Genomic DNA, 72089 nt, shown 5'->3' with positions numbered 1-72089 from the left:
GGTTAAAGCACGTAAAGGTCATGAGTCCGGCATTTTTAGGGTCACGACTGTACTTGTAAACCTTTGTGAAGGGTAAAATAAACATGCACCAGCAGGGAGAAGTAATATGGTAATAAAATCTAAGTCAACAGATACTGCATTTGCCAAGTGAATACAATTATCCCAACCTGTTAGATTCTTTATTAATGAATATTAAAAGACTGAAAAGGGAAGAGCTGGCAAGTTTTTAGAAGGTATTAAAGTTATTTTTCTTTTACTTATACCATGAAGTAAAAAAGGGAGTAAAGACGCTTTCACACAAGCACAATATAGGTACTTTTTTCACCCGTATTACGAAGCAATACCTGGACGTCTCGGTATGGTGCTCTAAATCTGGTTCTCATGAATGGCGATAGGTCCAGGTGTTGCTTCCGTAATACGGCACAAAAAAGCACCCGTATTATGCTCGTGTGAAAGTGGCCTAATGGTGTAAAAGCACATTAATAACTTAACTCCTCAAAGGGGTTTTCTCATAAAGATCATTTATCACCTATCCACAGGATCAGTGGCGGAACTACCACTATAACAGCCACAGCAGTTGCTACGGGGCCCCCTCGACATATGATGTTGTTGTACTTTTGAGGACAAAGAACCTACTTTAATTTAAATTTTATATCTCTGAACATTAGACGCAGCCTCTGTACATGGGTGATAATCTTCCAAGTACAGACATTTTTTTGTGAAGGCGCAAAAGCAGATGAGGTCGGGGAAGAACAGGCAAAAATTGGTGTCTGGGAATAATTACTGTATGTTTGGGGTGGATTCACACGCGGCAGATTTTGTTGCAGAAATTTCTGCTACTTAAACGGAACCTGTCACCAGCATTTCACCTATTAAACCAGCAATACCTGGTGGAAGTGGGTGAAATATTATTTATATGTAACCTGTAATTATCTTGTAAATAGCTCTGTAGCTTTAGTATTCAGTTTTTAGTGTTCCTGAACTGTATGCTAATGAGCATAAAAGTCATATCTTCGTTTGAAAAGAGTCACATCTTCATTCCTCAAGCTTTTCCGAGTTAACCCTGCCTCCTTACTTTTGATTGACAGGTTACTTTTGGTTGGCAACATTTAGGGCGGGCCAGTTTTCGGCGGTGAGTGGGCATAAGAAGAGGAACGAACAAAACTGCCGGATTATTACCATAAAAGACACAAAATGTTTGCAGACCGTTATTTACATTCCGGAGGAGGAGTTTAGGAGAGGGGATAACGACAATGAACTTTGACAGCAGTGGCCAGTGAGGGGTGAGTAGAGTTCAATAGGTGAAATGCTGGTGACAGGTTCCCCTTAAATCAGTTCCATTCATCTGAATGGGGTTGATTCTGCAGCAGGTGTATGGATTTCTGAAGACTCCATTCCGATAAATGGAAAAAAAAATTCAGTTGCAGAAAATGTCTGCAACAAAATCGAATGCGTGGAACTGCACCCTAATGCCTAAGTACCTGATGACCATGCAAAATGCATTTGTGTCACGCATGATGTCTATAATTAATGCATGTGCGTTCAGAGAGGTATCCATTGTTTTTTAATTTTCTAATTTTATTTATATTTTAATATATATAATAATTTATTTTTTAATGTGGGGCATGGGTTTACATGAGACATGTATATGGGTACACCAGGGAACACACAGATCATATCACTGATAACAGTAATCTAATATCTCATTAGAGCACAGTTACAGTGATCTGTATACACAGACATGCATAGAAGTTGGAGATCGCATCTCCTCTGCGTGCCTCTAAGCACTCTCTGCTCAGGGAATCCCTGTGATGTCATTAATGATGTCACAGGGTTCCCTAGGAACCATGTAAATGCAGAAGTAGTGTTTCTATATGAGTACTGTGTTCAGGGGTTTTTAATGACCAGGAACAAATTATTTCAGTTTCCTTTCACAGCATAGGATCTGGCTGTCAGTGCTGCCCAATCCTGCCTATGGGACTACATGAAAAAGTGTGTAGTGCGACTAAAGCCAGCACGTAAATTAGCAGGATTCTGGCCCAGAGACTTGGGCAGGAAGAGGTTAAAGAAAAAATTCTAACAAAAACTGGGTATAGTTTTGTATTTTTTTTTTCTTTAAAAGCTTCATGATTTTAGCGTAGATGCTAGCCTGCCCAGCAAGCATTCCATACCCCTCACAAGTGTTCTCTTAATTTCCCAAGTGTTCCACGACCAAAATACCTTTTTGGCTTGCGGAGTATAACCAGTGTTTTAATGGATTTTGAGTATAAAAATTGCTCTGCGGGTCTTTTTCAAGCCTGCTTGAGCCATATAACAATTTGATAAGAGTGTCTTAAAACTAGTCTCATTATTTCCAGTAGCAGACATAAATAACAATGTGATGGGTCTTTAACTCACCTCCCAGAGATGGTTTTATACCGTACATTTTATTGATTTGTTTTTAGCCTTATTTTATTCTAATGCTGTAAACACAATGCCAAATAAATATTTATCTCCCCCACAGTCAGAATTATATAACGAATGCAACCGAGGCATAAACTGTGTTCACACTAAAACTAGATGTACCACACGGGTCCCTGCCATGAAGTGGAATAAGAATGCTCCATGGTTTATTAACAGAATTCTACAGGGAAACATTTTGGCTGGAGGAATAATTGTAAAAGCCAAGAATGTAAGAAATCATTTTTTTAACCAACTTTAAAGAGGCTCTGTCACCAGATTCTCAAATCCCTATCTCCTATTGCATGTGATCGGCGCTGCAATGTAGAGAACAGTAACGTTTTGTTTTTTTAAAAACTTTCATTTTTGGCCAAGAAATGAGCTATTTTATATTTATGCAAATGAGCTTTGAAATGGACAACTGGGCGTTTTTTTTTCGTTATGTCCAACTGGGCGTGTATTGTGTTTTTAACTGGGCGTGTCTACGTGTATGACGCTGACCAATCAGTGACCAGTTAGCGTCATACACTCCTCTCCATTCATTTACACAGCAGCGATGTGCAGCCACATACACAGAGATTAACGTTAATCAAGTGTCCTGATAATGAATACACATGATCATCCAGCCTGGACATCATGTGTATTCAGAATCCTGACACTTCTGAATCTTTTCTGTGAGATTCCAGCAAGGCACGCGTAATCTCGCGAGATTACGGAGGTAAACAAGATTTCGTTTCCCTTGCTGGAAATCTCAAAGAAAAGATTCAGAAGTATCAGGATTCTGAATACACATGACGTCCAGTAGAAACGCTGTGATCGCCGGGAGAAGGGGGACCGTAAATATACAGCAGACTGGCAGACTACTAGCTGCCATATATTTATATGAAGCGGTCGGGATGGGGTTAACATGATAGTTCGTCCCCATACGGTTTGCATATTGTTGACAGCACATCCCCGTTTACATGAGGAGTTGTGCTGCCGATAAATGACCATTTTTATGAAAGATGTGATCAGCAGACGGACAAGCGTTTGTCGGCCGATTGCTGCCATGTTTACACCTGCTGATGATCGAGAACGAGCGCTCACCCGAGTGGTCGTTGTGGATAGCTGAGCGACAACCACTATGAGCACTGTGAAGTTAAAAGTAGACATGAGACACTTGTTGGCATATAGATGCAAATGTCTATGGTGGGCCTTGGATCCAGACAGTCGTTAAATATTTTTGATGGAAATTGCCAACTATTTAAAATAAAAAAAAAATATATATATATATATATATATCATGTCTATGGCCAGCTCCTTACAGGTTGTCATCCGGCATCTGTTACCTGTGTAGGATGCAGAGATAACTTTTTTTTATTTTGTGCACTTAGGTAGGATTCATACATGCAGCTTTTCTGTTTACAAACATCCGAACGGAGTGTCTTAGAGATGAGCGAACCAAACTTCACCGGGTTCGGCCGAACTCGTTTTGACCGAACCTGGCAGGAGACAGTCACTGTCCAGGGTGCTGAAAGAGTTAAACTGTTTCAGCACCCTGGACAGTGACTTCCGATCCCAATATACGTGAACGTGTTAAAAAAAAAAAAAGTTCTGACTTACCGATAACTCCCGGCTTCTTCCTACAGTCTGACCTCCCGGGATGACAATTCAGTCCAAGTGACAGCTGCAGCCAATCACAGGCTGCAGCGGTCACATGGACTGCCGAGTCATCCAGGGAGGTGGGGCCAGATGTCAAGAGAGGCGCGTCACCAAGGATGCGTCACCAAAGCAACGGCCGGGAAGTTCTCGGTAAGTACGAACCTCTTTTTTTTTAAACAGGTTACTCGATATGGTGATCTGAATTCACTGTCGAGGGTGCTGAAAGAGTTACTGCCGATCAGTTAACTCTTTCAGCACCCTGGACAGTGACTGACGTCGACTAGCCTCATCTCTATGATGGCGGCTGCGCGAAAATCACACAGCCGCGCATCATACACTGATGACACACAGAGCTGTCAAGTGCCTTTTGCGCATGCAAAACGCTGCATTTTTTTGCGTGCGCAAAACGCACACGCTCGTGTAAATGAGGCCTAAAGGGAAGGAAAAGTGTAAGGTAATGACTTCTACTTTAAGGGTATGTGCACAAGTAGTGACCAAAAACGTCTGAAAATACGGAGCTGTTTTCAAGGGAAAACAGCCCGTTTTTCATACGTTTTTTGAGCAACTCACGTTTTTCGCGGCGTTTTTTACATCCGTTTTTGGAGCTGTTTTCATTGGAGTCTATGAGAAAACGGCTCCAAAAACGTCCAAAGAAGTGCCCTGCACTTCTTTTGCCGAGGCTGTATTTTTACGCGTCGTCGTTTGACAGCTGTCAAACGACGACGCGTAAATGACAGGTCGTCGGCACAATACATCGGCAAACACATTCAAATGAATGGGCAGATGTTTGCCGACGTATTGTAGCCCTATTTTCAGACGTAAAACGAGGCATAATACGCCTCGTTTACGTCTGAAAATAGGTTGTGTGAACCCAGCCTAAGGGTGTACCTATGTATGGCCTACCAACAGGGAATATAGGCAGCCAGCCCTGTGGTTCTTCAATGGACCCTGGGCTTTCTGCCCATACAAGGTATGGTGCTCCCATCACATAAAAAATGATCAGTGTTGATTACAGCAGACAAAAGGGTTCTGATCTCCGCTGTAAGGCTGGATTCACACGAGCACATTACGTCCGTAAAGGACGGAACGTATTTCGGCTGCAAGTCCCGGACCAAATACACTGCAGGGAGCCGGGCTCCTAGCATCATAGTTATGTAGGACGCTAGGAGTCCCTGCCTCGCTGCCGGACAACCGTCCCGTACTGTAATCATGTTTTCAGTACGGGACAGTAGTTCCACGGAGAGGCAGGGACTCCTAGCATCGTACATAACTATGATGCTAGGAGCCTGGCTCCCTGCAGTGTGTTCGGTCCGGGACTTGCGGCCGAAATACGTTCCGTCCTTTACGGACGTAATGCGCTCGTGTGAATCCAGCCTTACAGCCGCTGCCCAGCTCCTGATCATACATGCACAGTAGAAGTACCTTTGTGATTAACAGGATGGGTATGCGCGTCCTGATGGGGCTGGGGCCTGTCGCTCATGATGAGCATACTCGTCGTGGGTTGTTAAGCAGTTAAAACTTTAATAAAGATTATTTAAAAAAAAGAAATGTTCGTCTGTTTTGGAAAAATACTGGTAAGAAAAAATATCTCAGCCTAATAAGACAATACAGGTTATTTTTCTTTAACACTTTTTCCTAGACAAACTTTAGCTACGCCAAGTCCACTTATTAAATCCCTACAGCAAGTCTCTCTTCTGTCAATTCTTTTGACATGTTCCTGCCATACATCAGTTTGAGCCCAATGTAAACACACAGGCCAATTTGCTATGTGGAATGTTTCTTAGCAGACGTCTGGAAGTGAAATAAGGACATCTGGATTTTGGTATTACTTTAATGATTATTGACCAGGAACAGTCTTGCTGAGACTATTCAGTATGGACAATAGTTTAAAAAAAAAAAATCTGTCATGTTGCTGCTGGATCCAAAACAGTCACACATTCCAACCTAGATCAAGAGGAATAGCTGCCATTCTGGCAAACACAACGTAAAAGCGCAAGGTAATAAAAAACAGAGAAATGCTGGATGTAAAACTGAAATCCTTCACAGTCTTCAGGGGTTAAGGACAGAAGGTTTAGGCCATTTTCACACAGGTCGGATACGCGGTGTAAAAGTACACAGCGTATCCGCCCTAGTCCTTGCAGAGAATTCCTGCCAAAAAACTGCACCAAATTGTGGTGGTTTTTCAGCCGGAATGTCCGCTGCGGAAAACTGCACATAAAAACAAAAAAATCTATACTTACCTGTAACCATGTGTCCCTCTGCCATCCCAGCCTCTTGGGACAACGTTTTCTCCCATGTGACTGCTGCACCCTGTGATTGGCATCCCTGGAAACCAGGCTGGATGCAGGAGTACAGAGTTCTAAGTATATCATTTTATTTGAGTTGTGATTTTTGCCAGGAAGAGCAGCTTTTCCACTGCAAAAAAACGCAACGTCTGCTATTTGCTGCGGGTTTCAATGGGCAAAACTTGCAACAGAAAACAAGCCATTCACAGCATAAGTTGACATGCTGCGGATTTAAAAAAAACAAAACACACCGCAGGGGAATTTATAAACAGTTTTCCAGCTGATTTTTTACGGTGTGTAGATGAGATTTGTTCAAATCTCATCCACTCTGCTGCTACTGTATTAGACTCCGTTCATGGGTTCCGTCTGAGCTTTCCGTCAGGAGAACCCATGAACAGAACCATAGGTTTCCGTTTGCATCACCATTGATTTCAATAATGACGAATCCGGTGCAAATGGCTTCAGTTTGGTTCCGTTGTTTTGACCGAATCAATGCCATAGTCGACTGCGCTATTCATTCCACCAACAAACCGTATTCCATTCATTGCAAAGGGAAATCCACAGCATAGTTTATAAGGCGCAGATTTTTACGGCGCAGATTTGGGGTTCGAGGCACGGCAAAAAGTGACAGAATGCTTCTGGATACGGTTTCCATACACAGATGACCCCTTATTGAAGGGGGGGGGGGGAGGGGTAATCTGAATGTGGATCCGCAGCAGATGAAACTGCAAATCTGCAGCAGAAATTCTAATCAGCCTTGGATTCTCTGATAAATCTGTCATGTGCACATAGGCCCAGCTTTCCAAGGTGCTATGTACACTAAAAATCCATGACATCACAGGTAAACACTGCTGTAAAGCACAGGACCACGCAGCAGAATTTGCTACTGCAACTCTTCCCCCTCCCCCCGCACATCAATTTTGGCTGAAGCTGCACCACACAGACCTCCTGCTCTACCTGTCCACTGCATGCACATAATAATTGTAACACAGAGCTATAGGATTCATTTTAGCTGCTAGTAGGGGTGGGCAAAGCAGAGCGTCTGTGCACAATGTACAAAAATAATTACAATAATAAAGATAAGAAAAACAACCAAAAACCACCGCATCATGTGGCATCTATATTTTGTTTCTCCCCTCATCTTCCCTACTTCAGTGCTGGTGCGTGTCGTAAACCTTGGAAAATTTGCAAAGTTCTGGATTCTCCACTGCTGTCTAATGCAAACTAAAAATACCCCTTTAGCAGAGACAATGGAACCCCCCCCCCCCCCAAAGGACAGCCCCAGGAGATTAAGAAAGTCTTGGAGATATTGAAATAGAATGTCAAATCCCCTTATTCGAGATTTAAAGGCTATGTACACTTTTGACATTAAAAAAAAAACAAACCAAGGTGCATCAGTGTGATTGGTGCAACTTCCTAAATACATTTTATTAAAATATTTACTTCTTGAGATACAGCTGCTTTGTATTCTGCATACAGAGCAGCTGTATCATTCGCTAAAACCTGAATTAGTCAGGATCGAGCGGTTACGATCACATCTGAGACACGCAGGATCCGCGGCCACTGAACCAGTCCGTCGCGCTGACTTGATGGATACAGGATTCAGCGCAATATACAGCTGATCAGTATACAAAGCAGCTATCTCAAAAAGCAAAAATAATTTTTAATAAAATGTATTTAGGAAGTTGCCCCAATCACATTGAAACATTTTTATTTTTTTTTAAAAAGTGTATATAGCTTTTAATTCCCCATTAATATGTAATGAGGAAAAAAAAATACATTAGACATCCCAGTGACAATAAACCAAGGTGACATCCTGAAAGTCTTCAGTAAACATCTGTGTATTGGAAGAGTCACAATAAATAGAACCCAGAGGCAGACAGACATAATCATGTGGCACCAGCCTGGACACGTTCATGTACAATGTATTTAATAACATACACAATGATGATGAAGTCTTCATGCCGTCTTACGTTACAGAGATAAGTTACCCGCACCACGTTCTGTTTTTACAGGGATGATCTCTCTAAATAATCTTCAGATCATTCCCACAACAGACACTGTGCATGTTTATGTTCACCTTTAGTCCTTTATATGAAGTAACCAAACCTTCTGTGTCTATTGTCATTGTATTTTCCACATACAGAACACAATGTTGCTTAAAAGTTTAAGTAGAACTTTTCACTCCATTTGATCCCGTGTCATGTGCTTAAAAGGCAACATACATATTAAATTCTGATAAGACCACCATAACTTCTGAGGAGTCGTTTACATATAAAACTTGATCTGCATAAGTAATTGAGCAACTTTGCTATAAAACAGGTAGAGCAATGTATTTCAATTACAATTCTGTAGGCTTCAGCACTAAAATTCTCACAGCATTCCCTGCTGGCACAATATGTGCACTGCGCTTTCCCTGGGGAATTGCAATCCAGAAAGGGACGTCCTTACACCACTGTATAGTAACCGGATGTAGGAAAAATATATTATAGGAGCTCAACAAAGCTGTTAAGGGTCTGTCTCCAATACTAAGTAGCAGAATTCGGAATGCAGCTCTAGGCTATAATAGACTAACACAGTATCAGTACAATATAAATAATGCAATGTATTTACAAAATGAAACCACTTTTTGTGTGTATGTAAATATAGTTTTTTTTTATTACACACACACACACACACACACAAAATAAAATGGTGAACATGTGTTTTAAAGTGTAGCTTCGCTCTTTACTAAGGTCTCATGCACACGACCGTATTTTTTCCCTCCCGTAAATACGGGTCCTTTGTCACACGGTTTTAACCCGTATTTACGGAGACGTGCCCATAAATACGTGTCCGTTGTCATCCGTATGCCACCTGTATTAACGGACCCGTAAAAAAAGGGGAGCTGGAAATGATGTCCCAATCATTAAAAGGATCACATGATCGCTCAGACGCCATTTTCTCTTTATTCAAAAATTGAAATCCCCTGATGTCGCCTAGCAACGCTCCCGTAATTACTGGTGCACACATATAGCCACCCGTAATTACGGGAGCCCTATAGAAGCCTGCCCATGCCATAATTACGGCCTGAAATAAGACATGTTCTATATTTTTCAACAGCCCGGGCACCTCCCCGTACGCAAACGGGAAGGTACCCGTGGCCAATAGAAGTCTATGGGCCCGTAATTACGGGCGTTTTTACAGTCAAGTGTATGGGGCCTAAATATTGGTAAATTTGCATGTATAATATTTTTGGATTAACAAACATAACCAGTTTCAAAACTAAGCTGTTTTTGCACAAAATTCTGGAATTTTGCAGATGCCGGTTCAGCTACACTTAACTGTAAGAAACCAATTAGAATAAAGGGGCATTCTGGCAATATACATTGAAGGCCTATCCTATTCACAGTGGTGCATCACTACATGTTTCTGGTACTGAATCCAATATTGATGCCTTGTCCAAAACTAATCTCACTGTAGTGCCACAGCCCCTTGAGTATGCTTAATGCTGGGGGTGGGACTTCCCACCAATCAAACATTGATAGCCTATATTTATGATAGACCATGAAAGTTTGCCCCCCAGAAAACACCTTTTGATAAAAAGGAGTCCGTCAGAAGTTCAGCCCCCCCCCCCCCCAAATCACTGACACCACTTGTTCGATATAGAGGAAAGCAGTGGAAACATAACTATGCAGTTGACTGACAGCTCGACGATGCTGAAGATAAGTAGAGCTGTCAATCAACTGCAGAGGGGAGGAGATGGTTTAGAGCCCAGGATGCAGGACGCTTTTCAGTGCGGCCGTCACTTGCAAACAAATTTGAGTATGGCGTGTTATAGCTAGGTCACGATCTTAGTCCTTAACTGTGAAAAAGTTGTTTTATTATATGTTTCCACTATACCGAACTAGCAGTGTCTCAGCGGTTTGTGGGTGAAAACTGCTTACAGACACTTTAAAATAGTTGTATGTTTTATCTGGTTTCTGCCCTTGAGGCTGTTGTATACACTCCAGGGGTGACCCACTTGCTTGCATCAGCCACAAGGGTGATAACAGGCAAGAAATATAGTGTTTGAAAAGACACCTGTATATTCAAAGAAAAAAATAAATAGGAAAAACATTTAGTTCAGCTAATTGTAAAAGTCTACACCAAGTCACATCTTACATTTACAGTTCTATATGAAATACATAGTATATGTATGTGATATGTATGTGTTAAGCACATATATCCCCAACTTTTATTTACCATGCAGGTTTAGAATACAATAAAAAATATAAAATAGGGTTATATTACGCTGTGTAAATGTCTAAAGGCCCTTTTAGTAGTAATGCTCGCTCCTCCCCATACATAACCAATCATTGCTCATTGGGGACGGAGCAAACGAGTGGTCTCTGATCGGCCCTCCTTTTACACGGCCCATATGGGGCCGTGTAAAAGGACCTTAATGGTCCCAGATATACAGTAATGGACGGATGTTCCTGCCTCTTTATCCATTCTAGAACGGTGATCCCGGTTATAAAATGGCCCTGTAGTAGGGTAGCATGGTAAAGAGAAGTGAGATGTGGGCTGACCAGTACAGAGCTGCTATTTTACAGATTACAATCCTTAGATCACCAGGATAATCCTCAATAGACATCACTGATCTATAGGACAAATGCAACAAGAGCGAGTACAGAATAGTATTTTACCCTATGTTGTACCTTCCATGTTTCCATAGGTGTTATAATACAGTGCCCCCTATCCTTTGTCACTGGAACAGCATTTTGTGTAGCCGCCATATGACATTAAAGAGGCTCTGTCACCACATTATAAGTGGCCTATCTCCTACATATAATTGGCGCTGTAATGTAGATTACAGCAGTGTTTTTTATTTAGAAAAACTATCATTTTTGACGGAGTTATGACCTATTTTAGCTTTATGCTAATAACTTTCTTAATGGACAACTGGGCGTTTTACTTTTTGACCAAGTGGGCGTTGTGGAGAGAAGTGTATGACGCTGACCAATCAGCATCATACACTTCTCCCCATTCATTTACACAGCACATAGTGATCTAGCTAGATCATTATGTGCAGTCACTTACTCACATATTAATGTTACTGAAGTGTCCTGACAGTGAATAGACATCACTACCAGCCAAGACGTGATGTCTATTTAGAATCCTGACAATTCGGTAACGTTTGTGTGAAATTTACAGCACAGCAAGCGTAATCTCGTTTTAAATGACAGTTTACAGCGTAATCTCGCGAGATTATGCTTGCTGTGCTGTCAATTTCACACAAACGTTACCGAAGTGTCAGGATTCTGAATAGACATCACGTCCTGGCTGGAGGTAACGTCTATTCACGGTCAGGACACTTCAGTAACGTTAATGTGAGTGTATGTGGCAGCACATAGCGATATAGCTAGATCACTATGTGCTGTGTAAATGAATGGGGAGAAGTGTATGATGCTGATTGGTCAGCGTCATACACTTCTCTCCACAACGCCCACAATCTACGTTACAGCACCAATCACATCATGTACAAGATAGGGCACTTATAATCTGGTGACAGAGCCTCTTTAATGAGATTAAACACTCTCCCCTCTGCATTATTTATATGGTTCTAGAAAATAGTTTATTTTTTTTTTAACAAAAGTAAAGAATAAGCAAAGCTTCTATAAACTCATCCATAAACTAAAGGTACATTGCAAATCAAAATAAGAGATTATCAGAAACTGTATTAAAGTGATAAATAGGTGGAATCTTACAATAACTCGGTACTGTGTCACTCAATAATACATTGATTCAAGCATGTGAAAGCAAAGAAACTACACCTTAGGGAACATGTTTATTGTGTTTGGGGTAATACATTGGGTGCTCTCTGAGCTACAAAGGGATAAAGGAAATCCTTTCAGTACAAACTGACAAAGGTAAAACAGTATTCACAACAGCATGTACCACATAATTGGAAATATTTCTGGGTTTAATACAAATGACATTTTCTAATAATCTACAGCTAACTTTAATAACGTTGTCATACAGATAATGAATTAGGCTAAAATGCACTATAATATTTGGTTTGGAACGGTATCCTTAGTACATCACAAAATACATTTTGATATCCCAAAGAAGCAAGACTTGCAAGTAGGCATTTTAACATTACTAATCTACAGCTACAAAGTTCTACTCTTGATAGCATTTACCTTTTGGGGCAGTATAACCATACAGGATAAAAGCAGAGAGTAGAATCAGTTTAACATATACACAGAAGTCCGTATTGTCAAGGCTATAAAGATTCCTTGCACATTGTACAGATGCCTTGTGCTTCTTCACGCTGTACAATTTATGTAGCGTATCTCTTGGTCCACTGCCTGGCTATCCTGTCATGCTCTGCTCTGTTGGTCAAATACTGAGTGGCTATGCTTCCAACCAGGGGATCAGCTGCAAAAAAAAAAAAGCACAGAGAAAGATGGTGTTATTTCAACAAGACATATTTTACTATCAATAATACATTCAACACGTGCAAACCGACAACTACAGAAAATACAGCGTCCTCTAAGCATTCATGAAACGTGACGCCGCTACAGTGGTGACCATAGTGATTGATGTATTACCATATAGGACAAAGTGACACTTGACACGAACAGTTTATTGTACTAGATATGTATTAGTCACGTCTAAGTACTATTTTTGCACATTTGATTTTTTATTAAGGGGTATTCCTAACTTTAGACATTTATGGCATATCCACAAGATATATCATCAATGTCTGACAGCTCTATATCGAGAACAGGGGTCACCTAACCCCTGCGTTAACCGGTGAGGCGGCCACTGGCTGCAGATTCCAGGCTGGGACTAGAGGAGAGAGGACGGCTCCAGCAGCCGATGCACCAGGTGAAAAGAGGGTCGGGTGCCCCTAGTTCTTAAAGGGGCTGTCCCACGAGGGACATTTATCACATATCCACAGAATAGGTCATAAATCTCAGATAGATGCGGGTCCCAGCTCTGGGACTCGCACCTATCTCTAGAATGGGCCCCTAAACCCCGTTCTACCTCTGTGTGTGTCGGCTGATTTACAACCATGAAGGTGAAAACAGAGTAGCTTGCGGAGCTAAGCTGTTTTCGTAAGCCTCATAGAACTGAATGGTAGTTACGGAAACAGCGTAGCTCGCATGCTTCGGTAACTGCTATTCACTACTATGGGAGTTACTCAGCGAGCTACGCGGTTTTCGTAATTCCCGACCATAAAGTCAGGAAGTGGCCGGGAGTCAGCGATAACAGACAAAGCTAGAACTGGGTTTAAGGGGCCCCGTTCTGGACACAGGTGCGGGTTCCAGAGGTGGAATCCGCATCTATCGGACATTTATGACATATGCCAAACGTCCCTCGTGGGAAAACTCCTTTAATACAGGTACAGGTCCCAGAGTTGGGGTGCGTCCATTAGACATTTATGGCATATCCTGTGGCTATGCCATAAATGTCTAAGTTGGGAAAACCCCTTTAAATTGGTTATAAAAAATAATGGAGACAATAGCATTATTACAACATTTGCTTAACTCAAATATTCCATAGATATTTAAGACTTCATGACTGAGAAGTTGTTAGCACCTATCCTATTAGCACATTAGGTTTGTAGTGAAACATTGTCCTCAACTTTTGAAAAATTTAAGAATTGACCGTGTAAGTCATAAGTGAAAATACAGTAAACTTGTCTATGATATAATTACATAATACTTTCTATCAATATACTTCATCAACGTCCAGTGCTCTGCTACTTTACTAGGGAAAAATTTTACTTCAGGCCACTTCCCACACTAGGGGGCACAATCCATATACGCATTTGTGCGAATACTATTAGACTTGCGATACAAAAAGAATAAATAAATAAATACAAAATAGAACAATATCAACATGGATGAGAGTGAAAGCGATTTTAGGGTCTCAGGATGAACTTTACAAGATGCCTATAAAAAGTTTTAAAACCAGTGGGCACCAACAGTGGCCTTCATGTTACTGCACATCACTTACTGAATTTGTTAACTGGTGGGGAAGTGTAAGGGCCGAGCTGTTGACTCATCTGCATTACCAAGAGAGCTCGCTCCAATGCAACCTGCCTAGAAGACAACTGATGATGTCCCAATGCACAGGGAATCAGTGACATCTCTATGTTCCCACTGACGACTAAGTTATCAGAAAGGTATCAGGGCTCTCTATGGCTGGCATTACACATCCTTGTGATGTTAGGAGTGGGCTACTGGCTATACTAAAACATCAGTATCGATTCAATACAGAAATTAGAGTTGTCACAATCCTTCAAAATGTCTAATATAAGCAGAAAGCTTTATTTAACCCTAATTTTACACAAGTATCTCCCCAAATGTACTTCATTGTTGAAAAAAATGATCCGTTGAATTTATATTTATCCCCTGAGCCTGCTGTATATACTGTGTATAATAAACCCCCCGACACTGCCCCCATACAACCCCAACAGTGCCGGATAAAAATATACATACTCACCTAACCCCGTTCCAATGGCAAGTGGAGGAGATCCCTCGGCTCTGTGCAGCACGGCGCAGACTGGTGCGATGACGTCACTGCCTCGGGTCCGGCGATACATATTGAATGGTAGAGCAGGGAGCTTACAGCCCCATGCTCAACCATTGGGTTCAACTGTATCTGCGTCCTGAAGATGCAGGAACAGTTTAAACCAGGAAAAATAATTGATAAAACCAAAATTTGCAAGATTGGGTCAGTTAATTGCGTTGAATTTCTATTTTAGTTTTTTTTTTAATTAATTGCCCAGCCCTAATTAATGAATACATTGTAATATAGCAGCAAAGCAAATATAAACTTCTTCTGCTTAGATGAAGCCTCGTGCTCCAAACTAGTGATGAGGAACTAGAATGCACTTTTGTGAAACTGGTCAATATTAAAGAGCAGCAATCACTAAGTTTTGGGTTTACGATCGATGTTAAACTACAATATATTGCCATGGTTGTAGTCCGTTAAATGTTGCATCTTACCAGGGTTGCAGTCTGTCAAGAGGGAACAAATAGATAGCAAAACTTTTGATATAGTCAATGCTGGACTCCAGTTATCTTTCAGAATATCCAAGCAGATTACTCCTTGGCTGTTGATATTACAGTGATAGATTCTGGTTCTGAACGTGACCTAAAATTCAAGCAAAAAATGAGGACGCATTAAACATATATAGGTTCAAGCACTGAAAATATTGAAAAAAGCGAGGACAGTAACAAAATAGCAATGTTTATATTTGGTATGCAAGTATTTCTTCCCCTCCTATAATGATCATACCGCCTATAAGGACATCATACATCACCTTTAAGCGTTTTAAAGAGGTTCTGCCATTCGTTTATTACTTCCCTATCTCCTACCTAATATAAAAGGTGCTTTGTCTTAATGGCCAACAATGGGTGGTTAATTTCTTTTTACCATGTGGGCATTGTATAGAAAACTGTATGACCCTGACCAACCGGCGTCATACACTTCCCTTCAGTCCAGCCCAGCGTGATTCACAGCTAGAATCGCGAGATCACGCTGTGACGTGACTTCCTGCCGCAGGTCCTTATTTATTTATATATAGAATATCCATTCCTTGGCTTCTTGTACTATAATGTGCATATATCACGCTTATTTGTTGACATTGCAATTCAGAGTTTTATGAGCAGACGCTGGCACAACATGGATTTTTAAGGAATTCGATATCCACATGACCTAATCCCTAGCTTATAAAATAATAATATTTCTCATAAACCTTAAAAATAAAAGCACAATTTAATAGAATCTGTCTGAACTCCCTTCATAATGCCATATATACCGTAGTTGTAATAAATTTATTTTTTAACAAAGAAACTAGAGTAATGGAATTTTATTTTGGGCTGTGCTTGATTTAAAACGTCTGCTCTCGTCCTGGACTTTGATATTTGTTTCCTCTCAGCCAGCTTTAGTATTGCTGTCAATAGTCCTATTACAGTCTCACACCTCCACGTTACTGATCCGGTGGGATGTGCAGTAGTCTGAGAACTAATCAGAGGTTTCAGAGTAGTGCAATGGCGACAGACGAGTCAGTTAAATGACTATCTCAACACAGTGATATGTAGCCTCGTGCTTCAAACATAACAAGTAAAGGATGTGGTATCTAAAATGTGTCACAGCCAAAGCTTTATTAGACAACACAACTAAGAACCTGAAAACAACCTGCAGAAACACAAAATGGGCCCGATTCTACATAAAAAGTAAGCGATAGGGCAGAATTATTATGGAATACTTCTGGTCTTCATTTACCTTTGGTGGCTTGAATGGATAATCAGATGAAAAAGTAATATCCAAAAAAAATACTCCTCCTTCATACACTGATCCTGGTGGTCCGAGAATAGTCGACCTCCATTCATATATGTTGTCTCCCTTTGGGCCAGCACTATAACAAGAAGAATAAATAGATTTTAAAATATATATATATTTTTTTAAACAAGAACATAAAACAAAAGGATAGTTATATTGCTAGGTCATAATATAGGTAGAGCATTAAATGAAAACTAGCACAATTCTTAAAATAATAGGTTTACGGTTATGTTAATAAAGTTCAGCAATAAGAACCTACCTATGTGACCGTTCAGTCATTACAAGCAAAATTACCCTAAACAAACAAGTAACGACGACCAGGTATCTTTATCTAGGCACCACTGCTGGAGTTAATTAGTGCAGATGTGGTCTCCCCGCGCAGTTGTCCCGTATGTAAAATGTTGGCAGCCTGGAATGGGGTTTAATGTGTGCAGTGCTGCTTTAGTGTAAGCAGTGCTGCACTCATGTCTGCCGTGGCTTTGAGATGCCTGGAATACACTCCCCCTGTAGATAGAGCCAACTAAGCCTGCTCTAGGAGCAGAATCCCCGGTCAGAGCGCTCTGGCCAGGGATTCCGCTCCTAGAGCGAGCCCCTAAAGTCTCAGGGGCCCCCTCTGGGAGCGGAGTCTCAGGCCAGAGTGTTGCCGACGCTCTGGCTGGGAATTCCGCACCCAGAGGAAGCTCGTGACGTCAGTGTCCATATATGGTCGTCGCTTAATTTAACCCGTTAGTGACCGCCAATACGCCTTTTAACGGCGGCCACTAACGGGCTTTATTCTGATGCATGTGCCTTTTTACGGCACTGCATCAGGATGAGTAAACAGAGCAGGGAGCCGTCAAATCCCTCCTCTGCCGTGTGAGATCGATATAATGTTAATGAGATCTCACATGTTTAACCCCTCAGATGCGGTGCGCAATAGCGAGCACCGCATCTGAGTGGTTTTGGAGAGAGGGAGGGAGCTCCCTCTCTCTCCCACCGACACCCGGCGATACGATCGCCGAGTGTCAGTGTCTTCTATGGCAGCCGAGGGCCTAATAAAGGCCCCCAGGTCTGCCTGTCATGAATGCCTGCTCGATCATGCCTCTGGCATGACCTAGCAGATGCCTGTCCGTTTTAAACGGACAGGCAGTAATACACTGTAATACAGAAGTATTGCAGTGTATTATAATAGCGATCGGAGAATCGCATAGTGAAGTCCCCTAGTGGGACTAGTAAAAAAGTAAAAAAAAAAGTTTAATAAAGTTAATTTAAAAAAAATTGTGAAAAAAAAATGAAAAAACACAGCTTTTCGCCTTACAAAATGCTTTACTATTAAAAAACCAAAATAAATTTAAAAAGTTATTTGGTATTGCCGCGTCGGTAACGACCCCAACTATAAATCTATTAAATTATTTAACCCGCACGGTGAACGCTGTAAAAAATGTAATAAAAAACTATGGAAAAATTGCTGTTTTCTGTGAATCCGGACTTAAATTTTTTTTTATAAAAAGTGATCAAAAAGTCGCATCTACTCCAAAATGGTACCAATAAAAACGACAAGTCTTGGCGCAAAAAAAAAGCCCTCATACAACCGCATCGGTGAAAAAATAAAACCGTTACGGCTCTTCAAATATGGAGACACAAAAACAAATCATTTGGAAAAAAAAGCGTTTTTCCTGTGTAAAAGTAGTAAAACATACAAAATCTATACAAATTTGGTATCGTTGCAATCGTAACAACCCGCTGAATAAAGTTAGTGTTATTTATATCACACGGTAAACTACGTAGATTTAAGACGCGAAAAAGCGTGGCGAAATTTCAGGGTTTTTTCTATTCCCCCCAAAAAAAAGTTAATAAAAGTTAATCAATAAATAATATGTACCTCAAAATGGTGCTATTAAAAAATACAACTTGTCCCGCAAAAAACAAGACCTTATACAGCTATGTTGACGCAAAAATAAAAGTTATAGCTGTTAGAATGTGACGATGGAAAAACGTAAAAAATGGCTTAGTCATTAAGGTTTAAAATAGGCTGGTCATTAAGGGGTTAACGGAGATGCTTGCTGGAGGGAAACAGTTTTTTTCGAATAGCTGTATGAGGCCTTGTTTTATTTTACGGGACGAGATGTACTTTGAGTGCCATAATTTGGTACGTAAAATAAAACACTATTTTTTGGTACAGTATATTAAGCTGACCTATATTCATTATTGTGCCATTGGGCACAGAGGATAGTTGGGAGTCTGCTGTATTCATGAGAGGAGATCTCCTCCCGCCCCTCAGGACAAAAATTGACAGGCTGTATACGCGCATGCACAGCAGCCTGTCAGTCACCATAAGAGTCAGCTCACACGTTGCGTAATTACTGCGCAGCAAATACACAAAGCAGCAAAGTAGACGAGAACAAATCTCATCCATACGCTGCGTAAATACGGAGCGGAAAAAACGTGCAGAAATTGACCTGTGGTGCAGAAGTTTGTTCCGCAGCATGTCAATTGTATTTGCGTAAATGCTGCTTATTTGTTGCAGGTTTTCCCCATTTAATTCAATGGGGAGGTAAATCCCACAACAAGTAGCAGTTTTTTTGCGGCGGGTTCGCAGCAATTCCATTGCAAAACCTCAAATCAGGAAGAAAAAAAAGAAACCCTCAGTTTCCCAAAAGTCTGTGTTCCTCCCTCCAGCACAGCCTCCTAGGATGACGTTTCATCCCATGTGACTGCTGCACAGGCTGTAGAGGCGATCACATGGGATGAAACATCCCAGGAGGGCAGCCTGGATGACAGAGGGCCGGCCTCCTGGGATGACGCTTCATCCCATGTGACCGTCGCTGCAGCCAATCACAGCCTGCAGCGGTCTCCTGGGATAAAAAGTCATCCCTGGGAGGCTGGCCTGCTAGCAGGCCAGCAAGTGCTGCAGTTTTCCGCAGCGGACATTCCGGGCAAAAAACTGCACCAGTTTGGTGCCGTTTTTGGCCCGGATTTCCCTGTGGCGCACAGGGTGAATACACTGCTTGCTATTATGCAGCGTATCCACCCTGTGTGTACACAGCCTAATGGACTAGCCATTGTATTACTAATGGACTACCTATTGGACTAACCATTGAGTCCACTGTATTTTTAAGTGATCCTATTCCTATTAGCCAAATGTCAAATGATGCTATACATTTATTGTACAGGTTGTGAGGAAATCAAATAGGTCTAATTTATGCATCTTGGGACTTCTATTTAATAAATGTTAAAGTCCCCTATTAGCTCATACACGATCTCCATCATATTACATTATATAAACACATGATTGGAAGCTCTTTCACATTGAAGTCTAATTGCCAGTTTAGAAAGTCTGTGGTATTCAGAGAGCGAACATAAAAAGAGAAGAAAAACAATAGAAATAAAACTTGCTTTCTGCGACTACAAAGAACACCAGTCCTAAGAAGTCTACTGCAGCTTCCGAACATACTCATTTGCTTTCTTTTTAAAGTCCCTCTGACTACATGAACGCAATGGGGAAAAAAAAAACAAAAAAAAAAACAAAACAATAATGTGGATTTAATGGAGCTTGGGAGAAGTTTACCAACTATGTAGAGCTATAAAGTAGTCCGAGTGTCTTGTACTGATGAACTCATAATAGTAGCATCACGAAAGAAGAAAGTCTAAGAATTTATTAAGTCCCTCCAGAACACTATGTATAGTATAGGACGTGTGAATGTGGCCTACTTTTAAAAGGTGTCTTAACCCCTTGTCCTAAAAGGTATTTTTGGCTTTAATAACCATATAATAGGTTATCGTTTTTAGGGATGCACGGCCTAACCACCAAAGACACGTGTCAGCTATTCAGCTCATAGCTGTACTGGCATTTTGCACTACATTGTACTGCTGCTGTTTTAAATCAGATTTTTCCTCTTTTTCACTACCTCTTTCGAGCAGCAAGTAGTAATAATAACGCTGCTCAATAAAACTAAAAATAACCACGTGCAAAACAGATAAAATGTCATTAAATTCCACACTGACATTATAATCAATTAGATCATGAAAATCAAGAACAAAACATGTCATCTGTAACACTGTATACCCTATAAAAGGCACAGTACAAACCAAACTTTTAGCTAATAGACTCAGCGGCGCTATCACAGACATTCATCCGGATCAATCCGGTTTTATCCCAGGCAAATCAACATCGGATAATATCCGCAGAGCTCAGGTGGTGACCCAGATAGGGTGGTGGGAGCAGCAGGATTGGGCGTTGGCCTCATTGGATGCGGCTAAGGCCTTTGACTCAGTGGAGTGGCCTTTTTTGTTTGAGGTCCTCCGCAGATTTGGAGAGAGCTTCCTTAAATGGATTAAAATCCTTTACAAAGATCCAAGAGCATCGGTGGTGGTCAATGGGATATTGTCCCCCTCCTTTCGTCTCCATAGAGGCACGAGGCAGGGATGTCCCCTATCCCCCCTTCTGTTCGTGGTGGCCATCGAGCCCCTGGCTATCCGCATCCGTCGGGATGCGGCTTTTCAGGGTATCCGCATAGGACCACGGGAGGATCGGATCGGTCTCTATGCTGATGACATGATTTTGTATATGGCTAATCCAAACGCCTCCTTACCTAGAGCAATGACAATACTGGAAGAGTTCGGACGGTTCTCGGGCCTATATATTAATTGGAGTAAGTCATTTCTTATGCCCCTTAGACCCGATAACTGTGGGTGGGACACGGATTTCCAGGGCCTGCCGGTGGTCTCCTGTTTTAAATACTTAGGGGTCTTTATAGTTAGGGATAGTGTCACTTCATATGATCTTAATATATATCCCCTGTTGACATATCTGAGAGATAAATTTGCTGTCTGGAAGGCGCTCCCTATATCGACCGCAGGAAGAATAAATTTAATTAAAATGATAGTGCTGCCCAAAATGTTATATCTCCTAGAACACGCGGACTCCCTGGTCCCTAAACGCTTTTTCAGCCTGGTGAGCTCTTTATTTTCCTCATTTGTATGGGGGGCGAGTCGCCCCAAGCTTAAACTTAGCACGCTCCAACGCCCCAAGGAACAGGCTGGGGCCGCTCTACCCGATATGTTCCTGTACTACTTGGCAGGCCAGCTAAGACATATTAAGGCATGGGTGGCGGAGGACCCCATGCCTAATGCGGAACTCCACTTAGCCCATTTTCTTCGGATCCCTTCTTTGTGGCCCATACTTGAGCCGCATGGATATAGCCCTAGGCATTCCTTGCCAATAATCAAACTAGCCAGGCAGGTCTGGTCCCGCGCTAAGAAAGTTCTGGAATGGGAGGACATAGTTGCAGAACTGCCACTTTGGTCTCATCAGGGTCTGTCTCATTTTGGGGGGATGCAGGATTCTGATTATTGGATTGAATTAGGCATAACAAAGGTGCAAAACCTGATAGATGATGAGGGACATATGATATCCGCCAGAGAGATACAGGACACATTCCGGGTACCTGAGAGGGATACATTCCGATGTGTTCAGATTAGACATGCACTACAATCCCAGTTCAGGGAAGATCAGAGATCCATTTCTTCACTTCCACTCATTGGTATTCTGATAACACAGGGACCAAGGGGGATGGTATCGGCCCTTTATACTTACCTTCTGTCGCAGAGGGTCGCTCACGCTGAGATGTCGGTTGAGGTTGGATGGAGGGGTCTTATTCCCACATTGTCCAGTGAGGACTGGGGGGAGGCCATGGGGTCGCATCTCTTGGTCTCGCCTGCAGTGAACAATAAATTGACGCAATTGTACATTGTACACAGGTGTTATATTACCCCTATCAGATTATATTGGATGGGAAGGGCGCCCAGCACACGATGCCCTAAATGTTCTCAAGACCAGGCTGGCTTTGATCACATGATGTGGTTATGCCCAGTCATAGCCAACTTTTGGAAAGAAGTGACACAAATAATGTCCTCAATTATGACCAATCCAATCCCGTGTGAACCAGGTCTCTGCTTATTGGGGCTGTTGGGAGAAGGGACGTGGACACACTATGAAGGCATCTTCCTGCGAGAAGCCCTGTTCTTAGCCAGAAAAGCGATAGCCATCCGGTGGATGGGGGACACTTTTCCGGATGCATCACAATGGAAAAGCCTGGTCAATGCTATTCTCCCATATGAAAATATAGTATATAAGCATAGAGGATGCCAATATAAATTCTGGAAAATTTGGGGAGAGTGGTGTTTTTCACCTCTTACTTCTTTCAGCGTGGGCGACCTTAGAGAATCCTTACCACTTCATGTAGGGGGGAATTGAGATTTATTTGGCTAGATATGATCTACCCTAGGTGTGATAATGGAGCATGGATTTGGTAGATGATTGCGAACTGTACTTTTGCATGTTCACAAATAAGTGGGACACGGACCTGCCTGCGTGCAGTGGATATTCGGAGTCTCCTGTGACTCACCTTCATGTATAAATGTATAATGCAAAATATTGTTTATAATGTGCATTCATGGTATGCAGGAATGTTAATGTTATTGTTTTGGTTTTTTACTGATGATTTCTGTATGTACTATTACAATAAAACGAGTTTAAAAAAAAAAAAAAAAAAGGCACAGTACAGCACCCAGCGCTTACAAGGAAAGCAACCATTATCGATGCCCAAGTCCTTCTGTTGCCATCTAAGGCTTTGTTCACATCTGCGTCAGGGTTCCATCTGAGCTTTCCGTCGGAACGGAGCCCTGACTGACCCAAACCATGGGTTTTCGTTTCCATCACCATTGAGTTTAATGGTGACGGATCCGGTGCCGATGGTTTCCGTTGGTCTCCGATGTGCAAGGGTTCCGTCGTTTTGACGGAGGCAATACTGTAGTCGACTACGCTATTCATTCCATCAAAACTCTGCAACCCTTACACAACTGAGACAAACTGAAACCATTGGCACCGGATCGGTCACCATTGAAATCAATGGTGATGAAAACCTATGGTTTCCATTTGGGTCAGTCAGGGCTCCGTTCCGACGGAATGGGGCCACGATGCAGATGTGAACCAAGCCTAAAGAATACATGAAAGATTTCATTTGTGGGTTTTCCCATCTCAGACACTTGCGGCATATCCAAAGGATATGCCATAAATGTATGAAAAGTGGAAGTCCCAGAGGTGGGGCCCACAACTATCTCTAGAATGGGGTCCCCTGACCTTTGCCCACGGCCACTGAGTTACGATGTAACCTGGACTATGGAAACAGCCGAGCGCGCTGAGCTACACTGGTAACGTAACTCCCATAGAACTCACGAGCTACGGAAACAGTGTAACTTGCTGTGCTACGCTGTTTCCTCATCTCCCATTCACTTATATGGGAGTTACGGAAACAGCGTGTCTTAATAAGCTCGGCTGTTTCTGTAATCTCGGCCACCTCATAACTCAGTGGGAGAGTGTAGGACATACGGTATAAGCAGAAAAATTATGATACTACTTAGATGTAGAAAAAAAAATATATAATAATAATAATAAAAAATAATAACAATAATAATAATAATAAATAATAATAATAAGAGGCAGAGCAGCTGTGGAGCAGCAACTTGGCCATGTCACCCCCATAGAAAAAAAAGTCAACGTTAATATTGGAAATATGAATAATGACCCTTTAACTGCAGTCACCAGGTAGACGCAGACATAGCTGTAAGATACCACAGGAAAATACGGAAATAAATGCAACATCAAAGCAGTGAAAGCGACAGCAAATAAATAAACTTGATTTGGAATAAAATACCTTTATGAAGAACATTATAGAAATTTCAGAAGGAATTCATACATATAAGGACAGGACGGATTAGAGAACTGGTCACTGATGGAATCTTATTTGTTTTCGGTCTCCCTCAATTTAAAGATCTACTCTGAAAAATGACATACCATATGAGAGATTATTTTCTGTAATGTGTTTATTTTTACTGCTGGAGTTACAATATGTCTAATAAATCAAAGTAATAAGGCTTTATCGTGCCCGCTGAACGGATGACATTCGCCCGAGCTTACAGATAGATTAATGTCACGTGTGAGCCATTTATATAACGCTCAGATTGAAAGTCACTTGTAATGCCGTTCTCATATAATATAATGCTTGAAGAAGCCAAAATGGGGCAAAACCCAGGGTCAAAATGATTACTCTGCGTGCTGCGCACAGATTTTATTTGATGAGTTTATTTTCAAGTCTATCTTGTCAGTATAATAAAAGTATCCTTGCTTTTATGGAAACAACACACAGTATCACACTTTTGCAGTCTCCATTGGCCTAAATTAGGTTTCTCTGCAAATATCCCCTGGATTTGTAAAACATTTCCCACCTCCGGGATCTGGTTATTTGGAAACGCGGAGCGGTGAGCGGGAGAACCACTGGTCTCAGAACAGCGTGTGAATACCGGTTTTCATGTGTACATCTTTCTGGAGGAGAACTATTTCTCAATCGGCCATGAAAAACTCCTCTATTTCAATGGTGTAATAAGGACAGGACCCCTGTGAAGGGCATCATTGGGGGTCCCAACAAAAACTGATGAAATCATCTGGTATGTCTGAAGATGTGGAAAAATCCCTTTAGATCTTCCTAGAGCACTAAGACGCAAGGCTTCAGGAATAATATCTCCTTCAAAGGAACTCAGAGTTTAAATACCAAAGGTATCGTGTCTGATCACTGCGCAGGAAGGTGACAAATCCGCCATGCACAAAGCCTGACCATTAAAAAAGGTGTAGGTATTAATAGCCGTTGTAATAAATCTTGAGGTTATGTCACCACTGCCTGTATGAAACTAGAGACGACGACCCACCACAGCAGAACTAACCGATAAGAAAAAATACTAATCATCATGATCTCTGCATTAATAGGCTCCCTGGGGTAAACACATAACAGTCACTAGGATGAAAATGACATGGATTTCAGCACAGACAATACATAGAAAAATGACAATGTCTTATTATACAACTACTGTAGTCACCCGCAAAACAACCCAACGGGTAAAGTTAGGAATTCTCGAAGTACCACGTACATATAAATTACACATCCTTCCATTTGGAGAAGCTTATTTGGCCAGTAATTCAGCTACCAGTCCCAACTACCCTACTGACATACATGTCCAGCTTAAACGACACTTCCTAGCAGCCCTGTCTCCTTCGAACGTCTTTTTAAGAAGTTTTTTTTTTATGCCCATAAAAATCGAATATGGGTGTGAAACTTCACTGGTATCAGTAAGGCTCTGTTCACATCTGCGTTGGGGTCCCGTTCTGACATTCCGTCTGAGGTTTCTTTCAGAACGGGACCCCGAGCAGACACAAACTGACACACAGACGGAAACCAGAGGTTTCCGTCTCCATAACCATTGATTTCAAAGATGACGGAGCCAGTGCCTGTGGTTTCCGTTTGCCTCTTTTGTGCACTGGACCTGTCGTTTTACCAGAAACAATAGCGTGAGCGCCACATAGCCCACTTGTAGGTAGCGCCACACAGCCCCACTTGTAGGTAGCGCCACACAGCCCCACTTGTAGGTAGCGCCACACAGCCCCACTTGTAGGTAGCGCCACACAGCCCCACTTGTAGGTAGCGCCACACAGCCCCACTTGTAGGTAGCGCCACACAGCCCCACTTGTAGGTAGCGCCACACAGCCCCACTTGTAGGTAGCGCCACACAGCCCCACTTGTAGGTAGCGCCACACAGCCCCACTTGTAGGTAGCGCCACACAGCCCCACTTGTAGGTAGCGCCACACAGCCCCCTTCCCCCATGCAGATAGCACCTCCTCCCCCTTCCTGTAGATCGCGCCACTGTAGCTCCCTGTAGGAGCGAAATCCCCCTTTGGCCGGGGATTCCGCTCCTGGAGCGCTCCCCTTCATGTCTCTGTCCATATATAGACAGTGACATCAGGGCCAACTCCTGAAGTGGTATCAGACGCTGCGACCGGGGACTCCACTCCAGGAGAAGCCCCTGTCGTCTGTGTCCATTTATCGTGGAATCCATGACCACAGAGTCGGCAAAGCTGTGGACGGGGATTCCGCTTCAGAAGTTTCCCCTGATGTCACTGTCCATATATGGACAGAGACATCAAGTGGAGCACTCCAGGAGCCCTGCTATAGTGGCATTGCTACCGCTGTAGCAGTGGCTGCTAGCGGCGCCGCTGGCCATGGGGAACCGTCCCCAGTCCTGACGGACGCCCTCATGCCCGATGTCGCCGTTAGCAGCCGCTACAGTGGCAGCGACGCCACCGAGTGAAAAAGCGGCTTCTGAAGCAAGCAGGTGAAGGGAGCCAGCGCAGTGCTCCCTTCCACCCGCTGGGGTGATGCACCATGTGCAATGGCACATTTCGCACTCCCCTAAAGCCGGCCATGGGTGGTAGAGTAGTCGTCACGGTCTCCGCCTGGAGCGGAATCCACGGCAATGCTATGACAGAGGAATCGCGCGCGCGAACGGGACGCCACACAGAGGAACTCTGGGTAAGTATAACTTTTATTTTTTTCTTACTTGCGATTTTTGTGGCGGAATACACACAACTTTGTTGCAGGTTTAAGCAACCCACTGAATTCAATGGGAAAACCCGCAATAAAAGAGCTACGATTCCGCAGCATTAATTGGCATGCTGCGATTTTTCGGTGGCATTTTTCCCACAGTGTGGGGATGAGATTTGTTGAAATCTCACCCACACTGCAGCTACTGTAAAACAATGCAGATTTTTCGCAATTAATCCGTTGCGTAAAATCTGCAGTGTTTACTATGTGTGTGCTCCTACCCTTCCAGAGGAATCGTGTGAACACAGCCTTACAGAGAAACTCCCCTCTAGCCTTTAACCAATAAATTCCTACTAGTTTAAACACAGAAAATAGAGTGTGATGTGATCAGCTGTAAATGGGTCCAATTTGTAAGACATTTGGGCAGGGAAGTTCTCAATCCGCTAACTACAAATCCACATTAAACTTTATTGTGTTTGTAAGTATGTTGTAAAACCAATTTCCAGCAAGTAACATGCTCTGGCAAACACAATGATACAAAATGTGGTAATAATAGGAAACTAAAAATTCATGTTCAACGAGCAGATCAGTTTATTACCACAATATATTACAGAATCATTCCATCTGCATAGTAACAGTTTCCAATGGAGATTCCGAGGTTAAAATTCAATCTTTATATGAAATGAGTTTATTACAAATTTGTTTAAAGGCTAAATGTGGTTTAGCATTTATTTCCACCTCACCACAAACGAAACAATAACCACATCACAGCTTCAATTCAACAGGAGGCTGCAACTGATCACACCGGTGAAGCATTACCCATTTGGGGCTTGTCCACATGTAATGGAATTCCGTAGAAACAAACAGAAATTCGGCTGCGCAAAAACTGCACCATTTCCTGCAGAAAATGGTACGAATCTGCTGCGTTTTTTTCAATGTTGGGAAATGGTGACATCTCTGAAAAACGCAGCAATTCAGTCCAAGTTTCCGCAGCAGCAATTGACGTGCTGCGATACGAAAAATACGCACCACAGGTGAATTTCTGCTCGGAAGTTTTCCGCAGCGTGTGGATGAGATTTGTTGAATGCTACTGTATTCTGCTGCGTATTTTCCATCCGCATTTCCGGACGGAAAATACGCAGCAGTTCCACTACGTGTGGACGAGCCCTTATACATCTACCCCATTATGCCATGCTTTCAAGGAAACGCACATTCGGACATTTAGTCGATTGTATTCCTTTGTTGATGACCAGAATTCATCGTCTGCATCGCTTATTATTGTAAGAAGAATTATTGCTGTGGAGATCCATGGAACAATGTGGATAAAATTTGCATTTAGGACATGTTCACGATTATGTCAGGATTGAGGGTATGTTCACACGAGGGCGTCCGTTACGGCTGAAATTATGGGGATGCTTCAGCCTGAAAACATCCCCGTAATTTCAGCCGTAGCGGCATGTGCAGGCGCTTGAACGCCGCGTCCATTACGGGCGTAATTAGCGCTGCTATTCATTGGAGTCATTGAATAACGGCTCCAATTACGGCCAAAGAAGTGACAGGTCACTTCTTTGGCGCGGGCGTCTATTTACGCGCCGTCATTTGACAGCGGCGCGTAAATTACGCCTCGTGTGAACAGACAAACGTCTGCCCATTGCTTTCAATGGGCAGATGTTTGTCAGCGCTATTGAGGCGCTATTTTCGGACGTAATTCGGGGCAAAAACGGCCGAATTACGTCCGTAAATAGGCCGTGTGAACATACCCTTAGGCTATTTTCATACGGCCGTTTTCAGAACAATGAAGTTCTATGGGTGTATTCACACGGCTGATTTTTGTAACAGCCCATGAATACTGGCCATCAAAAAGAAGATCAAACATGTTCTATTTGGCCTGACGAAGACGCCGGTCCGGCGTTGAAACGCGTAGCCTCCATTGTGTTATTAAATATTCCTGAATATATGCTTGTCCTAAGCCGTGTCATTGATATCTCTAGCAGCGCCTCTGGTCCGTTTTTACTCTGGTTCACTATTCCTATGACAACAAACTCTGTTTGATTGTGTTTGCACCCGGCAGCAGCTCGTATGCTTTTATGACACCTACCAGTGTCCATATTTCAAGGTGAGCACTTTTTGTGTAATTAGTTGCTCCCTTGCCATCCTGCTTTATTGCACTATGTGGCGCCGTGTCTCTTTTTCTCTCTTCAAGTTCATGTTCTATTTTCAGCAGTTTTCACAGCCCGACAGCCCCCATAGAAGTCAATGGATCAGTTTTCAACTGACATTTTTGACAAATCAAATGTGATGGCAGGGCTGGGCGATTAATCAAATTAATTCGATTAATTCGCCCTCAAGATTCTGTTTTTTAACAGAATAGTTGAATCGATTCTTCAGTGGCGCCGTACTGCCGGAGGAAGCAATACCATCCCGCTGTAGATAACACCTCCCTTGCCGATCGCACCACACCTCCTTCTAGATCACACAATAGTAGCTCCCACTAGGAGCTGAATCAGCGGCCAAAGCATCGGCAACCTCAGGCCGGGGATTAAGCTCCTAGTGGCAGCTACAGTGGCGATATCTACAAGGAAGAAAGGGGCAGGGCGTGTGATCTACATGTGGGGGTGCGATCTACAAGGGAGGAGGGATGCTGTAATCTACATGGGGGTGTGTGGCACTATCTAAATGGGCAGTCACTATGTCATTTCTGCACTATCTACATGGGCACTGCTGTTTTCAGGGAATACAATAAAACACTGACAAATGAAATCCATCTTTTTTTCTTTTTTCGACAGACGGACAGGAAATGGATGAGAATTTGGAGACACAGGAAAAACTGACATTTGAACAGTTCTTGATGGCTATTTTTATTATTTTTTTTACTGCCATGTGACTAGACTAAATGCTATGACGCCAGGAGTCCCGTTCACACGTACCGTGTTCGGCCTGGGAAATCCGGCGAACACAGGGACCATTTTTCACAGTCCAATCATGTTCGTGTGAATCCGGCCTTAATGTCATTTATTAAAACCCCATGGTGGGGCCGGCACTGGGTCCTACTCAGACTTCAGACAATGTAATCTTGCCCCAGAGTGCCCGCTCGGCGCTAGCTGCCTAGAACTGCTACAATTTACACTGCTCTCGTTGGAGACTGGCTGAGGTGGTGACGGGCAGAGAGGGACGTTGGTGCACACAGTGCATCATTAATTATAGATTCTGTTAACCTGTTCCCTGCCGGGGAACACAGACGTTATAAATCAACAGATATACATTTTTCCAATTGTATTTCTGATAAAAAAAAAATATTTGCAGAGGTTAAAAGTTGGGAAGTTACGTACAATTATAAAAGTAATATACGTTAAGTTATTTATATAAAGAAAATAATTACAATTATCTCTTGCTATTCCTGTTAAATAAACGGAAAAAAAATAAGAAAAGCGAGACTCAAATCGAAAATCGCCCGAAGTGTTGAAAAAAATCTAGATTTTATTTTTTGGTAAAATTGCCCAGCGCTATGTGACGGCCATTAAAAACTCATCGGTTGCCTCCCTGGCCCTCACAAGTATCCTAGGAGAAGGATACAATTGACAGCACTGGCGAGGCAAAGGAACAAATGGTTCAATTCTCTGCCATTTGGCAATTTTATTTTTAAACAGGTGGGCACTGTGGCACTATCTACCGATGCACTGTGGTATTTTCACAAGGTTGGGACAAAAAAAACACCTGTCAAATTAAATTTAACGACTGTGTAAAAAAAAAAAAGGATGAAAAGAACGCCCTTTAAATGCTGTCAGAAAGCCGGGAAACGGATGAAAATTTGAAGTTTCATCTGTGGACCATGTACAAAATCCCCCGTGGACATAGCCGAACTGTGATCTGGACAAAAAATTGGAGAATGCGCCATATAGGAATACAAATCACACAGCACAGGGTACATAGATTTTTGTTTTACTGTACCTGTGGGTACTGCGGTATGGCACTCCGCCACAATACACTGACTAGGTGGATGACTTGGTGGAAGAGATATTAGCCCCATGGAAGAAAATAAGGTTGAAAGAAAGTAGTTTGTGTGTCAGAAACTGGAGCATCCAAGTGGAAATCATAAATATTCGAGAGACCTGTGAAGTTCTTCTTGTAGGATGAAAGTAAACTTCAAGGCCAGGATCACACACACCGTTTTGATGCGGTTTTTGTTTCTTTTTTTTTTTTTTTTTTAAAGCCAAATACAAAAGTGGAAACAAAAAGGAGAGAGAAGCATCATTCTTTCTTATACATTTCCTTCCCTTTTGGATCCATTTCTGGCTTTGGCTAAAAACAAATGAGCCAAAAAGTTTCACAAAATGGTGTGTGATAAATGAAGCCAGCTGTACGCTATAACAAGGTATTGAACAATAGGTCATTACCTTGCACCTTATTAAAAAAACAACTATTTATCGAGGGAGAACGCCATTCTATATGAAAGTATGTACCCCCCAGTGCCACTCCGGCACCTACTGCAATAACTGATCCAGCCCAGAGGTCTCAGAGCCTTTTATTACAAGTCTTGTAAAGTATCTCTTTTACTTTAGTGACTGGTCTCATGTTAGAAAACGTATGGATGTGTATGCTGCTCTCACATGCCGTGATTTCCCATTCTCGGACCCTCTCAAGAACATACTCTTTTGATGTGTTTTCACGGTTTTGTTTTTTAATTAATTAATTTATTTTAATGTGAAGCTTACAGGAAAATATTTTCCGGTATTTAACTAAAACAAAAAAAAAAAACAAACAAAAGAAAAAAAAAACAGAACTACACGCAGAGAAAACCTATATGGGAGCATACCCTAAATGTCAGTCTTCACTGCATCTAGTCTGTTTTCTGCAATTTTTTTACATCTCTTCCATTCTACAGTAATAGTGGAAATCTGTTTATTATACCAATTTTTTCATCGTATTCTGTCCATTTACAACGTGTTTCCAGGTTGGTGTAAATAATTTACCAGGGTAGTTGGTCGGCATCAAGCATAACAGACGTAAAAACTTGCGTCATTTTCTCAGCAACAAAGACCAATGGCATCTGTAGACGAGACGTGACTATAGCTAGGTGATGAAATCTGGTTCTGTGAGAACATGGGTGTACATCCAAGGAGAAAATCATTGCAGACAATTGTAACAAAGGAGAAAGGATGATCTGCCGCAAGGCATGACCACACTTCTGTGAGCATCAGACATCATAGTGACCCAAGACCATGCACAAATAAAGTGCTCTACCTGTCTACACTGCAAGCAGATTTCTTGTATTATGTATTTTACGGGTTTAAAGGTGTAGTACTGCTGGAGGTTTCCAGTTTTCAAATATAGAGCCGCATTGAAGCTGTGGTGTCAATCAGTCTCAATGAACTACTGCTCACACCCAGTAGATGGCAAATAGCCATCTGCACTACCCGCAAAAGGATGCCATGCCTGCCTACCTGACATCTGGAGGAGGGGAGCACAGAACAGGCCAAATTGTAACACTCATAGAAGGAATAATAAAAAAAAGATACCAATACTAATTGGTTAACTTATGCAAAGACACTGAGTAGGAGCTCAAAAGGGTCAACAAATCTATATAGTATCAGATATGGAAATTTGGGATGTTTAAAGCAGAACAATTAGGGCTAATTCACATCTCAATGGGGCTATTCACATATGAGCGAGTTTTCACGCAGCAAGTGTCCGTTTTGTGAAACGCACTGCATGTCCTATATTGAGGTTTTCACGCACCTAGCCCACCATTGAAAAAAAAAAAAAAGGTGCTTGCGAGTGCGTGAAAAACACATGCCACTCGCAAAAGACGCATGCAAAAAACTGACAGATTTTACGCATGTAAATCTGTCACGCTCGTGTGAATGTAGCCTTAGATTCTATTCAAGCTGGCCATTGACATTAGATAAAAATAGAAACGGTTGATTTTGACAGTTTCAGACAGGTATCTGCTGTTAATTGGTCTTGTTCTTTTGTCGACTCTGCTAAAATAATGATCTGCCATGTTGGATTATTACAGCCAATCATTCGGTATAGTGTTTTTGTTCCATTAACATATCTGTAAATTTAGTGATAAAAACCGGCCTGCAGTACAGATCGTACATGAAAGTCATATAAGACAAACGGTTACCACGTATGACAAAAAACAATCAGTTACTTAAATTTCCATTTCTGTGTGACCCTTGTCCCTGATTTTCTTTGCAAAGATGATCCATCTGGGGTGCATCTGAACGCCAGCTGGGGGGTGGGGGGGGGCGGGGGTGACCACGAGAGATACCGTGGCTACTGAACTCTAGCTTGGGGGTGGGGGGGGGGGGTGCACTTAGGAGAGAGCTGCCAACTTTTGCTAACTTTCTTTTACAGAGAAGTTACTGATCACCGGAAGAGAGAAATGCTTCATTTTGCACTTGGGGATGCTGAACTCCAGAAGAGAGAGCAGTAACGCAGCAAACACAATGAAGCACCGCTCTCTGTCCTGGTGTTAAACGCCGCCAAGCACACAACACCGCTGGACACCAGGATAGGGAAGCGTGCCAGCAAGCTATGCCCCACGTTCGGGGTTGTGGCACTGGTGCCATAGGTTGCTGATCCCCGCAATAGAACATGCACGATTGCCGAGCATCTATATTAAAAAAAAAAAAAAAAGTGTCTAAAACCGTTAATAAATGTGGTACACAGCATTGTGTACTAGAATTTTGGCGCAGTTTGAATAATAAATCTGCCTCAATGTTTATAAGACCACATATTCAGCCTGTTTTTTTTTTAATGCTAATTATTAACATCCATTAACCCCTTAATGACCGGGCCTGAAAAGACCTGAATGACAAGCTCAATTTTTCTGTTTTTGCCGCTCTCCGTTTCAGCAGCCATAACTTTTTTATTTTTTCATTGACGTGGCTGTATGAGGCCTTGTTTTATGCGAGAGAAATAGTATTTTATTTTTCCCACAGTTTGGGGGGTAAAAAAATTTTTTTTTACGGCGTAAATATAGGACAAAGCGATTCTCGGAATTGTTTTTTTTGTTTATTTTTTATCCCGTTCACGTTTCACGCTTCACGCTAAATAACCCATTAGATTAATTATTCAGGTTATTACGGTCGTGTAGATACCTAATATGCGTACTTTTTTTGTTTTTATTTAGTGTTGGGGCAATAAAATGTATTTAATGCAAAATAAAGACTCTTTTTGGGACTTTTTTTATTTATTTATTTGTTTTGTTACTTTTTTTTTTTTTTTTTAATCCCATCAAGGGATAACTTTATTTGTAACTATTTTTTACTTGTAATGTATTAGCATACTTCTGTACGCTAATACATTACACTGTGTCACTATGACACAGGCTGCTGATTGGGCAGCACATAGTGTGCCCGAACAGCAGGCACACGGAACAGACAGCCCTGGGGTCCTTTGTAGGTCCCCAGGGCTGACTGCAGAGGGATTCCCCATTGTTTAATCGCATCACTGGAATCCCGGTGATGCGATCAAAGAGGGGAATTCCCTTTGATCATGCCGCGGTCACGGACCGCGGTAATCAAAGGGTTACACAGCTGGGGTCCGAATTTTTGCCGACCCCAGCTGTGTTCAGGAGGCTGCTCTAAGATCAGGAGCTGTTAGTAACAGCTCCTGCTTAGAGGATGAGCGCTCACACGAGCGCTCATCAGCCTGATCTGCAGCGACGCCAAAAGACGTCTCTGTAGATTAAGCACCCGCACCGCCTGACGTCAAAAGACAGTGGGCGGTCGGGAAGGTGTTAAAAAATTTTAAATTGTAAAAAAGTAACTTGACTCCCATAATAACTCGCACTTACAAAACGTACTCACTCCAGTAATACTGAACTTATTGAATGGCCTATTTGTATTTTGCTCCAAAGCGCGACTTCCCTCTAATTAGACTAGATTATGTTTTCTATTTGATTTTATAAATACAGGGAAAGTTGCCATATCACAGCACGACTTCTGAAAATAATAAGAGACTCTTGGGGCATCAAACCACTCAGGATTAAAAGTGTACAGTTAGTTACAAAAAAAAAAACAAAAAAAAAAAAATCAGCAATTTCTTGAACACATTTACATTTTACTATTAGTTTTCTGCTTAAAAATAATCAGAGATAATACCACCGCCGAGAAAAAGTGATTCCTAATGACCTTGACATAGCGCTACTGTGAAGTGATTAAGTAACTCATTAAGATGAATGATACAGACATTATGGATATTACCATGTAAAATATGTGCTCACTTCTACGATGGATTAATCCACAAACCATTCCAGATAAAATAAGTTTTCCTTTTGAGTTATTTAAAGCAGGACGAAACTATGTGTTTCTATTACACTAAAAATCACAAAGGATTAGCGGTGTTAATGCTTCGCTGCCTACTTTAAGCAACTTCTCCAAAATAAAATATATCAATCATTCCCCTGCTATTCACTAAGAGTATTATAGCCCTCATATCTGAAACACTCCAAGTTAATCCCCATTATTATGACAAAGCTTCTATCTTGAGAAATCCGCTAATTAAAATTAACCAGGCAGTTGCTGTGAGTGATCGGCACTCTTGATGTAATGCACACGTTATATATAGCGAGCCCTTATGATAAAGCCTTTAACCAATGTCAACCAATTGACCTGACCAGTTATACAGGAGGGGGTACTTCTAGTTTGCCAACCACATTCTCAAAAGCTAAAAAATGGACGCGCCACATGGGACTGTACTTGTTTAATCCCCGAACACAGGAGCCGCAAAAAACAGACCCCATGCTGAAACCGTTTGAATACTGATCTAGACCATCAAAAGTCTTAAAGAGTAACTCATTTAGTAAAACTCCTGACATGTTTTAGTGACATGTCAGGAGTTTAGATCAGTGGGGTCCGGGTGCTGAGACCCCCCTACCTATCACCGAAACGAAGGAGAAGATTTGCACTGCCGAGCGCTCTGCGCCTTCAAATGTAATGGGAGAAGTTTGGCTCACCTCGGCTCAACTTGGAGAGGCCGGGTTAGCTGAAGACGGCTCATAGGAGTTTATAAACCCGTCTTCAGCTAACGCTGTCTTTTTGAGAAGAGCCGACGTGAACCAAACGTATCCAATTACAGCCGACTGTTAAAGAGGGAATGTGCTGCCAACAAGAGGAACAACTTATGGGGACAAACTAATGTACTAACAATCGTTCGCCTCCTTACTTGTGATCATAGTGCAAACGAGCGCCAATCTAAATGCGGTTTAGTTAAAAGACTCGTTTAAAGGGGCTATGCAGGTTTTTAAATTGATGGCCTACCTTTATGATAGGCCATTAATATCAGATCGGTTTAGGTACCACTCTCGGCACCTCCGCCGATCAGCTGTTTGAAGGAGCCACTGAATGGGACAGTGAAGAAATACTTTGCGCTGCCGCTACAGATGTAACAGCGCATACAAAGTAAGAACGGGAAGGAAACCAAGTAAACAATGAATAGGCTGAGACGCTCTTATCCAGCAATGCGGCCCCATCAAACAGCTGATCCGCAGGGGTGTCAAGAGTCATACCCACACCGATCCGATATTAAAGGCCTCTCCAAAGAATAGGTCATCAATCTTATCTGAATATCTGCTCATGTAAAAGGATCTTTACATACAACCTGAAAACTTCTCTCTTCAATATTTCATTCATTATATTTGCACTTCATTACAATTGATGTGCACTTTAAAGAGGCTCTGTCACCAGATTTTGCAACCCCTATCTGCTATTGCAGCAGATCGGCGCTGCAATGTAGATAAGAGTAACGTTTTTATTTTTTTTTTTTAAACGAGCATTTTTGGCCAAGTTATGACCATTTTTATATTTATGTAAATGAGGCTTTCTAAAGTACAACTGGGCGTGTTTAAAGTTAAAGTACAACTGGGCGTGTATTATGTGCGTACATCGGGGCGTTTTTACTTCTTTTACTAGCTGGGCGTTGTGAATAGAAGTGAATGATGCTGACGAATCAGCATCATCCACTTCTCTTCACAACACCCGCTGATGCTGCTGCAGAATCAAATGTAGCCTCTGGTGCCGATGTGTCCTCGCTCGTCCGACACGATGCAGGACCTGGGGCAGGAAGTGACGTCACAGCGTGATCTCTCGAGAACACGCTGTGTGTCTGTGCACTGCCAGAAGCTGGGTGTTGTGAAGAGAAGTGGATGATGCTGATTCGTCAGCATCATTCACTTCTATTCACAACGCCCAGCTAGTAAAAGAAGTAAAAACGCCCCGATGTACGCACATAATACACGCCCAGTTGTACTTTAGAAAGCCTCATTTACATAAATATAAAAATGGTCATAACTTGGCCAAAAATGCTTGTTTTAAAAAAACAAAAACTTTACTGTTATCTGCATTGCAGCGCCGATATGCAAAATCTGGTGACAGAGCCTCTTTAAAGTGTATGTCCACCTTTGAACCCCATTTACAGTATAGATATAGCTATAATCTACATGAAATTTTTATTAGTAAACATTACTTAATTTGTACTGATCCAGAGTTAGAACCTGTATAAGGGTCCACTCAGACTTTCCGCATTAACGATTATCTTGATTGTTATTGGAAACAGAGGTGCGTCTGTCGACCAGCATGTTGATTAAGGCTGGATTCACAATTCACAGGGGACGGAAATGCTGCAGATTTTGAGTCCGGAAAATCCACATCAAATTCCAGTCACAGCCATGTGGATGAGATTTGAAAAACAAATCTCATCCACGTGCTCCTGGATATTTTCTGGACGAAAATCAGAGCATTTTCAAATCCGCAGCATGCCCATTCTATTCTGGATGTGAACGGCGGATTTCAGCCTTTGCGATGTAGAAGGGGTAAAATTTGCAGAAACCTACCCCTATAACACCTGTGCATTTTGCTGCAGAAATGTTTCTGAGAATCCGCAGCATTTCTGTTTTGCGTGAATCCAGCCGGACAGATCAGCTGTGCTCCCATAATGCAGTGAACAGTTCGAGGGTTTTCCGATTTTATGTAAGTGGAGCTTAATATATAAATGAGAAGTTATACAATTTTCTAAATGTACATTGTATTGTCAAGATATTTGTATGAGCCTGTTCACATCCCCGTGCCCCTCCGTTGAGGGTTTCTGTCGGAGGTTTCCGTCGGGTTAACCCTTCAACGGAAAGGCAAATGTAAATCTAAGCTTCCGATTCTCTCTCCATTGATATAAATGATGACGGAAACCTAGCTAATGGTTTCAGTCTGTCACCATTGTGACAGGGTTCCGTTGCGCTTGACGGAACTAATAGCGAGGTCGACTGCGCTATTGATTGCGTCAAAACGCCGGAACCCAGTCACAACGGTTACAGACGGAAACAATTAGCTAGGTTTCCGTCACCCTTTGAGTTCAAGGGTGAGGGAAACTAAAGCTGTGGTTTCCGTTTGCCTTTCCGCTAAGGGGTTAACCCAAAGAAAAACTCCAACGGTACCCCTCAACGTAAAACGACGGTGATGCGAACACAGCCTATGCGGTCAGGAAATTAGAACATTCTTGATTACATTCAAAGGCAGCAAACCAGTACATACCTAGTGCTGCTCTCAGCTGAAAAGTGGACACAATTGTATCCGGTCTAGGCAATGCTCTGTTAGGCTGGGTTCACACCTGCATTGGTGTTTCCATTATTCTGCTCTGTCAGAGGAGCAGAACGAACATACCGGAAGAGGCGGTTCCGTTGTACGACGGACACCATGGGCGTCCAATGTAACCCATTGACTTTAATGGGTCATCCGTCCAGATATCCGTTGTTTCACCGGAAACAATAGCGCATCACAGTATTTTCGAATGGATCTGTGACAAAGGCCCCTAACAGAGCCTCCAACGCAAATGTGCACAGATCAGCAGAAGCTGCACAAATCTCTCCACTATAATATATCAGTCTGCAGTCCAGGGTGTTTTTCTCACAGACCATTGTCTAGACTGCGTACAATTTTATCCACTTCTCAGCAGAGAGCGAGGCAGGTTTGTTCACATGGGACTCTTTCTACTATTGAATGTAAATGTGGGAATATTTTTCAGACATAGACCAAATGTATGGCCCCAAAGTATGCCAGTGTATACCATACAGTTGCATGGGTCACCTATTTGTTTGCATTATAAAGAGAGCATACTGAGCAGTATCATTTTATTGTGGGATCTCCGTGAAGTGTAGTGGTCTGCTGGAATACATATTAGGGAGAATACCTGTCATTTCTAGATACCAGTAATACTGTAGTGTTTTAATTATTCTAGTCACCCCAAAAAAAAAATAAAAAAAAATTACATATTAATTCACTTTTGTACTCTTCTCTGCTTGAGTGACATGCAGAAAACATGACTTTAATAAAAGAGCTGGTAAAGTGCCAGGGGGAGAGACAGGCTTTCCATGCCGCGCTGCTAGACAGTATACATGGCTATTTTTGCTGCCAAGTCTGTACCTGATAATGGAGTGATGTTCATTTAAGAGAATCTGGCAAACATAAAAATCTCTTTTACAATCTAATAAACGATAGCCTTTAACATACAAAAAGGCAAAGATTAAAAACGTCACATTATTTTGACAAGTTACTTATCAAGACACATTGCGGAGATGCCAGTTCATTTTCTCAGCTTTTTACACAATCAAAAGCAGAACACAAGGTTATCACCATATAGGTATAGAGGAATGGGACCAGATGACACCATTTTACACTATTCTGAAGCCAAAGACTCTAGGGACAGTCCGGCACTCACACAAGACAAGCAACACATTCTGTACATCAAGGACATAACAGGGCTGTATAGAGAATGCAAGCACAGAACTCTGTTACCCGGTGGATAGCGTAACCTGTATCATACAAGCATGCACACAGACATACGCTTCATGCACGCGACAGTGGTGGAAGTGCGGGCCGCAAAAACCAAGGATCCGTAGTGGTCCATTGGACTGCAAAAAAAACTTTCTAGTGCATCTTCTTATCATCAGGATTCATAAAATAAATAAATAAAATGATTTCACCGGTAGTGTGAGCCCGCAAATCCAGAACGTAAAATGACCATAAAATGCGGATAACTTGCGGACGCAAATGCCCAGTCTCCTTGGCTCTATTCTTAATTAAAACATCTTTTCCCCTCCTTTAGAAGAATATTGAGAAAAGCCTAATCTCACGGTCCTACCCAGCAGGCAGAGATGGTAGTGGCTCTTGCTGCTGTACTGAGGCATCATGGGATTTATGGCATTGCACTGGGGGAGAAAGCAGGGTGAAAAGGGTGAGGTCTACAATTCAAGACGGACAGAATACAAGATCGCAGGGGAGGAGATTCACATATATAAAAGAGTTTGAGAGACAATCAGGTGGTGTCTTCTTTCACACGACATAACTAGGAAGATTGGAAAAGATGAATAACCCCATTTGGGAGCTGCACTGGTGGCCATATTGGTTACAATGCAGCTCTGGAGGACAAGCCAAGGACTGATTATTAATTCTTCTTATGGGTTGTAGGAATACTAGTAAATGAACACACGTAGTTTTACACCTTACCTCACAACGTATGCCGAATAATAATCAGAAAGAAAATAAAAAGGAATTGCAACCTTTATTATACACGAAGAAAATAGTTAAAAACAAAAAGAACCTTTGAATTAGTAAAGCTGGAAAGAGCAGAAAACCAATAATTACCATCTAAACATTTGTCAGTGAATATGGTCTCTAAAATAACAGCAGAGTGGGAAAGAGAAGAATGATATTGATTGTTCAGCAGCGGCCTCAGGGAAGCAACGCAAGCAAGAAATAACCAACGCGGCCCTGACCAGAAGACGCTTACTATAAAAAATGGAGGGGCCGACGTCTGCCAGCGCTGCTGATGCTTAATAGAATCACTTTTTCAGCTCCAGGGAAATAAATGTCTTACGTTAAGGGGAAGGATTTTTTTGGTGTGAGTTTTATTTTAATTAGACTCCCAATTGATAAATACAACCTGAATAAATAGCCAAAACTAAGTTAGGAGACTCTCAGCTTGTCAGGACTGGGGAGCTCTGCACCCGGACAGCAGATATGAACTCCCCGGTCACTCACATTGTTTTATTTCATTATAGTGGTTTCTATGTACGTCACAGCATATACCTACCCTTCTCTGTATCCCATGTTACCTATCTGCAGGGAAGATAAGAAGAAAACTATTGTCAGCAGCCAGAAAGCGAGGGGGGGGGGATTAATTCTGCCAAGAGCCCCCCTGACTAACAGGCAAAAAGGACACAAATTTGGCACTTTTTTTCCCCCCCTTCTATTTTCTACTTAAAAGTGTTATCCGGCTTGTTTTATTATTTTGGAACAGCTGCAAATATCCTAATAGAAACAAAGAATTCGTACTCCCCTATTCTTTACCCCCGGGATCCAGTGCGGATGCTCTGGCGGCCCCCCCCCCCATTGTCTGTGTACATGCAGGCAGCATGTGACTGCTGCAGCCAATCAGAGGCCTCAGCGGTGACTTGTCCTATACATGGGATTGAACGCTCAGCGATGGGCGCCATAATGCTAGAAATACAAAAAGTCACTGCTGATGCCTCTGATTGGCTGCAACGATCACATGTTGCCTGCATGTAAAAAAAAAAAAAAAAAAGACACACTGGGAGGACCGATATGAGTGTCAGCGCTGGATCACAGGAGTAAAACATAGGTACTGCGTACTTATTCTTTTTAGTACAATTGCAGCTGTTCCAAAGAATTTTTAGCAGGTCGGATAACGAAGAATAATATTGGAAATCAGCTCCATTAAATCAATGAAGGCAATCAGTTCTTTAAGAGGAAATTTCACATTTCTTCCAGATGTTTTTTTTTCTGCTTCATAGAACAATTAAAGCCAGATCAGTAATCTATAAACTATGGCAGAAAACACAACACAGAAAATGTCCAGGCTATAAATGGAATTAGCATTGTTTACATGCTGAGCAAATGATGCAATTCCTAATGGATTCAGTCTGTAAGGAGCTCAAGATATTCGATCACAACAATGGAAGACTTTCAAACAATCCCATAAAGCATTTCTCACTCATTCATACATACTTGGCTACAAATAAACTGCTACTTGTACAAAGAATGTCAATGCAAACAGAACAACGTGTAGGAAACTCTTCACAGACCAAGAACATTTAATATACCGTACATATCTCTATGTACATATAAATTACATATGTACACACACATACAACCGCACTAAACTAAGCAAGCGGTGATGGTGATCAAAATGCACGTAAATGTTATACAGCTGAAGGGAAAGAGGACTGTCATACACCCCCGATGCCCCTAGGACATCTACGCTAAGTAGTCCAGCCTATCCCCCTTACCAAGAGATCTTGGCTCAGATCAACCCCATAGAAGTTAAATTGCTGGCATAAAACTTGGCATCATCTGCAGACAAATACCTAATTGGATATCAATGGCTGCACATTTCCCCATCTACTTAAAAAATCTTGATGGATTGTACATTTCCATAGCTGACAGAATTACCCATTATGAACTAACGGATGTATTGGTAATCTGCGGTTAATTCTCACTTAACAATACAACAAAAATGGATTTAGCAGAAAATGGCGACAGGTTCTAAGTTCTACATTAATCAGGCTAATAAATATACATACATATTTACCATACCAGCCGCCATCTTTCTAGAAGAAATCCTGGATGCAAGAGAGTGTTAGCAACCCCTTTACTGCAGGGAACCTGTGAAAGAGATTTCTGTTCTTGGCAATCCTATAACTACTTGAAGTCTACTGTTATAGTGACAACTCACACGGATACTGTATTTTGGGAAATACCTAATCACGAAACCCTAGTTGGCAAACATTGTCCTACAGACTGGCAGTAGACTTTGCCGATCTCTACACGAACATGGAGATCTGGCGTAGTTACCCACTTACAGCAACAATCCTAACTTATTCAGGGGGTGCTTGGAAAGCAAAGAACTTTTCTTTATTTTTTTTATCAGGGAGACCACCCCTTTTATACTGAAGCCGCTGCAGTGATGGGCTATTCGCTACAGGTCTGGCTCCCAGCACCCTGGCAATCAACCTATTTGGCCAGGGGAGGCCTTCTCTTACAGGTTGACTATCCAATCTGGCTCATAGAAGGGAGTCCACGAATTGGGGACCCAGTCTATGACATCCATACCACCTAATAGGGTATTTAAACGGGTGCGGTCTTCATAAGACAACCCTTTTTATTGGCGAGTATGAAAAACCTTCCACTTAATATATGAAACATTTATATATCAACATCAGCTAAGGAAACATACTACACTGACCTACACGCATGTACTACTACAGAGAAAATCATTAATGTGCCCGATCAGTTATTTTGATACAACGATGAAGATAATCAAATCGACTTTTAGTAACCGCGGCATCGACGATACTTATATAATGTATTAATACGACCTCTATCAAAAAGCTGTAAAAGCGTGAACACAAACGGTGGATTTACATCCTATTTCCTCACAGGTTCTTTTGTTTTCCGATAATTTAATACAAGATCATCCACATATAATATTTAATAACTGCTAGTATTTTAAATGATTAAAAAGAAAAAAAAAAAAGAGGCTAAAATATGTCTAGACTGGACTTATAATTGAGATTAATGCGCACTTTGTGTCAAATCAGTGACTGTTAGTACAAAGACCGCTCAGTAATATCCATTATCAGTGACAATGACAAAAGGATGAAAGGACGAGGTGAGAGCATTCACCGAGGTTAAACCTTCAATTTGCTTTGTTATCGCCGATCTGTCAGGAGTTCGTTAACTTCTAGCCAAGCAGAAAGCGTATGGTCTGTCCCAGCTATTAATAGGAGAAAATGTTATTTTACTTAATAATCAGTCCTAGACAAAGGTCTCCAAATGTTAGGAGCCAGGACCAAAGTCTATGAGCCAACTAGCCTATTGTGAAACTATGTAAAAGTGTGTGTGAGCTGCATACATACGAGATGTATGGAGTTATGCTGAATGTGAAGATTACAGACAAATCTTGCCGAAAATTATTTACTGTATTCATTTATATGAGCGCCAACATTCTACAGTGCTGTACACAGATGGTCATCACCCGTACCGGTCCCTCAATTTATATAACAGCCAAAAACACAAGCACAATACAGATATCAATGACAATCATGGGTGTACACAGAGGAGAGAGAGAGGCCTGTAACTGGTTTGTCCAGGTTTTCCACCAGATGCAAGACAAGCTGGTGCAAGACCCTCAGGTCGGCTTCCAACCTTCCAGTATATTGATAATACATAGAGAGGGGAAGTAACGTGCAGGTTTCCTCCACCCATAAGGAAAAAGGAAGTACTTTTTTTTTTTTTTTTTTACTTACAGGGCACCATAGCAGTCATAGACGGTTCATCATAGACTATCCTTTTAATTTGATAGCAGCACCTGAAAGGAAGGACCACTGCTTATTAGCTGTTCTCTACTGGCTCATAGAGGTGGGTCACAAGCAGGGGACCTTCCTATATGACATTTATATGATGTAACAGGCCATATGCCGTAGTCATTAGACAAATGACTGATAAACCTTAAAGGGGTTTTCCACCTCCTGGCAACTGATCTGACCACCGGATAGGTCCTCAGTACATGATCTATGGTGGTCCGACACCCAGACCCCGCACAGATCAGCTGGTCTGGTGCCTCCATGCACCGGATGTACATGCCGGAAGCATTTGGCTCCGGCCACGGAATAGTGGCCGAGCTGCAGTACTGCTCCTATTCAAGTGAATAGGAGCAAACCTGCAGTTCTGCAGCACGGCCGCTATGCTATGTACGGAGCGGCTGATTGGTACGGGGTCCGGGTGTCGGACCCACACCGATGATATACTGATGACCTATCCGGTGGATAGAAGGTAGAAAACCCCTTTAACTCCACTGGTATTACCCAATTTTCTGTAATCTAACAGTGAAAGACATGCTGCTGTATGTTTTGCACTTTCCATGTCTTCTATTTTCGCAGGTTCCGATGTCTTCTTCTCCCCACTGTCAATTACTTCTGGTAGAAGTGATCTCATTGTTAATACATGTAATAGACAGAGTGGATATTCTGTGCAGGACAAGACTCATGATAGAAGAGACAAAGTAGCAAGATGGTAGCTGGTCATTGCATAAACTCAGAGGACATGTTGCAAAAATATTGAGAACTTCAGATTAAAAATAATACTACTACTTATGTATGAAAGCACGAGGCTGAGGGCTTTGTACTTGTGCAGTCAAAAGCTACAAATTATACTGGGATTTTTTTTCCAATCTCTCATGTTGCACATAAAAAGCAAGGTATTGTAGAGATTTTTTGTTTATTGTTTTAGAAGAACAACCTCTATCCCCATGAAATGGTGTTTGAGTTTTCATGAAACAAGTCATTAAGCATCAAGTCATCAAAAAGGGTCAGGAGCTTGAGAACGAGTACAAGTAATCTAAATGTGCCAAATCACAATAATGATCATCTAGGCTCTATTCACACCTGCGTCATGGTTTCCGTTATAACCACGGTGCAGTGCCGGATCAGGTGCACGATCTACACCGGCGGTGTCCGACGGACCCCATTAACTTATGAGGTCAGGTTCTGCAGTCTGTTTTGGCAAAAGAACGATAGCGATGCAGACTCCCTAACGGAGCCTCAGACGCAGATGTGAACGAAAGTCAATAACTTTTGATCTGCAAAACTGAATGTGTTACAAGGCGCATCCATCCATCCTGTAAGGTAAATGCATTACATTCATTTGCAGTGCAAGGAAACGGGCACCGAAATAAGATTTCACTCATGGCCTGCATTCGGAGTTCGTGCATGGGCCTCCTAACCGTCATCCTATACCTTTACTAAAAGTTATTGTGGCATGCAGGACGGACATTTAGCAGGCCACTTGTACAATATAAAACACATATCGTTTATTTTCTATGACGGTCTTAAAAATGATATTTAATCCACCAGCTATGAGTGATACTCACTTTCGGTTTATTTTCTCAAGTCTCGGCTGTCTTTTCATCTCCATTGAGGCAAAACTAAGATCAGTGAACGCAAATAGGGGCTCATTCAGACGAGCATGTAACTTGTCCTTGTGACGGCCGTTAAAACAATGGCCATCACACAGACTCATGTACTTTAATGGGGCCGTTCACACGACCATTGCTTCAACGGAGCGTGTGAAGGGTCCGTTAAAAAATAGGACACGTCCTATTTTGCTACGTGTCACGCATCCCTCCGTAGAATCTAGTTTATGGGGGTTCCATGACAACGTGTCCCGCACGGGTGCACCTCGGATGTGAAAAACGCCCATTTTTCACATCCGAGGTTGCCGACGCTCGTTTGAATGTAGCCTTAGCTGATTGGTAGTGCCCATACACATTAGACAAAACTTGTCTGAATTCACCACAAGCCTGAAATAAACACACAATGTCTCCTCAGTTCCAAGAAAAAGCAACACTCCTATCCATAAGATGTGTCTGGAAGGGCAGTTATAAAGGAGACAAGCGGCACCGGACAAAGTCCATGGACAAGATGCTACTGGGAAATGAAATAAAAAAATTCTAGTTTCATACAACCCCATTAATTAGTTGAGCAATTTCTTTCATCTGAATTCATACACATTTTTAGTTTTCCTCCTAGACTTAGGCCTCATGCACATGACCGTAGCCATGTGGACAGCCGTGATTTTCGGGTCGGTCAGCCACGGAGTGACAACCACGAGCCGTCTGCAGATCGCGGGCCGTGCACATGGCCGCGGCCATTATTTTCAATGAGCCCGGACCGCAGAACACGGCAGTAATAAGTCATGCCTGTTCTTTCTGCAGTCTAGGCTCCTGGGCCATATACGGACCGTGAAAACCACGGTCGTGTGCATGGCCCCATAGAAAATAATGGGGCCGCAATTCTCCCGTGGATTTTCGGGGGAATTGCGGCCGCAAAAGCACATTCGTGTGCATGAGGCCTTAAGTTTAAGTTTCCTACTCAAAGACCAAACGGAGTGGTATATCAGGCTGCAACAACTCAGCCACATGATTATCCTTGGATAAATATTACACAAACAGAACAGTGTATTTAGTAAATGCTGGGAGATAGGATGTCAAAGCTCTTATATTAAAAGTTTTGTAAAGATAGAAAGGAGATGGTAACATTTTTCTTTACAAGTTGCACAGTAAAGTGGAGTTTACACAGGCAGATTTTTGTCCGTAACGAGCGCCGATCAACAATAAAAAAAGAGAATCGGCGTTCGTTAACAGGCCCTTTTACACGGGCCGGCACTACACCGAACGTGGACAGACCATCGTTAATATGATCATTTGGTCCCCATAAGGCTACACGCACACGACCAGATTTTTCATCAGTAATTACAGACCCATTCATTTGTATTGGCCACGGACACATTTCAGTATTTTTACTGATGGGTGTCCGTGCTGAAAAAATTATAGAACCGGTCCTATTCTTGTTAGGCCCCATGCACACGACAGCAAAAAACCTCAGTTTTTGCAGACCGCAAAAACAGAGCCATTCACTTTCATTGAACACTGACACCTTTCCGTAGCACTACGGAAGGGTGTCAGTGCCGTGGAAATGTTCCGGGAATTATGGAACATGTCCGTTCTTTCGCATTTTGCGGGCCGTGCTCCCATACTTTGTATGGGAGCACGGCCCGAAAATGCGGCTGTCAGTCAGCGGCCGGCCGTGCCCGCAATCGCGGGCCGTGATTGCGGGCATGGTCGTGTGCATGGGGCCTTAGCAATTACGGCAAGGACTCTCCCATAGAAGTCTATAGGAGCTTCCGTAAATACGGACGGCTACTGATGTGCATCCCTATACCGTCCGCATTTACTGAAGCACTGCTAGGCAACATATTGATGACATCATTTGCAACCTCCTTTTTGCTAGGATTCGTATATACGGATGGAATACAGACCGTATTTACGAACACCCTTTCGTATATACTGATGCCTCCTGATCCGTATTTACGGACAGTATTTCGGGATAGATGAAAATACTGTCGTGTGCATGGGGCCTTCGTTTGCATCATTGTTGGCAGCATATCCCGTTTCGCACAGAAAGATGTGCTGCCGACAACAATGATTTTCAGGGCAGCATAAAAGATAAAATCAGCCGACAAACCAGCATTTGCTGGCTGATCGCTGCCCTGTTTACACCGGCCAATAATCATAAGAACACTTGCTTGGCTGATTATTGGCCCATGCAATGGCCCATGGGTGTTTAGGCTATATCCACACGACTGATTCATTGCAGAAATTTCTCGGAGACTGAAACTTTGTTCCATACATATGAATGGTGTTGCTTATGCAGTAGGTGCATGAATTTCTGCAAGTCTCATTCAGATGAATGGAACGGTCGCAGATAATTCTGCATCACATCTGTCGCGTGTGAACATGTTTAAGAGTATGTCCACACGTAGCGTAATTACTGCAGATTTTCCATCCGTATTTTTGGGTGCAAAAATATGCAGCGTATTACAGTGGAAGCAAAGTGAATGAGATATAAAAATCTGACTTGTTTGAACATACTCCTAAGGGTACCCAGATTTGTTATGGAATATCCCCTTCTTCGGAAAGGGTGTAATCAGCATGGAGTATTTAGAAATTGACAGCATACTCTAATTTCCGGCGACATTTTTTTGAAAAACATGTGGATGAGAAGTTATCGTAAATTCTGCATGAAGGTTTAGCCTTGGGTATTTTCACATGAAAAGAGATGGACTATATAAAGACCATCCGATTTTTCATGCCTTGCCAAAGATTAGTGAAAAATCCCCCCCCCCCCTTCAAGGGCTCTAGTGTCGGCATAGGATCAATTACCGAATGCTTAGGGGCATGGCTAGATAACATACTACAACCTCTTGCACAAAGATCACCAAGTTATATCAAGGTCAGCAAGGAAAAATGTAAAATCATGGACACGATGCCATGGAAAGATAACGTATGGGTGACGTGCAACATTACTGTTCTATATACCTCGATACCACATGAAAAAGCGCTGCTTGCCCTTGATCATTTGGGAGAATATACATCGTATAATAACGAACTGAAGGAATACATCCGGAGAGTCGCCAAATTTATGCTTAAGCAGAATTATTTTTCATTCAATGGACAATTTTTTCTCCAACGTCTGGGTTGTTCTATGGGGGGCCACATTTTCTCCATCATTAGCAAACAATTATGCTGCATGGTGGGAAGAAACATGTATCTATATTGAGAACAATCCCTTTATGTCTAACATCCTCTGGTATGGGCGTTACATAGAGGATATTTTAATCGCCTGGATCGGCCCGTGACGCCCATACCAGTTTGTTGGTTATATCAATAACAATGCCGACAACTTATCCTTCACCTATGACACTAACAGGATTGTATTTCATTTCTTGACAGGTGACATTTCCCTAGAATGTGTTACATGCAGTCGGTATAGGAAGGCTGTTACAGGTAATATCGTTCTACACGCTTCAAGTTCCCATCCGAGGCACGTCATTATAAATGTTCCAATAGGAGAATAATATCAGAGCAAGACTGACCAGAACTCCTATCTGTCAGAATGTGACCGGCTTTACACACCCTCTATGCTATATAGGGCCAAATCGACTGCAAATTCTAGAAATATATATCAGTACCTTTATTCCACCAAACGTAACTCATCCACAGATGTTCTAAATAATGCAAACTTAACATTCTCCACACAATACAGTGCCAATCATCAACAAGTGATAGGAATTATAAAAAAAATGCTTACCGGTCCTACATAGGGACAACTCTTTAAAGAGGCTCTGTCACCACATTATAAGTGCCCTATCTCCTACATAAGGAGATCGCGCTGTAATGTAGGTGACAGTAATGCTTTTTATTTAAAAAAAACAATCTTTTTTCACAACGTTAGGAGCGATTTTGGTTTATGCTAATGAGCTTTCTTAATGCCTAAGTGGGCGTACTTTTACTTTCGACCAAGTGGGCGTTGTACAGAGGAGTGCATGACACTGACCAATCAGCATCATGCACTCCTCTCCATTCATTTACACTGCACTAGCGATATAGATATATCACTATGTGCAGCCTCATACACAAGCCCTAACATTACTACAGTGTCCTGATAATGAATACACATGACCATCCAGCCTGGACGTCATGTGTACTCAGAATCCTGACACTTCTGACTCTTTTTTTGTGAGATTCCGGCAAGTGAAACCAAATCTCGTTTAGCTCCGAGATCTCACGAGATTTCGTATCCGTTGCTGGAATCTCACAAAAAAGAGTCAGAAGTGTCAGGATTCTGAGTACACATGACGTCCAGGCTGGATTTCATGTGTATTCATTATCAGGACACTGTAGTAATGTTAGGGCTTGTGTATGAGGCTGCACATAGCGATATATCTATATCGCTAGTGCAGTGTAAATGAATGGAGAGGAGTGCATGATGCTGATTGGTCAGTGTCATGCACTCCTCTGTACAACGCCCACTTGGTCGAAAGTAAAAGTACGCCCACTTGGGCATTAAGAAAGCTCATTAGCATAAACCAAAATCGCTCCTAACTTTGTGAAAAAAGATCGTTTTTTCCAATAAAAAGCATTACTGTCACCTACATTACAGCGCCGATCTCCTTATGTAGGAGACAGGGCACTTATAATGTGGTGACAGAGTCTCTTTAAGAAAGATCATTATCACAGGATATAAATTTGTTGCTAAAAAAAGATACCACAGTGGGAAATTTTATTTTCCCCTAGCGATTTCTCCAAAAACTGATGTGGGATAATTCATCCTGGCTTACATAGTTCGTACAGCTGAAAAAAAGACACATGTCCATCAAGTTCAACCAAGGGATGGGAAAAGGGAAGGGAAAAATTTCTACACATAGGAGCGAATATTTTTTTGTTCTAGGAAATTATCTAAGCCTTTTTTAAATCCATCTACTGTCCCTGCTGTGACCTTCTCCTGCGGTGACTATTCCATAGATTCACAGTTCTCACAGTAAAGAAGACTTGTCGCCTCTGCAGATTGAACCTTTTTTCCAGACGGAGGGAGTGCCCCCTTGTTTTTTGAGGGGGTTTTATATGGAACAGGTTTTCACTATATTTCTTGTATGGGCCATTCATACATTTATATAAGTGAATCATGTCCCCCCTTAGTCGTCTTTTCTCAAGGCTAAATATGTTTCATTCTTTTAATCTTTCCTCATAACTTAGATTCTCCATGTCCCTTATTAGCTTCGTTGCTCTTCTTTGTATTTTTTCCAGCTCCAGGGCATCCTTTCTATGACCTGGAGCCCAGAACTGAACTGCATATTCTAGATGAGGCCTCACTAATGCTTTGTAAAGTGGCAATATTACATCCCTGTCCCGCGAGTCCATGCCTCTTTTAATACACGACAATATCCTGCTGGCCTTTGAAGCAGCTGATTGACATTGCATGCTGTTATTGAGTTTATGATTTACAAGTACACCCAGATCCTTCTCAACAAGTGACTCCCTGAGTGTAGCTCCCCCTAGGACATATGATGCATGCAGGTTGTTGGTACCCAGGTGCATAACTTTACATTTATCTACATTAAACCTAATTTGCCAAGTGGACGCCCAAACACTTAGTGTGTTTAAATCTGCCTGTAATTTATGAACATCTTCCATAGTCTGAACTATATTACATAGCTTGGTGTCATCTGCAAAAATAGAAATAGTGCTATTAATCCCATCCTCTATATCATTAATAAATAAGTTGAATAATAGTGGTCCCAGCACTGAACCCTGGGGTACACCACTTATAACCGGGGACCATTCAGAGTAGGAATCATTGACCACAACTCTCTGGATACGGTCCTTGAGCCAATTCTCAATCCAATTACAAACTATATTTTCTAAACCTATAGTCCTTAATTTACCCATTAGGCGTCTATGGGGGACAGTGTCAAATGCCTTTGCAAAGTACAAAAACACAATATCCACAGTGGCCCCTCTGTCTAGGCTTCTGCTCACCTCTTCATAAAAACAGATTAGGTTAGTTTGACAACTTCTGTCCTTAGTAAAACCGTGCTTGCTGTCACTTATAATGCTATTTATTGTCACATAATCCTGTATATAGTCCCTCAATAGCCCCTCAAACATTTTCCCCACGATGGATGTTAAGCTTACTGGTCTATAATTACCCGGGGAAGACCTAGAGCCCTTTTTGAAAATCGGCACCACATTTTCCCTGCGCCAGTCCTTTGGCACTAGTCCAGTCACTAGAGATTCTCTGAATATTATGAAGAGGGGACAGAAATAACTGAACTAAGCTCTTTAAGAATTCTAGGGTGTAACCCATCTGGTCCCGGAGCCTTGTGCACATTTATTTTATTTAATTTAGCTTGCACCATATCTACATTCATCCAATTCATTATATCAACTGATATATTAACAGCACTGGCACCGGCTACATCAGCTGCTCTTTCTTCTGTTGTATATACAGAGCTAAAGAACCCATTTAGTAACTCTGCCTTCTCTTGATCCCCTGTGACCAACTCCCCATTACCCCTATCTAGAGGTCCCACATGTTCAAACCTTGGCTTTTTTGCATTTACATGCTTGAAGAATTTTTTGGGATTTGTTTTACTATCCTTGGCTACCTGCCTTTCATTTTGTATTTTTGCTAATTTTATTACATTTTTACAGATTTTATTACGCTCTTTATAATTTAAAAAGGCTACAGATGTACACTCAGATTTAAAATGCTCTTTTTTTGTCATGTATTGCCCTTTTTTACAGAAGGTGTAAGGCACTTGGGATTTAATTTTAGTCATTTATACTTGTTACTAGGGAAGTCACGATACCAGAATTTGGACTTCGATACCGATACTTCGTTTAGTATTGCGATTTCTATACCAATTCGATACTTTGGCAACAGTAATTAAAAAAAAAAAGTTCTTACATTTTGTGATGTGAGGCGCGAGGTGGGATGATGAATTTAACCTCCACGTGCCTCACATTAATAGTAATTAATCCCATCATGTTTCTCAGTCATAATGGGTTAATATGTAAGGTACATGATGGGGTTACTAGTAATGTGAGGCACATGGAGGTTAAATTCATCACACCTTGTGCCCCACAATAAGGCCCCATGCACACGAACGTGCTTTTGCCGCCGCAATTCCCCCGAAAATCCACGGGAGAATTGCGGCCCCATTCATTCCTATGGCGCCATGCACACGACCGTAGTTTTTACGGTCCGTGCATGGCCCAGGAGCCCGCACCGCAGAAAGAACAGACATGTCTTATTACGGCCGTCTTCTGCGGTCCGGGCTCATTGAAAATAATGGTATGGCCCGCGATTTGTGGGCGGCTCGCAGCTGACAGTCCGCTGCCGGTCGACCCGAAAATTGCGGCCGTGCACATGGCTACGGTCGTGTTCATGAGGCCTAATAAGTGATAGAAAGCAGCTTTTATTTTATTTTTTTACAGCGTGCACATCATAAGTGATGCAAAAAAATTGTTGTGCAGGTTATTACGGCCGCGCTAATACGGATTGTGTATATTTTATGTATTGAGACATATTTTAATGTTTATTGTAAAAAAGGTGTATGTTTATTTTTTTTAATTTAACATTACTTTGTTTTTACTTTATTTTTTAAACTTTAATGTACTGGCATATATCTATATTTCAGTACATAAGCCTGTGTACGGATAGTGCACAGGCAGTTGTTGGGACATACCTCAGTATGCCCTAACAGGAAATATGGTCAGACAGCCCTGGGGTCCTTCAATAGACCCTGGGCTGTCTGCCCATATATGGTATGTCCCTCAATCGCGTCACAGGAATTCCCTGTGACGCGATCCAAGGGACATCCCCCCATCTCTTTCTTTCCTGAATGCTGCAGTCCGCTGTGATCGCAGCATTCACGGGAATAGCGGCGGAGATGAGGTTTCTCTGATCTCCGCCAGCGGGGCTGCGGCTGTGTAATACTGTCATTGCCCCGCTCCTGACAGGTATTGCGTGCGCGGTCAGCATGAGGAGATGCGGCCGGCGCTGCACTAATGAGCGGCGGTTCAGGCACTGAAGACAGAACATGGGGGAGTTTTGCAGTGCGCCCGCCATGTTCTGTCTTCAGTGCCGCCGCTCATTAGTGCAGCGTCTGACCGCGCGCACATGTCAGGACTCAGGAGCGCGGCAATGACTGTATCACACAGCCGCAGCCCCGCTCTCATACATTCATGAGCAGCACAGCTAAGTATCGAAATACATGAAATAACGGTATCGTACCGTTTGGGGATGCACAGTATCAAAACAGTATCGAAGTTTCGATGCATCCCGACTTGTTCCCTATAGGAATAAATTTTGCACTATAATTACCCAAAGTAGATTTGAAAATCTCCCATTTATCATTTGTCCCATTATTTAACATTAGTTCTTCCCAGTCTATATCTTGAATTGCAGCCCTCATCCTGGGGAAATTGGCCTTCTTAAAATGGAGTGTTTTTGCCCTAACAGCCTGTGTTTGTTTTTTACACTATAGGTAAAATGTAACTATACCGATCACTGTTACCGAGGTTTTCACAAACATTGACGTTCCCAACAAGCTCTGCATTATTAGGCTGGGTTCACACGACCTATTTTCAGACGTAAAACGAGGCGTATTATGCCTCGTTTTACGTCTGAAAATATGGCTACAATACGTCGGCAAACATCTGCCCATTCATTTGAATGGGTTTGCCGACGTACTGTGCAGACGACCTGTCATTTACGCGTCGTCGTTTGACAGCCGTCAAACGACGACGCGTAAATTGACTGCCTCGGCAAAGAAGTGCAGGACACTTCTTTGCAACGTAATTTGAGCCGTTCTTCATTGAAGTCAATGAAGAGCAGCTCAAGATTTACGAGCGTCACAGACGGCTCGCATAATGTGAGGAGGAGCTTTTACGTCTGAAACGAGGCAGCTGTTTTCTCCTGAAAACAGTCTGTCTTTTCAGACATAAAAGCCACTTCTCGTGTGCACATACCCTTAGAAATGATCAGATCCAACAGAGTTTCACCTCTAGTCGGGTCTTCCGCAAACTGGCCCATAAAATTTTCCTGCAACAGGTTGAGGACATTTCTCCTCTTCGCAGTTGAAGCCGAACCATAACCCCAATTAATATCCCGGAAATTAATATCTCCCATTATCACTACAGTACCCGCCTGTGCAGCCCGCGCCATCTGTTTATATAGCTGACCCTCCATCTCCTCAGTTATATTGGGGGGTCTATAGATTACACCAAAAGTAATTTCTTCAGTGATTACTTCCCTTTCTAGTTCCACCCACAAGGTTTCAACCTCCTCACAGTGGTTACCTGTAAAAGGTTTCCACAAATGTGACAACACACGGTGTGGGATGTCTTCCCACATGTGTAAGGCTTCGTTCACATCAGCGTTGGTTTCCGTTCGTGGGTTTCGTTGCAGCTTTCTTTCAGGGGAACCTGTGAACGGAAACCATAGCTTTCCATTTTCATTACCATTGATTTCAATGGTAATGCTTCCGTTGCTAATGGTTTCCGTTTGTCTCCGTTTTGTAAGGTTTCCGTTTTTTTGGCGGAATAGCATAGTCGTTCTTTTACAGGCTCTTGCACTGGAGAGGGTTTGCAAACCCAGTAGAGGAAGAGATTGGTGCAAACTGCTATTAAACAGAGAAGCCTTGTGGATCCTTAAAATGAATACAGGTTTTCCTAAAGGCTCGAACTGCAGAACAGATTTAAAGGCTATGTACACCTTTGACATTTTTTATTTAAAATAAAAAATGTCTGTGTTTGGTGCAACTTTCAGAATACTTATTAAAAATAATTTTTACTTTTTGAGATACAGCTGCTTTGTATTCTGTATACAGAGTAGCTCCACCTAGCCCTGAAACCTGTATCTGTCAGGTATGCAGGACTGGCGGACTCAGTGTCAGTGGGTCTTGCGTGTCTCTGACACGCAGGATCGAGCTGCTATTGATCACATGTAAGTTCATAACTTAGATCTGATCGATTACAGGTGGATCCAGCGTGTTAGACACACCTGACCCGCTATCATTGAACCCGTATTCAAGTCTTAGCGCAAGATACAGCTGCTCTCTATACAGAATACAAAGCAGCTGTATCTCAAAAAGTAACAATTATTTTTAATAAAAAGTATTTTGAAAGTTGCACCTATCAACATTTTTGTTAAAAAAAAAAAAAAGGGAAAAAAAAGCTTAAATAGCCCTTCATGTATATAGAGATATTTCCAAACGAATAGGCAGCACTACATCGGACTCCAATTCAGTGAAAAAAAAGGTTTATTCACCCATACGTCAGTGCAACATTTCAGCCCACATGGGACGGACGGACGCACGCACGCACTCCAGAATGTATTCCAATGAAAACTTTTATATATGCCTATTGTGCTCTTCATTTATGTGAACATTCTACATCTGTATAGTCGGAACCCATGTATGTACGTGTGCAAGTCTTTGTGCATATTGCACATTACTTATGGTCTACTAAATTCTTCTCCCCTACTTAAACATTGATGCACTTCTGTCGCACTATTTATTTAAGTATGCAAACTTGTTATAACTCAGCTAATATGGCATTGAAGTGGTTAAAAGGTGCATTTGCTTGTCACGTGCAACTTTTACACCTGTTTCAAATTCAGATACACTAGCATAGGGAAACTAGTGATGAGTAAGAGCCTGCTGGTTCAAAACGCGTAAGCGTCTTTCCCTGGAATTGTTTTTTTAAGCCAGATAAAAAAAAGAAGTTGTTTTTACTTGGACCGTGTGTCGGACATGAATTTACTACTGTCCAAAAAAAATTTAAAATAGCAGCTAACATTTAGAAACCATTTTCAAATTAATTGGGTACAAAATGGTGCGCCACTGACACACCAAGAAACAACCAGTGTTGAAAGCAGCATTCATCTGGGCTGGACAAACGGCCTTCTTAAGCCAGTTTTACATGAGACTATATAGAACCTTAAAAAAAAAAATACATACACACACACACATATATATATATATATATATATCCATCCAAGAAAAGAGAACATGAAGCAGCACTCAAAAAAAAAAAAAAGTAGATTTACTTATCCAACATCAGACCACAACGCTTGAAAATGCCTTCACAGAGAAGGTGAAGCGTTGTGGTCTGATGTTGGATAAGTAAATCTACTTTTTTTTTTTTTTTTTGAGTGCTGCTTTATGTTCTCTTTTCTTGGATATCTTATACATAAGGAGAGGTTACTCCTTTATTTTTGAAGCTTTGCACCAACCTAGTTAGGCGTTCTATCACAGTGCTGCACCAATCATATATATATAAAAAAAAGCCACATATATATATATGTATGCATGCACGTATAATAATGGAGGTAGTCATGTACATAACGCCATAAAAGCATTTTAAAACGATAAAACGCATTAAATAAAAACATCATAAAGGAGGCCCAAGGAACACCTGTGAACCTGATGAATCTAAAATGGCCAATTATTAGTAGGCATTGTCTGAGATCAGTCATAAGTATCTGACATTACGAGATGTGCAGGGTTATTAGAATAATAATATAAGGAAATGACCATAATATTCTAGATCTAGAGAGCTATGACAGAAAATCGTGTTAACGCCTCTCTTCTCCTGGTTCATACAGGTGATACATTCCCAAACACACAGTACAATTATTTATGCATATATATATATACACAATTATTTATGTCCTGCGTCTATTATTATTACTGTAAAAGTGTGTGCTCACTCCAACAATAACTTATGCCGGAAGGAGGGAGGAAGAAAAACAATTACGCTCCTTATCAGAAATATGTGAGTAAAAAAAAAAAAAAAAAAGAGAGGCAGAATAAACGCATGGTAAGCAGTACTAGATTGAGGAAGCTGTAAGAACTATTTTAGAATTCAAGTGTACTTTATTTTCTTTTTTAATATCCAAATAAGTCCAAAATTCTGCTGCTAATAACATAATAGGTTTGTAATTTGACCTCAGCTGCATTTTCTGTTGCAGAGATAATGAAGGAATGTTGAACAATGCCCTCACACAGTCACGGGGTTAAAGCATAGCCCCCAAAAAAGCCCCTCCCCAGGTGTGCCCTAGGTTCCCAAAAACTTTTAGTTGGAAAAAAACAACACTATTTGGCAAAATGTTAGTTAAAAATCATTGCCACATAAAAGGGGTAGGGGCCGAGCTGTAACAACGGCCTGCGCTTTGCTCCAGGCCTTTATATTTTACATTTACCGGCATTCCTGTCAGCCGGAACTGAAACTGGGGAGAACATTGTTGCGACCTGGAACCCACAGCACATTCCGTCTGAAAAAACGCAACACTTGGCTTTCTATTGCAGGTTTTGCATCCCCATTGAATTAAATGGGGAAAACCCGCAACAGAAAATCAACGAAAACGCAGCATAAATAGACATGATGCGGATTTTAATTCCGCACCGCAGGTAAATTTATTAACGTTTACGTTGCTTTTTTTTTTTCTGCAGCGTGGGCATGAGATTTTATAAATCTCATCCACTTTGCTGATATTGTAAATGCTGCGGAATTTCTGCACAGAACTCCATTGTGGAAATTCCACAGCATTTACGCTATGTGGGAACCCGGCCTTATGGGTCTTACCCTGTTTGTCCCGTAACCGGAGAGCACAGCTTTCCTTCAACTGCATGGACAACGGATTTTGGCAGTGCCCGTTCCTTCATCACACAGCTTAGCAGAGGGAGCGAGAGGGGTGGGACAAAAGGAGGGCTTTATCAGTGAGTGACAGGGAAGGAAAGACCATTAGCGGGTGTAGGGGAGAATAACAATGGGGAACACGTGCACATCACCACATGGCTGCTAAAGTGACTTAAAGAGGCTCTGTCACCAGATTTTGCAACCCCTATCTGCTATTGCAGCAGATAGGCGCTGCAATGTAGATTACAGTAACGTTTTTATTTTTAAAAAACGAGCATTTTTGGCCAAGTTATGACCATTTTTGTAGTTATGCAAATGAGGCTTGCAAAAGTCCAAGTGGGTGTGTTTAAAAGTAAAAGTCCAAGTGGGCGTGTATTATGTGCGTACATCGGGGCGTTTTTAATACTTTTACTAGCTGTGCGCTCTGAAGAGAAGTAACATCCTCTTCTCTTCAGAACGCCCAGCTTCTGACAGTGCAGATCTGTGACGTCACTCACAGGTCCTGCATCGTGACGGCCACATCGGCACCAGAGGCTATAGTTGATTCTGCAGCAGCATCAGCGTTTGCAGGTAAGTCGATCTTACCTGCAAACGCTGATGCTGCTGCAGAATCAACTGTAGCCTCTGGTGCCGACACGATGCAGGACCTGTGAGTGACGTCACAGATCTGCACTGTCAGAAGCTGGGCGTTCTGAACAGAAGAGGATGTTACTTCTCTTCAGAGCGCCCAGCTAGTAAAAGTATTAAAAACGCCCCGATGTACGCACATAATACACGCCCACTTGGACTTTTACTTTTAAACACACCCACTTGGACTTTTGCAAGCCTCATTTGCATAACTACAAAAATGGTCATAACTTGGCCAAAAATGCTCGTTTTTTAAAAATAAAAACGTTACTGTAATCTACATTGCAGCGCCTATCTGCTGCAATAGCAGATAGGGGTTGCAAAATCTGGTGACAGAGCCTCTTTAACGGAGGGAGCCAGTATTTTACAGACAATATGGATGACTGCTGAAGAGATTTTCCCACACAAGACTAATATAGCCTGGAGAAGAATGGCTGTGCAAGTGGAATCACTCTCCATCAAGGTCAACAGGACATACCAGGGATACCGTTTTTTTTCTCCTATTTCTGACATATCCACAGGTGGTGACGAACAGCGGCCACATCGAGCCACAGACTGAACAGAAGTGGCCGGACATGTCTGCAATATATTTCATACAAAACTAGAAAATCCAATAATTACAGTCAAGCACAAGACCTGGTTATGTTCAATTATCAAAAGTTCAGCACTTTATTGCTGTTAGACGTGTTAAGTTCCTACAGCAAGAAACCATGTGCATGACCGGCCGCAGACATTTGCGGGCCGTGCTCCCATTATAAAGTGTGGGAGCATGGTGAGTAAAATAAAACGTCCTATTTTTTTTACGGAAGCTTTCTACGGCCTGGACATCTTCCTGTAAATATACGGGAAGGAGTCAGCAAGCCATAGAAATGAATGGGTCCGTAATTACGGACGAAATCTAGGGTTGTGTGCATGGCGCCTAAGAGGGTGGATTTTGCACCTTACCACATATTTTTGATATCAGATGCATTAGACCCTTTCAAAAGGCCAAAACATTCTATCCACAAAATATAGCACAAACCTAAGAGCTACAAATACATCATGAGGCCATGCAAGCAGCAGGATTGTAAGACACAGCACAAGCTACCAAAAGTGCTAATGGTGCCTGCGATGGTCGTGACAAAATCAATTTACTGAAAGAGCATGGTCCATTTAAAGTAATAGCTTTAATACACTGTACAGCCAGTATGGTGAAATATGCGACCACACATTAGAAAAAAAACGGGGCAGGAGTTCAATGTTGTACAGTATGAATTCATGTTACATTATATTCCGATATTCTTTCTTAAAAGGCGAGATTTCACAGAGTGGAGTAAAAAAATTCCACGGGCTAAACTAAAAAACACATAAAGCATATAATCTAGATCATGTGAAAACGGAAAATGATAGAGTTTAATATACCGCAACTTTACTACCCAGCTCCACCTTACATCTCAAATCAATCATTCACTTAGGTTTTACGCTACTGTGTAATAAATCAACTGTTACAGCAACGCAACATATGCAAACATCAAAAGCCGAGCACGGCTGAAATGCAATATAGACAACACACTCCCATAATGTGCCATTAAAGATTAACAGCCGGTCGTGAGAATTCAATTAACATTAAAGACCTGCAAATAAAACAATTCACATCCAACTCAATTGAGAAGAAGTAAAATAAACTTCCGACAGGCTCATCAGTCAAGGATTGGTTTAGAACAGTGGTCTCCGACCTGCGGCTTTTGTGGAACTACAACTTCCAGGCTGAGTTTTAGTTCTGCCACAGGTTGGAGACCGCTGAATTAGTACAATCTCATACTGGATTTTCATCTAATCTCTCATTATAATATTTGCATATTTTACTCAGATTAACAAGTTGCCTTAGAAGCCAGTCTGATCATTTAGGAGCAAATGTGATTATTTTTAGTGCAAATATGTACTCTTCGGGCTTATTCACACGAACGAGTGCAAACTCGGACGTGAAAAACAGCTGCTTTTCAGGTCCGCGTTTCACCCGTGTGGGACCCGTTTTCACGGATCCCTCAGACTTGAGTCTATTGAGGGATCTGTGAAAACAGACGGAAAAAAAAAAAAGGACGTCCTATCTTTTCACGGGCCCTTCACATGGTCATTGAAACAGTTGTGTGAATGGCCCCATTGAAATACATGCGGCCGTTAAAAAAAAACAGCAGTCATATAGACGTATACTACGTTCGTGTGAATGAGCCCTTAGAGACACAAATGTATATCATTGTTGAAAGTGCAAAAACGTAATTTTTTTGGATTCATGAATAATTGAAATTGATTCCTCCATTGTATATGGACTGGTGGAATCCGGCAAAAAGAAAGTTTTTGCACATCTCATTGAGGTGTGTGGAAGTTCATTGCCCGACTACTGGTCTAGCTCCTAAAGTTTCCATAGACGATCTATAAATATTACAGAAAAGAAACACAGTATCACATTGTGAAAACGTTACCATTACATTCTAACAATATATTAATAGAACTCCTGACTGTTCAACATGACATCACTAATCGGAAACAAATGATACATTCCCATATTCACAGTGCAGCCCAGAACATGTACATTATTATTTACAGCTTTTACAAGAACTTTTTAGCAGTGAAAAATCTCTTTGCAGGGACCTTGTAAACAACATAAACAAGTATCGAGCATTCAATCATTCATTCATCCGGGTTCAGAGGGATAAGCATTCTGTAGGAAAGAACTACAATGCACACAGTAACATTAAAATGATCTCATCACCTCCAAACTCACACACAAAAAAACGCAGTGAGAAGATAAAGCGTGCACGGCATGATCCATTGCTGTACCTCTTGCTTTTTAAGTGATTCCCCTGCACATCAAAGCGGTTTTAAAGCCCAAACATCATCTTTACTGCTAAACTAAGAGCCCATCAGATTGCTAATTTCTGGTGGAAAGAGAACAATTCCAAAACGTGAAGTTACATACCTGCAGTTTGGAGGGGGATCCAGGGTTATTTCTGCTAACTCCTTCTGAATTCTGGAAGTGAAATGAGAAGCGTTTCAGACACTCTGCAGAATGAATCCGGGAATTACACTGCCCTCTACCATCATGTTGTTAAATGCAACATTGGCTTTGCCTTCAGTAACGCTAACATGGCTGCTTCCTCTTTGTTCTCAGAGGCAAAACCCAAATCCTATACCACAGGAACTTAGCAGCCAGATTCCAGGACTATCAAAGTAGAAATGCATGACCAGACCCTGGAGGGGGCAAGAAGACCCCATTACGTCCTCAGAAAAGTGAAAATATTTTCGTGCCAAGTACTTTTTACCAGGGAGAATTGCTTTTCAAGCTAATATGCAAATGAGGCAGAAAGGGAGGGGGAGAACGCCAGCGTTTTGACTGGGACTTTAACCAGTGCTGTGACCGAGCCCCAAATAACACATAAACCGACTGCAGGGGATAATCATTTGACATAACATTCAGCCATAAACACGAACAACAAGTAAACTTCCAGCACAATTCTTATACCAGCATTTACAGATCAGCTTAAAAGTAACAAAACTATTTAAAGTGACGCTGATATTCTTACTAAAAGCAGGATTAATAGATCTCGAAGTCTAAACAGCGCAAGTCATACAAGATATCGCTGTACATTTTTATCTTACAATGATTAACCAATGGGATTGTACAACTTTCTATAAACACGGCAGAAAGAATAACATATCCAGGGTACAATCCGGTCTTCAGTTGCTAATGGCTGGGACAGTGTTGCTGATAAACAAGTCCATGTAGACAGTGATGCTTTGTATACTGTAGTATATATATACACACACACACACACACACACACACACACACACACACAATGCTCCCCTGGAGATACACTCAGTGATCTGGAACTGATTTTTAATACAGCGTGTATATATAACATTAGAAAAGCACATGAGCGCACCTACTAGATCTATAAGATTATAAAAGACAATTTAATTACAACCAACTCAGATCAAATGCTAAGAAAAATAACTATTCCCCAGTATCCGACTAAAGGCCCTTTTACACCGGCCAATTATCAGGAAAATGAACGTTCACAGAACACTCGTCCCCAACCATCGCCCTATGTACACAGAGCAACGATCAGCCGATGGACGAGCAAATGCTCGTTCATCGCTTTATTGTATAGTTCTAAATGTCGAAAATATTATTGTCGCGTTCGGAGTAAAGGTACCTTTGCACCGCCACATTTTGGCTGGTGCAACGAGCGCCGATCAACGTTTGGCAGATCAACAAGCGCCATTGATCGGCACTCATTTGTTCTTTTCACAAGGAGCTACGTATGGGGATGAGCGCTTGTTACTCCGATCGCTCGTCCCCATACATTTGTATCATGTCGGCAGCGCGACTCCCTGTTTACACAGGGAGATGCGCTGCCAACAACGATAATATTTTACACATTTAAAACGATACAATCATCCGATGAACGAGGGTTTGCTCGTTCATCTGCTGATCGCTGACCTGCTTACACAGGGCAATTATTAGGGACGACCGTTCTGTGAACGCTCGTATGACTGATAATTGGCCGGTGTAAAAAGGCCTTAACAAGCGCTCGTCCCCATACTAGCTCCTTGTGACAGGAGCAAACGAGCACCAATCAACGAGCTGTCTCGTCTCGTTGAACGGCGCTTGTAGTACCGGCCATAATGGGCCGCTATAAATGGACCATTACTCCAGCGGTCGATTCTGAGGTATGGCGTTGTTGGCAGGGCACTCACACCAGAGAGACTAACTAGGGATTTTCTTCCCCAGACTACTAACAGTGCCTCTCAAAGGTTATTTTATGTTTTATTGACCCTACAGAACGTCACCTTGTGAGGACCTGACATTCGCTTCATAGACCCCTGTCAGTGTTACATGGCAACGTAACCTCCACTCAAAACCGGAATTCAGGGGTGACTGCAGTTAAACACAATGTTAATCATGATCATAGCTCAAGACCCTTCCCTAATTCACAAGTACGACACCAAAAATCCTGACCGCAGTCACACTGATGTGCAGAGATTAGAGGGGATGTCCAGTTTAGAAAGCCCATATTAATACACCCTATCCGGATATTCTGAGTTAATAGAGAGGCTTTCCTCTGTTTAGGATCCTTACCTTTTCGCCAGCGGTTACAAAGAGCGTCTCTTGCTCTGGAGGACTTGTCCTGGTCCTGCATTATACAGACAACACATTGATATGAATGGACACCATGTAATACTTAATTTCCTCTGTGGAGGTGCTGCAGGGAAATTAAACACTTACTACCAGGTTTCCCCATAGATAATAGCTGATCGCTAGGGGTCCCAGATCAGCTTATTGCCAAGGGACCATTCTAACAAGAAGGGTAATCCACAGTGGCCAGTGTAAATTGGCCAGTGTAAAAGGGCCTTTAGCCGGACACTGGGGAATAGTTATTTTTCTTAGCTTTTGATTTGAGTTGGTTGTAATTAAATTGTCTTTATAATCTAATATAGATCTAGTAGGTGCGCTCATGTGCTTTAATGAATCTTGCTCAAAGGAGCAAACCGTAAATGGCCAGAACAAGACTACACAATGTGCTATAGACAGGTTATCCAGTGACAGGTAACACAAAATAACATAAAACGTGGAACTGTCGTTCCTCAGATATTTCCTGAAAAAAAGGTTGATCTTGACCTGGTCCATGCCCGGCGATGTCCCTGCATTTGATATCTCTGCCGTCTTTTACCCAGCAGCAAGACATGTTAACAAGTGATCATTTCTTAAATTCACCCCAAAACATTCATTTGTTTTTTTTTTATTAATTATTTTTTTATAATCCTGTCTTGTTCTTGTTATTTCCCCAACTGAAAAGCCACAGTATAAATAAGAACCACGTGCAGTTTTTACATCCGGTACTATTAGATACAAGTACATGTGATGTCTCCTAAAATTCTCTCTACAACCATAGGAAAAAGAATGCAGCTCAACCACATGTAGAGGCTGGGTCCACACTGAGCTTTTCTGTTTTTGTTTTTTTTTGGTAGATAAACTCCAAAGTGTCTCAAAGAAACAAACCTCTAAAAAACACAAAACAGTGTGAACCCAGCCAAACGGATGAAGGAGTTTTCCCATAATCAAAATGTATCACCTATTAACAGGATAGGTGATAAATATTTGATCAGTGGGGGTCCAACCACTGGGCCCCCCACCGATCCCAAGAACGGGCTTACCTTGCCGTACCTGTGCGCCCCATATAAGTTGGGCGGTACAGCGCATGCTCAGCCACTGCTTGATTTCCTTTCTATGGGGCTGTCAGAGATGGTGTCCGGCAGCCCCACGGACCCTTTTTATAGTGTTAACATATCCCTCCTCTCTCCTACACAGTTTACAATTGCTTGTCATTGACTTACATTACCTTTAGAAGTGAATAGCACAATAATGTAATAAAACAACCTGGATGATACAAACGACATAATAAAAGGAAGAGTTTGTCAATAAGGGAACGGACAGTGCGCAAACAATAGCCCCTTAGTGAAGTATTACTTATAACCCGAGGCCGATCAATAGGAAGGGTTTCTAGTGTGTAAATCCTACAGGGATGATCTTGTAAATAGACTTTCTGTGGGTGTAAGTTTGTGGGGAGAAAATAAATATAACTCTCCGATATTACAGGGTAACGCCATAAGACCTGTTTTACCAGTAATAAATTGACTTTGAGGAATGGTTACTGAATCACACATGAAGCTACTCTAAAGATAATCCTCACGTAGGATACAACTTACACAATTATTGAGGGGGAGAAATGTTAAAGCGGTTGTTCAGGATTACATTTAAAAAAATAGCAAGTCTGCCCCCCCCCCAGAGAAACAGCTCCCCTCCTGCCCATGGGCGGTGTTTGATATTGCCGTACAGTTCCATTTATATATAAAGGATCGAAACACAATATGATCTACAGCCCATGGACTAGGGCGGCGCTATTTCTGGGGGGGTGGCGGACTTTTCACATCTTGGACAACCCCTTTAACTACCCCATCTAAAGCCCACTAGGTCCAGGCTATACGGGAAGTCACACACATACTGGGGCAGATTTACTAACCGGTTTAAGATTTAGACGGTGAAACTTACACCAGGCAGTCAGAAGATGCGTCAAATTTCATAGTGGCGCACGCTATATGATAAATTTGGCGCATCTTGCTAGGCACATTCCTCTTCCTTATACCAGCTCTTGATTGGCTTAGCGCATGTTAAGCCACGCCCCTTAATGCAAGTTTATCTAAACCTATAAAGACCATTTTCACTGCAATTTCCACCATTAAACATCGATCATTGTGATGTCCTCTTGTCAGGTTGTTAAAAAAAACTCCATTCAGTCGTCTCTTGGTTAAATCTGTATCTTTGAAAGCAGGGTGACCACCAATATGGTCACCATTACATTACCGGGTTGTCACCCAGCTTTCCTTAGCTCCTGAATGGCAAATTTGAATATGCAGCGACATATTGCTGAACAGATCAATTAGCCATTCAGGAGTTTGGGAAAGTTGGGTGGCAACCGGTTTAGGAGCTTTATTGCAAATCTATGATCACCCAGCTAATTTTATTCAGTTGTTTCATAGTTGACAGCCAGCCAGGACTGGTAATTATCTAAAATGACATGACCACAGTCCCAGATGGAAATACGTCACTTCTGTAATTGGGGACTTCTTATCCACCCCCTCCATTCCCTTGCAGATGTGACTATTAGATGTGGCCGTGGTTATTCTATCCCGTGGCCTGGCGGTGATTTGCAGGATTACCTCTTAGCACTAGTAGATAGCTTTGCAGTGGTTTTACTGGATAATTTGGTATTTTTCTTCTGTTGGACAGCTGATGGTTTCCTTTCCTCTTGCTCCTCGGGTTCGGGGGCTGGTGGGTCCCTTTGATCTGCATCAGAACTCCCACTGCTGGTGCTGGGACTTTCATCATCGGACCTCTGCCGATCACTGGACATCTTGGCAGAATTACTTATTCCTTAACGATAACCTAAAGAGATTTAAAAAAAATGGGATTATAGATGTGATTAATAGAATTAAAAAACAGTTCACTTGAAAAGCAAACAACAAAAACGATAGAACACGTAAATCCCACAAGTAACTTTTGACAAGTTTCTCTTGTAACGTTCCAAGATTAGGACATTAACACCGACTATTAAGACATCCTGGTAACACGGAGCGCGTGTATCAGACCACCACATGGGTCGGACGGCCATAGGTAACTCTTCCGCTGGCTATGTAAACATATGGGGGAACTCTAACCCACAATGAATAACTTTTGATGTGTTGCAAATGTTTACACACCCCCTTGTCAGCATTTAGAGGAATTTATTATTATTTAACCCCTTCATGGCGGAGCACTGGAGGGTGTAGGAGTGATCTGTGTTATATATATATATATATATACACACACACACACACACACACACACACACACACACACACACACACACACACACACACACAGAGAATTGGAATAGGGTTATTGACATTGCTGGGAGACAACACGCAGCATCTGGTCAGAGGATGAGATGTATCACACAAGGATACCGTGACCACCAGGGATGCCCCCAGTGTAAGGAGGACGGTGGAGGGGCTCGCTAGAGGACAGGGGGGCCGCTATAAGGACAGGCTTGGGGGGGAACCATTATTACTGGGGGGGGGGGCACAGCAGGTATAGCCGGTGTGTTATGATAGGAGGCACTCCACGGTCTATCTACCAAGTGATGCGTGAAGTCAGTTCCAGCTTCCCCTCTACCCCCCCTCCTCGTCGCTTTCTCCGGGGCTGAAAACAAGAACAAAGCTCCGGCTCTGCTCCGTATCCCTCCCCCGCTTCTCGTTTACCTCAACAGATCTGCCCTTCCCTGCTCTCACGCCCGCTGGATGTCGTGCCGGGGAGGGGGGATCTTGGAGACACCGAGCCCGGGGGGGGAAAACGAGCAGGCTCCGGCCGGCTGCCGAACATTGAGAGTCGGAAGAAAGAAGAAGGAGGAGGAGGGGGAGGAGGAGAGAATGGGAAGCTAGCTGTAGTACGCTTCTAAGGTCTGCTGGTGGCGCTGGCGAGTCGGAGGTGGGTGGAGAAGTGGGCGGGGAGAGAGGCGGGGCTGAGGCTGCTAAGAAGCGAGAGCGGGTTTCAGGAGGCATAAGTCACGCCCACTTTCGTTTACCTCAGTCTCCGCCCCTTCTGCTTTCTCCCGGTACGCCTATTGTTTCCCCGCTGCAAAACGGTGAAGTCAGCGAGTCCCGGCGCGTGCACGTGCGTGCACGACGGGTCCTGTCTGGACTGTGTGTTCTTATCAGGGGTCGCTCTTTAACCCCTTACATCACCTGAACAGAGAGAGATCTATAGACAGATTGTTAACTCACCATAACAGCGGGTTTTATATCTGTATCCTTAAACTGGTCCTGATCCACCAAATCTACACTACCCCCCTCACTGCCGGACCCCACTACTAGCACTAGTATTACCCAGTTTAATGTGATCACCCAATCTGCTCCTCAAGGTGGCCACAGACAAGAAGATCATTCTGTGATTGAGATAGGACTGATAGAAATCTATTACATACAGCAGGTCCAAGAATGTATTGGACCGGCATAAAGGACTCTTACTAGAACTTCTATAAAATACAGAATAATGAGGCGCGCTCCCACCAAACCACCCTAGCTGCCCCAACACAGTATAATGCCCTCTAGCTGCCACCTACAGTATAATGCCCCCATAGCGGCCGCCAACCAGTATACTGCCCCATAGATGCACCCATAAAATATAAAGCCAACACAGATGCCTCCAAACAGTATAATGCCCACACAGATGCCCCCATACAGTATAATGCACAAACATATTCCCCCATACAGCATAATGCCCGCATAGCTGCCCCCTAGTGCCAGTGCCCATGTTGATAGTGCCCATGTACATAGCGCCACAGTGTCCCCCGTAGATAGTGCCCCTATATAGTGCCACCGTGTCCATGTAGATAGCGCCATTGGGCCAGAGCATAGGCTGGGAATTCAGCTCCTAGAGGGAAGACCTGATGTCACTGTCCATATATGGACAGTGACGTCAGTGGCTACTCCTTGAGTGGAATCTGCATTGCCGCTCTGGCCGGGGATTCCGCTCCAGTTGGAGCCCCTGACGTCAATGTCCATATATGGACAGTGACCTCAGTGGTTTCCTCTAGGAGCGGAATCCCCGGCCAGATCATCAGCAACGGGGATTCTGCTCAAGGAGTAGCCACTAATTCTGAAGCAGGGAACCATCGGCTCCCTGCTTCAGAACTAGTTTAGAGCAGAGGGATCGTCTCCGCTCACCGAGGACTCCCCGGGCATAGCGATGTGCTCGGGGAAGCCATTGACGACACTGTCTATATATGGACAGTGACGTCCATGGTTACTCCTTAAGCGGAATCCTCATTGCCCACTCTGACCACTGACGTCAATGGGGTTTCCACTAGGAGCGGAATCTCTGGCCAGATCATCAGCAACGGGGATTCCGCTTAAGGAGTAGCCACGGACATCACTATCCATATATGGACAGTAACGTCAAGGGCTTCCCAGAGCACAGCGCTTAAAGTAGCACTGTGCCCGGGGAGTCCTCGGCGAGCAGAGGAGCTCCCTCTGCTCCTCCGCTATGAACTAATTCTGAAGCAGGAAGCTGATGGTTCCCTGCTTCAGAATTGGGTTCAACTGTATCTGCTCCTGAGGATGCAGATACAGTTGAAAGCGGGACATAACCCCGGCCGCCCGGAATTCGGCACTGTACCGCTGAATCCAGAACGGTTGGGAGGTATGCCTAAGGGTCAATGCACACCATGCGGCAAAAGTGCAGCGTTATACAGTACCAGCATAGACAATGAGATTCCAGGAAATCTCATGTACACTCTGCGGTATTTTCCCGCACGTAAATTGACCTGCCGTGCGGATTTTAAAATCTGCAGCATGTCAATTTATCTTGCGTTTCCCCTTGCAAATTCTATCTGCCTAGTGCAGAGGAAAATCGCACCAAAACGCGCAGAATTAAACCGCAGCAATTTACATATCAAAACGTAAAAACCTGCGAATTTCTTGCGGTTTCCCTGCATATTTTCCGCAGCAAACTACGCAACGTGGGCATGTAGACTTAGACTTGTCTGGCACGCTCTGTGGGGCAGCGATGTTCCAGGTAGTGACGGGTGGTGCGTCCTACTGTATATTGCGCATGCTTTGTGCCCCTTGATTGCCACTTCTGAGGACGTCGTTCCCCAGTTAACTCTATCACTGCCAAGGTCGTCTGTAATACGCCATGTCTTAGCTTTCAAATGATACCAGGCTAAATTTTGTAGGTGCAATATTCGGGGCGCAAAACTTGTTTGAAGTCTGGGAGCAGCATGAAAAGTTTTACTTCTTGGCTGTGTCTCTGTTAGTGAGGGGGAAGCTGCAAGTGACAGCAGGAAGGAAGATCACAGCCTGTCCCTGTCATCTCCCCCTGTACAGCCACCAGTGACCCCATACAGGAATCTTTTTTCATGTTGTCACCCCTCTTACCCATCAGAGAGGATATGTGAAAGTTTTTTGGTGATTATGAGAAGATACATGTAAGTAGACATAGACATAGGTGGTATGTATGGAACGCTGCACATCCTGAACATTTAACTTTAGGAGGTGTATTGCGTCTCAGGCTCTGCTTGGGTCACACTTTTAGCCACAAACAGAACTTTTTATGCATTTGTCGGAAATGTTGCTCTTTGATCCAAAATTGCATAAAGGCACCTGTGATGGTTCTGTGCTGGGTGGCATTATCACAATGTGCCTAGTGTCTACTGTCATCAAATACATGGGTATGGGGGCATAATATGATTTTTTATTTTATAATTCAGGTTTTATTTGTGTGTCCCGGCAGTGAAAGGATAAGGCTGTATTCACACGAGCATGTTCGGTCCGTAATGGACGGAACGTATTTCGGCCGCAAGTCCCGGACCGAACACACTGCAGGGAGCCGGGCTCCTAGAATTCATAGTTATGTACGACGCTAGGAGTCCCTGCCTCGCTGTGGGACAACTGTCCTGTACTGTAATCATGTTTTCAGTACGGGACAGTAGTTCCACGGAGAGGCAGGGACTCCTAGCATCGTACATAACTATGATGCTAGGAGCCCGGCTCCCTGCACTGTGTTCGGTCCGGGACTTGCGGCCGAAATACGTTGCGTCCTTTACGGACCGCACACGCTCGTGTGAATCCAGCCTTAGATCTGCCTGATGATAGACGTCCTTTACATATTTTCTTAGTCTCTTGTGGGTATTATCAGTATGCACATAGCATCTGAAGTGTAGAATCAATGTCAAAGAGATTAGGCACAAGAAGGGAACATTCAGTCGGTTGCTTCTCAGCCTCCGCATAGGAGCTGCTAAATAACAGTCACTGGGGAATGACAGCTCCTACCCTTATGTTCACACGGCTTATTTTCGTCCGTTTTTCGGGCCGTAAATGGCCGAACAATCAGAAGCAGAATGCCTCCAAACATCTGCCCATTGATTTCAATGGGATATACGGCATTCTGTTCCGACGGGCCGTTTTTTTACGCTGGCGAGTTGCTAAAAAAAACGGATGAAGATCAGGAGCTGTTTTCCTTTGAAAACAGCTCCGTATTTTCAGACATTTTTTATTCAAAGTGTGAACATACCCTAAGGAGGAAATGATGCACCAAATTTCAGCAGAATGAACCTGCACTATAACAATAATTCCACTTGAAAACCTTTAATGTAGTGAAATATCA

The 72089-nt window shown here is 42.5% G+C and overlaps 1 protein-coding gene across 1 annotated transcript; it reads right to left on the bottom strand.

Annotated features, from left to right (window-relative positions):
- Window positions 1-12155: 12155 nt before the first annotated feature.
- Window positions 12156-68397, bottom strand: UBE2E3 (ubiquitin conjugating enzyme E2 E3). Its single transcript, XM_075829532.1, has 6 exons — window positions 68186-68397; window positions 67106-67331; window positions 62302-62352; window positions 16632-16764; window positions 15350-15497; window positions 12156-12767 (listed from the first exon to the last, which is right to left on the bottom strand). The coding sequence occupies exons 2-6, from the start codon at window positions 67297-67299 to the stop codon at window positions 12670-12672; spliced, it is 624 nt and encodes a 207-aa protein (XP_075685647.1). The 5' UTR covers window positions 67300-67331; window positions 68186-68397; the 3' UTR covers window positions 12156-12669.
- Window positions 68398-72089: the final 3692 nt, after the last annotated feature.

This window comes from Rhinoderma darwinii, chromosome 6, assembly GCF_050947455.1.
Source record: "Rhinoderma darwinii isolate aRhiDar2 chromosome 6, aRhiDar2.hap1, whole genome shotgun sequence".
Taxonomy (NCBI): Eukaryota; Metazoa; Chordata; class Amphibia; order Anura; family Rhinodermatidae; genus Rhinoderma; species Rhinoderma darwinii.
Note: the sequence above shows the minus strand (reverse complement) of the source record. Positions and strands in the feature narration are given on the sequence as shown.

Bases quoted from the DNA above. Each gene is read 5' to 3' on its own strand.
- UBE2E3 (XM_075829532.1), bottom strand. From the start codon at position 67,299: ATGTCCAGTGATCGGCAGAGGTCCGATGATGAAAGTCCCAGCACCAGC. The intron at 16,765-62,301 runs GTATGTAACTTC...TTCTTGTTATAG, and splicing joins GATCCCCCTCCAAACTGCAG to TGCTGGCCCAAAGGGAGACA. The intron at 15,498-16,631 runs GTAAATGAAGAC...CTTGAATTTTAG, and splicing joins ATCCATTCAAGCCACCAAAG to GTCACGTTCAGAACCAGAAT.